The sequence below is a fragment of the Triturus cristatus genome, chromosome 8, assembly GCF_964204655.1.
Source record: "Triturus cristatus chromosome 8, aTriCri1.1, whole genome shotgun sequence".
Classification (NCBI taxonomy): Eukaryota; Metazoa; Chordata; class Amphibia; order Caudata; family Salamandridae; genus Triturus; species Triturus cristatus.
In genome coordinates, this window is record NC_140591.1 from 1,497,395,798 (window position 1) to 1,497,467,886 (window position 72,089).

The following is a 72,089-nucleotide window of genomic DNA, read 5'->3' on the forward strand; positions in this document are numbered from 1 at the left end:
CCTTGGGTTGCGTAAATGATTTGACTATCGCAAACAGCGCCTTTTGTTTTTGGCCTGCGTTTTTTATGGCGTTGATGTAATAGTTTTTCTTTGCCAGTTTGATTTCCGAAAGGTAGTTTTTCCTAGTTGCGATATAAGAGGTACGATAAGTAACCTCGTAGGCCTTCCGCCATTTTCTTTCTGCCTTTTTACAAAGCAGATGTGCATTAGCGAGTTCTGGTGTAAACCAGGGGGCATTGGGTTTAGTTTTGCCCCGGGAGGTGCGGGGGCGTGAGGGCGGGATTCTGGATTTTATTTCTTGGGTGATCCAGTTGTGAAAAAGATCGGCGTCGGTATCAATATTACCGGAGAGGGTGGGTGCTTGAGTTTGTATTGACGAATAGAGAGTAATGTTATCCTGGACCTTTTTCCAATTGATGTGATTGGCGGGGAGGGAAACAGATTTGTTGCGGTTGGATAGGTTTTCGTTCAGGATGTGAAATGGGATCAAGAAGTGATCAGACCAGATCTGGGGCAAGGGCGATAGTGTGGTCAAGAGAGAGAAGTTTGTGCAGACTCCATCGAGGGTATGACCTAGGGAGTGGGTGGGTGAGGTGAAAAATTGCTTAAAATTGAATATATCGAGGGTTTGAACGAAATTGATGGTATGAATGTCTGTTGTCGATTCTAGATGGAGGTTAAAATCACCAAGGAGGGTGAAGAAAGGGTATCTGAGTGAAAGTTGTCCTAAAGAGTCGTGCAGTGAGTCGAGAAACTCAGATGCGTTGCCGGGTGGGCGATAAATGAGTCCGCCTGAGAACGAAGTATGGTCGTTTAGTTTAATGGAGAAGCCTAGTCCTTCAGTCTTTTTTAGGGACTCTAGACTAAAAGTGTGGCAGGAGAAGGTGTCTTTGAGAATGATTGCAACACCTCCGCCACGGCCCTTGGCTCTGTCTTCCCTGAAGAGTGAGTAGCCCAGGGGAAGAGCGACAGCAATATCAGGGTTACTGTCTGCTGTTAGCCATGTCTCAGTTATCATGAGGCAGTCGAGGTCGGTCTCCAAGATAAGATCGTGTATATCTTGGCTGTGTTTGCACATGGAGCGCGCGTTGATCAGGCCGCCTTTGAAGGGGGGCCGAGGGGCCTGAGGCATATTGGCCGGTGGAACTGCTAAATAGAGCCCAGTGGACCAGTGGCAGTGTTTGCAACTGACTGGGCCTGAAAGTGCGGCTGGGTCGAGTATACATGGACACTGCTTAGTGACCTGTAGTTGAAGGAGGTCATTAGAATGGTAGGAGATGTGGGAGGTGAGATGGGCAGAGTTTCCTGCGCCTGTCGCGGTCTTGTCGCGGACGGGCGCAGACGGGCTTGCCTTAGGCGCGCCTTCGGCGCGCAAGCGGCGCTCCCGCTGCGCTCGTCCGCTGCGCGTCTTGTATAGGCACATTTATGGGAGACCAAGGGGGGTGTGGCCTCAGAAAGGGGCGGAGTCAGCGTGCACGCCGGTGGTGATGGCGGCGGCAGGCTAGAAGAGCCAGGAAGGGCGCGAAGCAGCTATTTCCATCAGCTGTGCGCGAGCGCTGAGTGAGGTATGAGGCTTAGGTCTTAAAATACAAGTGATCAAATTGTGACACCACACAGAGAAATTTTAAAAGAACAGAGTACCTCCAGTTCCCGGCTTCCGCCTCAGGAACTGGGTCAAAAGGTTTCCGGTTGCAGCTCGAGAATCGGCTGTTTATATACACTGAGCAGGGGCGTGGCCTCAGAAAGGGGCGGAGTCAGCGTGCACGCCGGTGGTGATGGCGGCGGCAGGCTAGAAGAGCCAGGAAGGGCGCGAAGCAGCTATTTCCATCAGCTGTGCGCGAGCGCTGAGTGAGGTATGAGGCTTAGGTCTTAAAATACAAGTGATCAAATTGTGACACCACACAGAGAAATTTTAAAAGAACAGAGTACCTCCAGTTCCCGGCTTCCGCCTCAGGAACTGGGTCAAAAGGTTTCCGGTTGCAGCTCGAGAATCGGCTGTTTATATACACTGAGCAGGGGCGTGGCCTCAGAAAGGGGCGGAGTCAGCGTGCACGCCGGTGGTGATGGCGGCGGCAGGCTAGAAGAGCCAGGAAGGGCGCGAAGCAGCTATTTCCATCAGCTGTGCGCGAGCGCTGAGTGAGGTATGAGGCTTAGGTCTTAAAATACAAGTGATCAAATTGTGACACCACACAGAGAAATTTTAAAAGAACAGAGTACCTCCAGTTCCCGGCTTCCGCCTCAGGAACTGGGTCAAAAGGTTTCCGGTTGCAGCTCGAGAATCGGCTGTTTATATACACTGAGCGGGGGGCGTGGCCTCAGAAAGGGGCGGAGTCAGCGTGCACGCCGGTGGTGATGGCGGCGGCAGGCTAGAAGAGCCAGGAAGGGCGCGAAGCAGCTATTTCCATCAGCTGTGCGCGAGCGCTGAGTGAGGTATGAGGCTTAGGTCTTAAAATACAAGTGATCAAATTGTGACACCACACAGAGAAATTTTAAAAGAACAGAGTACCTCCAGTTCCCGGCTTCCGCCTCAGGAACTGGGTCAAAAGGTTTCCGGTTGCAGCTCGAGAATCGGCTGTTTATATACACTGAGCGGGGGGCGTGGCCTCAGAAAGGGGCGGAGTCAGCGTGCACGCCGGTGGTGATGGCGGCGGCAGGCTAGAAGAGCCAGGAAGGGCGCGAAGCAGCTATTTCCATCAGCTGTGCGCGAGCGCTGAGTGAGGTATGAGGCTTAGGTCTTAAAATACAAGTGATCAAATTGTGACACCACACAGAGAAATTTTAAAAGAACAGAGTACCTCCAGTTCCCGGCTTCCGCCTCAGGAACTGGGTCAAAAGGTTTCCCCCAGGGGGCAGAAAGGCTGTCATTTTTGCGGGGGGTGGGTTGAGATAGCCCCCTGAGCACGTAGAAAGATGGGAGAGGTATCATTGGAAAGGGAAGAATCTGCTTGGGGATCGCCCCAGGAGGGCAAATATCAAATATATTTCATTTTTATTAAATTCATATTGGTATTTAATATATTTTATTTTTAATATTTTCATTGGTATATATTGAAAAATCGATATTTAATATAGCTATATTATTGTGGTGCCTCACTTGTGTGGATAGGCCTGGTGCCCGCGACAGGAAACGGCGCAAATCGCAACATGGTCACACCTCAATTTCGCAGTTAATAATGACACTTTTTTGGCAAAGTACCTAGCTGTAGTTTTTGAATCCTAGCTCTGGTGGCACATAGGGAAACCTAACAAACCTATATAATTTTTAAAACTAGACACGCAGCGAAATCCAGCATGGGGTGACTTGACTGCCTTCCACCAGGTTCTGTTACCCAGAATCCCTTGCAAACCTAAAAAAATTGTCAAAAAATACACATTTTCCTCACATTTCTGTGGTGGAAAGTTCTGGAATCTGCATGGACCCACAAATTTCCACCCACCCCGTTTTCCCCAAAGTCTTCCGAGAAAAATGGTACCTCACTTGTGTGGGTCGGCCTGGTGCCTGCTACAGGAAACGTCACAAAACGCAATGTGGTAACACCTCAATCTCGCAGTGAAAAATTATCCTTTTTTGGCAAAGTGCCTAGCTGTTGTTTTTTAACCCTAGCTCTGTCGGCACCTAGGGAAACCTACTAAACTTATACATTTTTTAAAACTATATATCCAGCGGAATCCAGGTTAGGGTGTCTTGACTGCCTCCCACCAGGTTCTGTTACCCAGAATCCCTTGCAAATCTTAAAAATTGTCCAAAAAACACATTTTCCCCACATTTCTGTGGTGGAAAGTTCTGGAATCTGCGTGGATCCACAAATTTCCACCACCCCGCATTCCCAAAAGTCTTACGAGAAAAATGGTACCTCACTTGTGTGGGTCGGCCTAGTGCCAGCGACAGGAAACGGCGCAAAACGCAACGTGGTCACACCTCAATTTCGCAGTGAAAAATGACCCTTTTTTGGCAAAGTGCCTAACTGTAGTTTTTGAACCCTAGCTCTGGTGGCACCTGGGGAAACCTAGCAAACCTATACATTTTTGAAAACTAGACACCCAGGGGAATTCAGGGTGGGGTGACTTGACTGACTCCCACCAGGGTCTGTTACCCAGAATCCCTTGCAAACCTAAAATGTTGTAAAAAAAAACACATTTTCCCCACAATTATGTGGTGGAAAGTCCTGGAATCTGTGTGGATCCACAAATTTCCACCCACCCCGCATTCCCCAAAGTCTTACAAGAAAAATGGTACTGCACTTGTGTGGGTCGGCCTAGTGCCTGCGACAGGAAATGGCGCAAAACGCTACGTGGTCACACCTCAATTTCACAGTGAAAAATGACACTTTTTGGCAAAGTGCCTGGCTGTAGTTTTTGAATGCTAGCTCTGCCGGAACCTAGGGAAACCTAGCAAACCTATACATTTTTGAAAACTCGACACCCAGGGAAATCCAGGATGGGGTGACTTGACTGCCTCCCACCAGGTTCTGTTACCCAGAATCCCTTGCAAACCTAAAAAATTGTCAAAAAACCCAATATTTCCCATGTTTCTGTGGTGGAAAGTTCTGGAATCTGCGTGGATCCACAAATTTCCATGCACCCCGTGTACCCCAAAGTCTTCAGAGAAAAATGGTACCTTACTTGTGTGGATTGACCTAGTGCCCGTGACAGGAAACGGCGCAAAACACAACGTGGTCACACCTCAATTTCGCAGTGAAAAATGACCCTTTTTTGGCAAAGTGCCTTGCTGTACAATTTAACCCTAGCTCTGCCAGGACATAGGGAAACCAAGCAAACTTATACATTTTTGCAAACTAGACACCCGAGGGCTTCCAGGGAGGTATGGCTTGCGTGAATCCCCAACGTTTCCTTACCCAGAATTCCCTGCAAACCTTAATTTTAGCTGAAAAAATCACTTTTTTCACACATTTTTGTGTGGAAAATTGTGGCATCACCGGGCTCACACAAATGTACTACCTCCCTGCATTCCCCCAGGTCTCCCAATAAAAATGGTACCTCACTTGTGTGGGAGGCCCAAGTACCCGCGACAGGCAAGGGCCCAAAACGTCGCGAGGCGACATCAAAATTGCCTATCTCAAAACCACCTGGTTTTGCAAGGGGGGTCACCTGGGTTTTTATCCCCATGCTCAGCGGCCATCTAGGGAAACCTACCAAACCCACACATTTCTGAAAACTAGACACCCAGGGACTTCCAGGGAGGTATGGCTTGCGTGGATCTCCCAACTTTTCCTTACCCAGAATTCCCTGCAAACCTCAGTTTTAGCTGAAAAAATCACTTCTTTCACATATTTTTGTGTGCGAAAGTGTGGGATCACCGGGCTCACACAAATTTCCTACCACTCAGCGTTCCCCCAGGTCTCCCCAAAAAAATGATGGGTCAAGTGCCCGCGACAGGCAAGGGCCCAAAACCTATTGAGGCGACATCAAAATTACCTATCACAAAACAACCTGGTTTTGCAAGGGGAGTCCCATGAGTTTTTGGCCCCGGGCTAGGCGACCATCTAGGGAAACCTACCAAACCCACACATTTCTGAAAACTAGACACTCGGGGGAGTCCAGGGAGGTATGGGTTCCGTGGGTCCCCTAACGTTTTCCTACCCAGAATCCCCCGCAAACCTCAAATTTAGCTGAAAAAAACACTTTTTCTCTAATTTCTGCGTGGGAAAGTTTTAAAATCTACATGGATCCACAAATTTCCTCAAACCCAGCTCTCCCCCAGGTCTCCAAATAGAAAATAATATCACACTCGTCTGGGTGGGTCAAGTACCCGCGACAGGCAAGGGCCCAAAACCTATTGAGGCACACCAGAATTACCTATCACAAAACAACCTGGTTTTGCAAGGGGGGTCACCTGGGCTTTTGTCCCCGGACACGGCGGCCATCTTGGGAAATTACCAAACCCAAACATTTCTAAAAACTAGACACCCAGGGGAGTCCAGCGATATATGGCTTGCAAGGCTCCCCCAACGTTTTCCTACCCAGAATCCCCTGCAAGCCTCAAATTTAGCTGAAAAAATCCCTTTTCCAAACATTTTTTCGTGGGATCACAGTGCCAGCACAATTGTCCTACCACCCAGCATTCCCTTTGTTCTCCCAAGTAAAATGATACCTCACTTCTGTGGGTGGGCCAAAGTCCTGTGACTAGGAAGAGACCAAAACATAGAGATTTAGAGTATAGCACCGTGAATTCTAAGCGCTATATTTAATTTAAAATACGTTTTTAGCCAGTTGTGCTTTGGACACCCACACAAGTGAAGTATAATTATACTCGGGAGAACAAGGGGAATGCTGGGTGGTAGGACATTTGTGCCAGCATGGTGATTACACGCAAAAATATGTGGAAAATATGTTTCTTTCAGCTAAATTTGAGGTTTGCAGGGGATTCTCGGTAGGAAAATGTTGGGGGACCCATGGAAGCCATACCTCATTGGACTCCCCTGGGTGCCTACTTTTCAGAAATGTGTAGGTTTGGAAGTTTCCCAAGATGGCCTCCGAGCCCGGGGCCACAAACCATGGTGACTCCCTGTGCACAGGTTTTGGGTAGGGGTGGGCGGAATTTGCGGAATTGCGTTACGCAAATCTCCGCGAAACGGTAAAAAATCTCCGCGAACACGCAGAAATTCCGCGAACACGCGGAATTGCTTGTTCGCGATGTTTTTTCCTGTTCACAATTGCTGTTTGCGTGCTCGGGGAGAAATATCTCGCGAACAGACTTTCTAGCAATTTCGCGTTCTCCGCGAAATTACGCAAATTCCGCGAGCGGAACGGAATTTACCGCCCAGGCCTAGTTTTGGGCCCTTGCCTGTTGCGGGCGCTATGCGCTACCCACACAAGTGAGGTACAATTTTTCTCAGAAGACTTTGGGGAACGTGGTTTGGCTGGAATTTTGTAGATCCACACATATTCCCAAACTTCTCACCACAGAAATGTGGGGAAAATGTGTTTTTTTTGGACAAATGTATAGGTTTGCAAGGGATTTAGGGTAACAGAACCTGGTGAGAGCCAGTCAAGTCACCCCATCCTGGATTCCCCTGGGTGTTTAGTTTCCAAAAATGTATAGGTTTGCTACGTTTCACTATGTGCCAGCTGCTCTAGGGCCCAAAATACACAGGTAGGCATATTGCTAAAAACAATCCATGCCTAGTAGGCTTTCTGCCGCCCTGGGGGGGGAATATCGAAGGGTGGGGTTGCCCCGATATGCCCCCAAGGGGGGCATAAACACTGTGGCTATTGTTTTGGTGAATGGGGGCATTGGTATGCCCATTCTGGGCAGCCCACACCCCATGCATAAAAGAGGCCAGCATAATCGTTGGCATCTAGTGGGCTTTTTGCCCTCCCCGGGGGGGGCAGATTGACGGCTACTGCACCCATCTTCCCCCCAGGGGGGCAGAAAGGCTGTAATTTTTGCGGGTGGGGGATGGGGGCATTGACATGCCCTATTGCAATTAAAATTTGCCCAAAAAAATCCCTGGCGTCTACTGGGCTTTTTGCCCCCCAGGGGGCAGAAAGGCTGTCATTTTTGCGGGGGGTGGGTTGAGATAGCCCCCTGAGCACGTAGAAAGATGGGAGAGGTATCATTGGAAAGGGAAGAATCTGCTTGGGGATCGCCCCAGGAGGGCAAATATCAAATATATTTCATTTTTATTAAATTCATATTGGTATTTAATATATTTTATTTTTAATATTTTCATTGGTATATATTGAAAAATCGATATTTAATATAGCTGTATTATTGCAAACAATATTTCTTTCAATATTTTTGTGCTTACCTTTTTAAGTGTAGGTAGTCGATATTTTTGTAGCCAATTTTTTTGTCTCAATATTTTTGTAGGTCAATGGTTTTTTTAGTCGATATTTTGTCAGTGGACCATGAAGGATTGTCTCAAAATATCACTGGAAGGACGTCATCCACATTGAAACATGATCCACACTAACAGACATGCTGCACTGTGAATAATCAACAGATTCCTCAGAGAAGATTTAAATCAGAATGATAATCTTTGTAATTTATGAATGGGGGAGTAGGGTTTGGGTGTGGGAGCAAGGCCATTTATTAGAATTTGAAGAGAAAATACTACTTTCTATCACTCAGGACTTTGAAGCCTGTCTGGCACAGTAATCCATCAGCCATATAAAAGTAGTCTGAATGAGGAGGTGTTGTTAGCATTTCTGGTGTGCTTCCAAACAAACAATACAAAGCACTGTTGATGGAGCACACTGATCTGTCAGGTGACTCTGCTAGGAGTGTGAGAAGCCAATTTCTGTATAATTATATAAGCTCTGCTAGTAAACAATCACTTTGAGATTGAGCTGAGTATTGCAGCAACAGGATCAACCATCTCTCTCATCATGAAACTATTTGTTGTCCTCGTTTTTATGGCGCTTACCTGCAGCCTTGGTGAGTTGTGTTTCCTTCTATACATGTTGTTGATCATCAGAGACCTTTTCATAGAGTTTGAAAGGAAGTTTATATTCTTTTTTAGGTCTGGAAAATGGAGATCTGCAGGCTCAGTGCACATAAATATACACAAGCAATGTCGAATTTGTTCTGGGTTCTGACTGTGTACATTTACCTAAAAATGCATCTACAGCAAACATCTTTGGTATAGTAAGCTATAAAATTAAGCTGAACAATGACATCCCTTTACCTCCACATTAAAGCACATTCTTCTGAATTGTGCCAATCCACTAAGCTATATCTTAAGTAAAAAAAAAAGAAAATCAATAAAAAATCATATTGTAATCTTTTGGGGAAAGCTACTTAAAAAGGCAAATAGCAGCTGTAAAATGAATTCTTTGAGCAAGTAAATATTTACTAATATCCAGGGCTTTACCTTGTAGGAAGGGTGGCATCTATCTATATAAATCTTTGAATTCCACTTTTGCTTACTAATCCAACAAATTGTCAGGTCTGACCCTTTCTCTAGTGCTATAGATAATGGCAGGTACATGTTCTATATCGCTTTGACATATGGTGTGGCAGATTTTCATGGGAAATTTGGAGGTTGGATTGACTTTGCACAGTGTGGAGACACAGATTGTTGTTACTACTGCTGGACTGCACACCACAGGCACAGGTGAATCTGAAGTTTAATTTGCGGAGGCAACTTTACATTTTGCAGGCAGCATGTGTGACATATTGTGCAAAGATGAGAGCATCCTTAACATTCATTTTACAGGGAATATTAAGGAAAATGTTGGAGAAGGTAAAGAACTGATGGAGTATATATCTGGATAATGTTGTAAAAACATTACAGTTTGAGGAGATCTGGGAAAATATTGCCTGTACTCCAAATAAAATATTGAGCAATGAAGCAGGACTAGCTGATGTCGTATCATGAAGATCAGGTAAATTGTGAAGAAAAAATCATGCATGGATGGTTTTAAATTTATACAAATATGACAGAAAGCATCCATTTCTCAATCCTCCCTATACCTTAACACAAAAGGGAATAATACCAAATTTAGATTCCCTTCACATATTTATTATATTGAACATTTGAAGGAAGGCTCTGACCACCTTTTCCCATATGTTTCTAGGCTGCTGAGTTTCTATTGTCGATAATTTATATATGTGAATTGCTGGGAACAGAAATAAGACTCTTGTCAAGAGCAAGGCTTCTGCAGCTGAATACTCTGAGATGCATAGACACGGGGGTGAAAGAGTTACTGGATCAGACCCCAAACTTACTGACAGATTTCTAATATTCTTAACAATTGCTTGTGCCTCTATCAGCATCCCTCCAACAAAGAAGAGTAGGACACGCGTGGTTAAACTATGATTTGATTTTAAGAGGCACACAATCAAAATCATTTCTCCCAATTATTTTCTTATGGTGTTCATCTGCAATGTTTCTAATCAATTGCAATGATTTTAATTAATTGTATAATAAACACTTACTTTAATTGATCCATATATTCTTGAGATTTTTGCCCCCAGTTGGACTACTAGATGCTGGTTTTTGACTTTGACACTGCATTGGAGCCTGTTAACCAGGCCCCGGTGCCAGTGTTCTTTTCACAGAACTGATATATGCGAATTGGCAATCTGAATTGACAAGGACTTTACCCCCTCATAATCCCCTAGTGTATGGTAGTAGTGGTACCCAGGGCAAGGGTAGTAAAGGGGCCCCCAGTGCTTGCAGTACAGTTTGAGCCAACCCGAGCGACCCAGATAAACTACTGAGAGAAGGCCTGCCATTGCTGACTGCAGTACCAGTGCACACTGCTCCATTTCGACTTTGTCATCAGCATGTGTTGCAAAGTAAATGCACTGCTTTTAATAAATGTCAGTCGCCCCTAAAGAAGTCCTCCTGAGCCCAGGAGGCAGTATACTGAGGGTATAGGCTTGTAAGTGCAAGTTTATATGTCTCTCTAATGGAATTTACAATTTAAGTACACTATAAGTGAAAGGAGGTTCATAGGTGAACATGGGCTTACGCGGCATCCCTGGGGCCATTAGCTCCATATGGTACCACCTAAATATGTTAAGTTTGGTATCTAACAATGTGCCTTCTCACTCCTGACACAAATCTCATGCCAGGAGCAATGTGGCATGTAGGCAGGTGGCTACTTTAGATGTGGCCCACCTGTTTGCCTCAGCTTTCCAACGCTCTGGCTGCAGCCCGCGCTTGCTCCCACCAAGACAGGGTTCTGACCTCCTGCCAAGCAGTGTGAACACCTCCAGGAGTCAGGAAGAAAAGCATGGGCAGTAAGGAGGTCACACCTGCCCCCTCCCAGTCAGGCTAGTGAAGTGGCACATCAAGGCAGTGAGCTCCAAATGCAGCACTGCCTCTGATATACATCCAGGCAATCCCCCAGAGATGTAAACAGCCCACCATTGCCTCAGGCATACCTTCTACAGGACATGTGGGACATCAACTATGCAGGAGGTCTACACTCCCAGAAGGGTAGCCACACCTCCAGGGTGGGTTTCCTATTCTGTACAGCAAAGGAAGACTGCCATTTTTAAAAGTGGTAGAAATAGTGGCCTATGGGTAGAAAAAGTGACATACAACCCCAGATGGTGTCACCTCAAGGGCATATTAGCTGCAGGGACTAGCAGCCCATGGGTTACTTGCTCTCACTCCCATAACTCTACTAAATCTAAGATTTAAGGGACACAATTGAGACCAGACCCTCAGTTCTTATCCAACTTGAATCAAAGAGGAGACCTGAGAAGACCACAACAGGATTATGCACACACCAACGGAGGGAGACTCTGTACCTATTACAACACTCCTTGAACTTCTCTAGCGAGGTTCGTCCTAGCCTAAAGGTTGGCTCCTGAAGATAGAGGGACCCCTGTTAGTGCCAGAAGCAACAAAAGACTCCCTAGGACTAGTGGGACTAGTCCCCTGCACACTGCAGGCAAATAGATGTTCAGAATCCAAAGGATCGTTGGCCATCGGGCCCTCCAAAGGATCACTCCAAACCAGATGTTCTAATGCATTCTTATAACTGTAGTCTTGCCTTCCATAAAATTTCAGGCTGCTATCGTGTTCCCCCAGACCTCTGGTTGTCAAAAAAGCTCCTTGCTGAACTTACCATTCCCAAGGCTTATTGGTCGCAAGTCCGGCAACTGACACCTTCCCTCGATGTTACAGCTAGAGGACACTCTGAAAGACTTTCATCTGACATCAGCAGCGATGTACTTGTTGACATTTTTCACCCTGTTCTCCCACAGCACTGTGTAAGTGGTAAAAGGAGCTCCCCCGTGGCTCCCATTCATAACCAGGGACAGCTAGGACATCTCTTCACCCGGGCTCCATTGGCCAGGTAAAAGTGTACTGACTGTGTCTTGGTCCCGGGATCTGCATCACCTTTACCCTGCAAGGGTTCCACGCAACCAGACCTGCAAGTGACCGTTTTCACTAGTGGTTTTTACCTTTGAGGGCATTTGAATATTTTTACTGTATTATTTTGCACTGATTGTAAACTGCTTCTAAAAGTCCTAACTACAGTTATATATAGCTGATCAAATTTTGTGTCTAAATTAAGAAAAAATATGCTTTATTTTTTTTAATTGGTGTCATATTTCTTTTTAGTCATGTCAATTACGTATCGTCTATGTTGGTATCCTGCAGTGCTTAAACATCCTCCTCTTGTAAAGCCTGCCTGCTCTTTACCACACCAACAGACTGAGCTAAAGATGTATTACTGTGAATACGCGGACCATCTTTGGGGTTTGTGATAGTATTGCAGGGTGAAACCTAACCAGAATCCTACATTGGTGTTACAGCAGTGGGATCCTGAACTTGCATTTTGCAACTTGCATTTTGCAGTTCTACTTGTTCATAAGTGAGTTTTGCACGAGAAATCCACAAAACTGACTCTAGACTCTAAAATTCATTTTTCAGAATGTTTTCTGATTTTTTAACATTGGAATTCTAAGGCCCTGTGTCGACCCCAATTCCAATAAGTACATTTAAAAAGCTTAGGTGTGTTAGGCAAAGGTTTAAAAGTTTTTCAAAATGTTTTAAAGGTCCCAACTTCCAAGTAAAAAGTTAGACACAAAGGGAGCTGGTCAGGATCTTGACTTTTCAGTCATCCCAGCCCTGAGGATCAGTGATCTGAGGGCTCTGTGGAAAACATGGAGCATTAGCCATAGGGTTACAGCAAAAAATGAGCAACTTGAAAACCCCCTAAGCTTCTATCTGCAAAAAATATTAGGGAGGGAGGGCCCTCCTCAGACCCTGAAGAGCATGAGAAGGATGCCCTAGACTATATTGAAAATGATAGGGAAGAAAGTGAGAAACAGAGCTCTCCACCTTTTCCCAGACCTCTTTCACCAGTGAAAAGTGACAGGAGTCACTCCGGGAGGCCCCCCACATTGGTACAGTGGCAGGAACCCTTGAAGACTCAAGTATTGTTTTTAAATGACACGGTGCACCAAACCTCTTGTTTTGGCCTGGCTACAGCCAAAAATGTAAATATTCCATCCATTCCTTCATTGGCTGAGTATGATAATTGGCATGAACACACCAATCATACGATCGATGTCCTGCAAGCCCTGTTTTGAAATGGCACTCGTCTCTGACGTTGACTCCTCTGGATGGTTGTTGTGGCAAACCAGCTCTAATGCTTGTCAACTGCTTTTTCATAATGCAACTAAAGGTTTCACTCAAACTAGACTTGATCCACGTTTCCCGCATTCTCATTTGGTCACCACATATTCAGTGGGGAAATTGTGTCAGCAATGGTAGGAACACTCCACACTGTCATCAGTGAAACAACCCCTGTCTCTCTTGTCAAGCGATATCAATTTGGCAGATTTCATCTTGGGTCCTAAATCCCCACGATCAGAAGGGTTTATCAATGTGGCTTATAATGAATTATGGAAAAATTTGCAGATAGAGGCCGCGTTGCGTCTGCGCCAAATTGACTAAGCAAATTTGGAAAAAGTTCTTGCAGTTGTTGACAATAGCATTAATACATTCTCTTCCCCCATTTAATCATTAGATAACATTGTTTCATCTGTTATATGTATTGTTCAAAGTGATGTATCTGTGTGTTATACCATGGTCAGAATCAATTGGGATCTGTGATGCAATTTGCATGGACGTTGCTAATTCTCAAAATGGAAAAAGTACCATGAGATTATTTGAATGCTTCAGCACTATTTATGCCATTCAACTTAACTGATAAGCAAAGGTTCATGTCAATGAAAGACGCTACGTACACGCTATTACTCATTAAACAAGTAGAACATTTACCATTTTCTGAGGTAGAGACTGATTCGGCTGTATGGTTAATTCATAGCGTTATTTCTCTGCCATTCTTGCTATTTCAGTTTAAATCTTGCATGAAACATTTCCCTATAGGCCGCTTTGAATGCCTAGGGAGTCCAATTATTTATGAATTGTAGTCCTTGCCTTTTGCCTACAGATGTCAACGGAAGGATAAGGACGTATTCCTCAAAGGGCAGAAGTGCGATTCCACAGTTGGATATACCTTAGTTTAAAAACATGTTAAGTTACATGGTGTTTGGAACTTGTCTGCTCCTAATCTGGCTTGTTTTTTGAAAGGTATGCCTGTCCCAGCAATAATTCCCTCACTCACATTGCTTTCGAATGGCATTTATCTTATTTTAAATAACCACGACTGCTGTGGCTTACGGGGAGGCATCCCGTATGTAGTAACAGTTTCACAGTGTGTGACTTTTTGTAGCAATGTGCTTTTTCCACCCCAGCATGGAATTGTAGATAGGTCTCTTTGGCCTTCCATTCCGACTTTGAAAACAGATTTCAATAAACTTAGAACACTCAAAGCACTATTTTTTCAACATGAAGTGGCTCTCACTTCAGCTGGAGAGACTTTTGAATTGCAGGTGGCGAGAATGTCTAGTGAGATTCAGTCACTCCTGAATACGAATCTCCCACTCCATTTTGGCAAACTGATACATCGAATATTTAATGCGTCTAACACAGAAGGCCATGCTCATTTTTTTTAACTTGTGGAATCCGTCCGTGTAACCCCTTTTCAGACAGTTTTTGGAGTAATACTAGCCTTTATCCATTCTAATTTTTCCAGCGCCTTCGGAGGGTTACCCCTAATACTAGCGCTGGCAGCTGATGTGCTGATACTTCTGCTCCTATGATGCAATGGCTGCCCATCTTGTGGTACTGCACAGACCCAGCCAATTGCAACTGTACCGTGGCCAGGTGCAACAACGTTTTGGATGATTGCCATTAGTGACGCTTGGCATAAGTTGTGAACTAACTTTTTGCTTCGCCTACTTCACTTGCGTGCAACCTGTGTTCTACTGCCAGCAGTGCCCTTTCTATTGTGCCTTGGATTTATGCCTCTCCAATAAATTATACGCTGACCTGGATTTTGATCTGTTGGTGGGTACATTATTGGCCCATGACCAGGGACTTTATTGACATCGCTAAGTTAGCATGAGCTCTGCTGCCATGAAGCTGCTTTTGCGCATGTTACTACATGACATTAGTTTGCAAGACTCTGTTTATGCCTTTCACATAAGAACCAACTGCTTTATGCGTTCACTGCCTTTTCCTGGAGTTTAGTCTGAACACTGTGAGCAAGGTCGATAAACACCGCTCTTTATTATTCTGTTCTGGTTAGTCCCTAGCACCTAGACAAAACATGCTAACACAGCTGCGGCTGCTGGAAACTTGTGCTTTGATATTATGGGGATACATGTTTGGTAAACACACACTTGGAGATGGACCTTTCCAGGGAGAAGAGCCATGCAGTTCCTATGATATAGATATACCATCTAGGCACTAAGGTGTGGGGTCTGCTGACAAAGCCCAGAGATCTTCTATTATATAATAATATTGCATCTTTCCATGGGGAGGGTGGTTAGGTCTTATAGTCCCTTATCCACATTCTTTATAAGATGACATCTCCCTTTATAATGTATGGACTTGCAACAATGCTAACTGTTTTAGGTTTATGTGTCTTGCTGCTGGCAGTGCCTTGTATACTGTGAGGATTCGGTGGTTGATGGTGTCAGAGGCCGCTGACAAGTCTAACAGTATCAAGACTGCTGACTTTACCTCGTCAGTTCACCGCCTCAACTCTTCTGTTGGTATATTTAGCGCAGACTCCATGCCATGGGATGGTCGAAAACCTTCTGTTGTGGTTCAAGTACGTGATTTGATGCTAAAACAATTGCCAGTATTTTATTAGTGTGCCTTTCAACAATCTTAACCAGGTAAGAGAGCTGCGAGAAAGGTAAAGAATTACTAGGATATTGTGTGTTAGCTTGGGGTTTCCTCATTACATTGGGCAATATTAAATCTCCCACTCACATGAGTACCTCTTGAGAAATATTTCTGAACAATGCTTCCTCGACCATGCTAATGAGCAGTTCCTGAGACAAATTAATGTATATTCCCTCAAATATACTGAACATATCCTTCATAGATTTTAAGTAGGAAAACTTTTTTTTACTAATGATCTGCAGAACCAATCTCAAAATTTTGAAAGCGGTTCTAAGGCAGACCCAATGCCTGAAATATTTGTGTCCCTTTCTGTACTTTGAGGAGTATATAGAAATATGGTATACTATACATGGTTGTTTTTTAGCAGAAAGGGATAGCAACTCCTCCAAACTAGACTGGAGCGGGAATGACCAACCGAGACCCAGAACAAAAGGGAGGGTTTATAAGAGAGGAGCTCATCAGTATCAGCCAACTATTCACAAATCGGAATTACAAGTTCATGTGGTATTGTGCAAGCTTTAGGCTTGGAATGTTATGAGGTCACTGGAGCTACGTGTTCTATCTCTCAGTTGCTCCAGTACCCCTTTCATTGATGGATGTACTCTCACTTTATTAAACCACCACCGACTCCATTAAACCTGAATGGTGTCATATTTACAAAACTTGCGACGATTTGGAATTTGACTGTCCGGCAGATCTTCATTGGATTTTCATCTATCCATCACGCAGACAATTAATCAGAATAAGGGTCTGAAGGGGGCAGAGAGCAGTCCACTACATTCAGAAGTGCCAACTGTTGTTTTCACTTGTAAGTGAACACACAAGGTGAGGTCTCTTTTCTTTCTTTTTTCTGTCTGAGTTATTCAGCTGAATACGGAAAGGTTTTGCACTAACTTTTGTCGCACTGGTTGCCTAGAAACCATTCAAACCTACTGTTTCTCTCGAATTGCAAAACTTTACACAGATTGTCCATCGAGGATTTCTTGAAGAAAATTAAAAAGCTTACAATAACTTTAATTACTACATGATTTGATCGTCACAACTGTTACTCGGCTATCGCTTCTTTGAAAAATGAATTACTTTGCGCTGTCTGTTCTCTAGCTGTTTTTGGCTCTACAATGCACAGTGGTTCCTAGCTCGAGTGTAGTTAAGCCCTCGCCACAACAAAGGACAAAGCTTCCAGCTTGAGAGCAGTAAATCTTAAGGCTCAAAAAAGGCCGATATATCTTCCGAGAACTCACGTTGCATCAAACTTTAAGTTCAAGAGTACCTTACGTTTCTTGAAATATCTGCATCCTGCTGAGTACCCCGGAGTTTCTGTTTCTCATCCGGTTCCGCTCTTCTTTAGTTCATGATAGAGTGCCATTTCACTACACTGCTTCATTGTTGAATTATACCTGTGCAAATCTATACGTCAGCGATTGGCACGCTTGCTTTCAAGATACATCCTGGTGACCTGAATACATTGTGCAAGTTTATCAGCAATTTGCTCACTTTGAACAAATCCATATATATCTCGCTATTCTAGATACTTTGCGTAAGTTATCAGCGATTTGCACGCTTTGAGCAGATGCATATTTCAGTGGTTTGCACTCTTTACAACCCTCTATGAACAATGGAGATTAACCAAGGATTATCATTCAGCGACGACCTAGTCTCAGAAATACTGAGAATGCCCTCTCTGCTAAACACAGATGGGGGAGTCTCTTCCAGCAACTAAGGTGGCGACTGGAATACCATAACAACAATGAAGAGACTACTTATAAAAATTATAATGCATGGAGCTATTATGACTGAGTGCCTTCGGGCTACTATAGCTCCCAACGGCCTCATTGTCTCCAATACACCGAGAATATTTCTGGAGGATAAACAATGTAAAGAGGAATGGTCCCTGGTTGCTTGAAAGTGCACCAGGGACCTCTGGGTGCTAATCATAAAAACGGCGAAACGCTTAGCAGACAACCTCATCATGAAAATCACAATAGTAGAAGGAGCATTAAAAGATAGTACCACCATCGCAGCCGTCAAATCCAAACTGGCCAAAATAAACATTGAAATTGAAGACAACAAAGATTTCCTGATGAGACGAAAGTTCGCAAAACTACAAAAGTATATTTCACGATTCAGCAAGGAGAAGATCTACCCCTACCTGAAGGATGACACACTCCAGGAACGGAAGATAACTCCTCAGATGATGATGATGTCCAACGCAGAAGGAACTACTCCTCTAGCAGTAACTCCAGTACTGACAGCCGAGGTAGCCAATGATCCCATCCACATACTCAAACAAATATGGCATATGGATACGGCCCTCCACCCTACCAAGGCCCCCCAATGTGGCCATATGCCAACTTCAAACCAAACCAACAATTTTCATTTGCCCCCTTTCAACCACCTTTTTTAGGCAGAGGCTAAGGCAGAGGGAGAAGCAGACAAAGAAGAGGCGCCAACAACCAGCAGAAACAGGTACATTGGCAGGACCATGCACACCAACCACCCATGGAATTGAGGAGCTACCTCAACTTTTAGTTAATTTATCAAAAAGACAGCTCACTGATGTAGAAAAACCAGTCCTGAAATGTGGTCTTGGCTTTGTGCCCACCCCTTCCATTGACAATTTTTGCACTAACTGTGAACTCCAGAACTTCTTCAGGAAGGTCCGCCTCAAAGCCTACTTCGCCAATCAAACTGAGTGACAGCCTACTGACTCAGGTTTGTGAAAACCCTCTACGTTCACCCCAAACTCAAGCATGGTACCCCCTGATGTGCTTACATTTGAAAAGTCAGTCTTAAAAGAGGTCGCAAAAATATGCACCGTAAGAGGGTTTCACAGCACTTCCAGTTTGGAAAACTGAGGCCATAAAAAACCTGGCTGACGACACCACCTTAACCATCAAGGAGGCCTATAAAGGCGGGGCCATTATTATAATGTCAACCAACGACTACAGGACAGAATACCTACTCCAACTACATGACAACAGACATTACACGCCCCTTTTGGAGGATCCTACTGCACGCTACCTGTTACGAATCAAATTCTTGATATTATCTGCCCTTAACCAATGATGGATCTCCAAAAATGAGTCTGAATTTCTTATCAACAATAACCCACAACTACCCTACTTTTACACACTGCCTAAATTTTACAAGGAGATTATTCCTCGACCTGGAAGACCTATTGTGTCAGGGATAGGGCATGTCTTGGAGCCACTCTCCAAATGTTGCGACAATTTCACCAACCCTTGGTAAAAACCACACCTACCTTTCTACAGGATACCAGGGATGTCCTGAGACTGATTGAGAATAACAACTTAGAGGGCCCTCCACCAGACGTACTAATCACCCTCGACGTCGAGGCCCTTTAAACCACTTTCCCCAAAGTGGCCACCCTTGAGGCTGTGGAGGAAATTCCGAGAAACTCCACCTGGACTTCCAATACTCCCATCAGTTTCATCATGGAATGTGCCCACATTGCCCTGACTGAGAATTTTTTCCAGTATGAGGATTGCATCTACCACCAAATACAGGGGACCTCAATGGGTAGTACCTTCACCCCTAGTCTGGCATGCCTATACATGTCAGACTATGAGGAAAGACATGTACTCACCAATACCAATCCCTTTACCAACAACATCACAAAATGGTGCAGTTACATTGACGACATATTGGTATTCTGGAAGGGTGAGTCCAATCTGATCCCCTCTTTCCTTACTTGGGTTAACAGTCTCAATACCTTCCTCAGGTTCATGGCCAATACATCTGACACTGAAATCCCTTTCTTGGACTTAATGATCATACAGAGGGACAGCAAACTAGATACAGTCACCTCCAAAAGACCAACCAACAGCCATTGCCCTTTACTATATAGTAGCTTCCACCCGAAAGCTCTAAGGTAGAACCTGCCATATGGACTGTTCTTGCGCATACGATGTAACTGCAGCAATTTGGAGGATTTTAAATTGCATTCATCTAAACTAACCTCCCATCTGGCCAACTGCCAATATCTATTGAACAAGATAAAACAAGCTCAAAAGCGAGCTTGTAACACTAACAGAGATACACTACTGGATAGACAACCCAAAGGTAAGTCTGACCAAATGACTTGCGTCACAACTTTCACCCCTGAATTCAACAGGATTAGACAAGCAGTTATTAAACACTGGAATATCCTCCAAGCAGGTGGTAACACTCTCAGCAAACCAAGATTTGCTTTCAAATGTACTGCTAATTTAAAAGATCTGTTGGTCAACGCCAGACCAAAGAAGAAAAGTACTTCACCACCCCAGAATACCCTGTGGAACCTTCCACCTGTCAAAGGCTATTTCCCTTGCAGTCAGTTTGTAGTATGCCCCCTGACTAAGGCAACCAAGACCATTACACTCACCAACACCTGGAAATGTCATCAAACCAACACACGAACTACAACACCCGCAATTGCATCTACCTCATCCCTGCCCCTGTCAACTGCAATACATAGGCATGACCACCTTTGAAAACCAGAATGACAGAGCATAGAAGTAACATCAGGTGCAAAAAAAACAACACCAAAATGTGCACTCACGTCTTGGAAAATAACCACACCCAGAATGACTTCCAATGGACTATCCTGTAAGCTTTTCGAACCAACCTCTAAAGATGCCCTCTTCAGAAAAGAACAGAGCTGGGTCTTCAAACTCTCATCCCACGGTGCTTAAATGACAACATCCCCTGGGCAGAACTCAACCACCCTTAAAACATATTTTTGATTTCGGGCAATCACCTTATCTACTCCAGGAAAGCCCTTAGTTCAGTCAGCTACGGATGGCCCAGGGCATCTCAACTGTCACTTCATTACATCAGACAGTAACTCCATACCCTCACCACCTGGTTTCGGTCCGGGGCGCAACTCCTGGAGCATGACAACATCCTTTTTCAAGACCCATTTCCACAGAGATTGATCATTACCCAATAGTACACACCACACCAGTAATTTTTTCTGAGTCACCTTGGTCACCTCCAACCATCCTTTCATTTGTGACAGCTCCAAAACATCTTCTCATATCACCCGCAATGCTTCCCATTCCAAAAAACGATCACTCTCCTAATCAATAAATTTCATCCCCAAGATGGCTGCAACAGTCAGTGTTCTAGAGGTTTATGCTGCAACGTGCCGCGAGGACGTTACTTAGTATCCGGATCCACAAGCATTCAGTATGGGGCCCGGAATAAGGGTACGATCAAAGCTATTCGATCTGCAGTCCTCCCGTAAGTATGGATCCATGCCACACTGCTGCATTTCCCAGAGAAACCTCCTTCAAAAAATCCGGTAAGATAAATGCAGCTTAAATAACTATGGGCTAACCTGTATTGCAGATCAGAGCGTCGCTCTGCCTCCCCCGTTGGCCATCAACCACAATTGGTTGGGGTGAGTTTGCCTCAGTCATGACGGTATTTCAACATGACTGGCGCACACCCGCACTGGTCCCGAAACTGCTAATCTTCACACCATTTTAAGCACTTACCTCGATTCCAGGTGGCGCATAACCTTTTTAACTCATTCATGTAGCCCTCATGGTTATTGCCACTGCCATTATGTCAGCACATTTGAATATTGGTCCATTTACATGCTAATTAGCCGCAGCATACCTAGCTTACTAAGTAACCGGTAACATCGCTCTAATGCAGCACCGGAGTCTCGATCATGCACACGATCATCAACTCCATGTCCAGAGGCACCTTTAAGCACGAATAAAGAACCTTACCTTCTGGCATCCTGGTCTTTACTAACTACCGGTAGGCATTGTGAGGAACCACATTAACCTGCTACCTCAAGCCTTTCTTTATGCTTGCACATGAATGATACTAACCTGCCAGCCTTATGTACCTAGGCACCATGTTTTTTAACAATAGAGCCTTCACGTTAATTGACACTGCTCAAGTACACTCAAACTCAGGTTAAATCCCCCCGTACTTGTAGTCAGTCTCACTGGTCATACTGAACCAAGTGCTGATTATAGCAGTACGCAATTGCTTCGTCTAATTAGACTATGTTTCTTTTCTTGTTGTTTTTATCCCCTCCCCTTGTTTCCCCCTTCCTTTAGGTCTTCCACCTCGGGACTAGGTTACCATTGGCATTACCCGCATCTGGTTAGCAATAGGCCAAACGGCAAACCAGTAATGCTGTAGTGCGAAGAGTACCCTTTTCTATTCACTTTGGTCCTGATGAAGTGCCAATTGACCCATTAGGGGCTGCAAGGCACAAAACATGTTGACCTTAGATACCATACTGGCCCTTTAGGAACATAATTTTCCAGCCATGGCTGAAAGTTTTTAGTTAGGCTAGGGCCCTGTGACAATAACATCATTAAGGGCCCCATTAGGACGGCATTCGGACTTCAGTCTGCCCGCCACCCTAGCGGTGTTGGGACCAGCTGCCAGAGGTGCGGCAGTCCTACACCTGCAATTAGGATGCCACCCTGGCGGTCACAATCCACATCTTTAACATTGAGGTGGGTGCTGCTGTAAGCAGCAGCCATCGCAATGCCAAAGAGGCACTTTGTATATTGCCATACACAGTGTGGCAGGTGCCGCACGGTACCTGCCCCCTTGAGCATGGCAATGTAGGGGGTACAATAGGTACCCCCCAAGTGCAGCCCCCCACCCCCCACTCCCCGTGGGCCCACAATGGGCCCCCAAAGCAATTCCAGCCAGCTGCACCGCCACCATATTCGTGCCCCATTCCGCCCGGCCGGCAATCGTAACGATCACCAACCGGCGGAAAAGCAGCGGATGTACTTTGCATCCGCTGCAAAACCCCCTGCCATTGTCATATGGCGGGGGTTCAACTCGTTACGATGTCGTGATGGTTGCCACCGCCGGCTCGGCGATGGCAAAAGTCAGGACATCGTAATGAGCCCCTCTGTTAGGATTTCCTAGACCTATTTTCCCCTTCACTCCCACTGCACTATCCAGACCACACACCCGCACTCATCCACCAGCTTCATCAACCAAAAGAATCCGCTAAACAGCCGCTTCGCTGGTGCTTGTCGGCCATTGCAGCGCCGGCCCAAAGAGGAGCTAGCCCGATGATGATTCATGACATCCTTCGTGGTGTGTGAGGGGACCATTGGAAAAGACCACCCCGTCCTTAGGAACTGCACGCCTCTGTGAATAACCTAATTGGAGGATGCCATCCGTTTTTTGTATCTGATTAGTTTGGGAAACAATAATTTGTTCACTATCCTGTTGTGGACTGTGACATATTTGTCAGAATTTAATGCATTTTTTGAGACTCCTTCAGAGGAAAAACACCTGAGGCCTATCTGCCTGAGTATTCCTAATGCCCTGACTCCACATTGATTAACAGTTCTGAAAGGTCTGGTATTTATTCTTTATTATTCATATAATTCTCACTTCATTTAAATAATTTCAACCTAAAATGCAGTATGCACTTTGATGAGTAAATGCTTGAATGTTGCTATTTGACTGTTAATCAAAGATTTATATTCTCTGAACTGTATCTCCAAATACAAGCTACTGCTGACATTTTATGTGCCTTTAATTTGCTCCACAATGAATTTTTTCTAGGTTATTGGGTCTCAACCTATATGCAGCTTTTACACACAGATGTTGCTGTTGGTTGCAAAGATCCACCATAAAATATACACAGAGTGTGCTTTGTGTTAGTCCCTTGCTCACGAGCGGATGGCCTTCTTTTCTAATGATTGGTTGTCTTGTATCCCCCGACTATTGACCTCCAAGGAATTCCGTTTTTTCTTTGCTTGTAGAACTTCACATGAGTTTATCACTTTTCTACCTCTTTTCCAAACTCCCACAGTCTTCATTTACTAACTGATTTTTTAATTTGAGCAAGAACCCATCAGCTGCACACTGCTAATGGACTTCTCACTTTTATGCCCCCTCTCTCTGCATCATTATCCACTGAAAGAACATCACTTCCATGATGGCCACTGTGCATGAGAATGCATATGTGTTATTCAACTGTAATTATTTTCTTTTATTTATTTCTATTTAATTTACCATTGCAAGATGGCATCTATCCATCTCATAATGGTAAAAGAACAAGCCTTGAGAAAGCTAATAAGTTTCAGCGGGGAGACCTATTGGCTTTACTGATGCATGTGTCATTTTCCCATTTCTTCACTACCTCTCTAGCCTACCTCCCTACCCTTGTTCCACTAGAGCATACAAATCAGCGCAGGCAGGAGGCTAATGTGTGGACTTCCTTTTGATGGAGGTCTCAAAACCACCTGTACTTTCCCTTTCAACCCATCCTTCTAGGGCAATAAGGTAAAGATTGAAACATTAAGGTTGTCTTCTTGTGACATCGTCCCAGTTTGGGGCTGTTAGGGCCGGAAAGGGGCGTTGGACCAGACCCTCTGTCTTGCACCCTCATTAAATCCTCCATGATCTCTCCCCATTTGATTCCTGGCAAACACCATCATTGACTACTTTGGTAGTTTGCCAGTGCATCTGATAGTTACTGTTCTGTTGCTCCTCTGTCACTTCTGGCTAGAATCCACATAACACTAATAGGTGGTTTAACAATGCTTTACGTTTAATGTTAAAAGTAAAGCGCTGGTGCCGCGATTATAGCAAAAGTAAAGAAATAGAAACAAACATCTATTTCTTTACTTTTATTATAATCGCGGCACCCGCGCTTTACTTTTAATGTTAAAAGTAAAGCACCGGTGCCGCGATTAGAAAGAAAACAAGCATTGGCATAGTCAATAGGTCTCGCCTTTGGGACCTTATAAGTGTTTAGCCATGCAACAGTTGCATAACTAAATACTTATAAGGTCCAAAAAGCGAGACCTATTGGCTATGCCAAGGCTTGTTTTTTTTGTGTTGTTGCTCCATTGCTCCAGGGCCGATTTTATATAATGCTCTTTGTAGGGTTAACTATACTTTCACTCGGTTGCACTTTTGTTTAATTTCCGCCAGTCCTAGACAGACTTCCATGTAATATTATTTCTTGATGGTGTAAAAGTGACTTTAATGAGTTGCTTTTCTGTTGCTCCTGGAGAGACTCCAGAAAAAACTCCCTAATGTTTTAACAGTGCCTCCAATATTTTGCTCTTCTCTAGCTCCTGTGTAGCTGTGGGTAGTTCTCTATATAACGATAATCCTTGCTGGTTTAAAAGTGCCTTCAAAGGTTTAACTCTTTGATGCTACTTGGTGACCCCATAAACCTCGATGGAACCAACCTCTCCCAAAAGAAGTGAAATACCTGCATATATGGTTGCATTTATTAACAGTGTTTGTGCTCAAGGGGAGCAAAATATTTTTCACATAAGTCACACAACAAAGAACCAGGGTACCCATGACCCTGATAAATACTAGATAACATTTTAATTTTGTGAGGGGTCTGAAGCATTATATAAAAAAGACAAAAAAACAGAAAAATCAGAAAAGCACTTTAGGCCTTACTATAGGTATGGAAATAACTATACAAATGTCAGTACCATACAATACAATACAACACAGAAAGAAGATATGTAACACAACGTTTTACGTGATTGACAAGACAGAAAGTGACATTAGTCAAATGATAAGAGCAAAAAATGTTAAATTAATAAAATATTTCAATCAAGCTAAAATAGATTCTTGTCTTGCAACACCAAATGGATACTACATGGAGGTGCCTAGACAAAACACTAGACTTATATTAGCCCACTGAACTGGAGAAGCAATGAGATATATTCTAAGTAGCTTGTCTCTTTAAAGGGCTGCACTTGTAATGAGTTGCAACATCATCAGCTCCCGGAAGCTGAACAAAGGTAAAACTTTAAACGGCTGCTTGCTTGGTGTTGGGATTTCCTAAACATCTCTTGGTGAGGAAGGGTTTGCCGACACTACATTGGCTCCCAGTGAGGAAGTGGCTGATTTTTAAGCCCTGTGTTCAGTTTTTAAGGCCCTCAATAGCAGGGCTCTTGCTATGCGAGAAGTGCTTTCAACTGATACCTTTCAAACAGACAGTTGAGATCAGCTGCTCAGAGGAAAGTGACTGTTTCCAGGTTCTGGAAGGCAAGATGGGGTGAGCGTGCCTAATCTGTGGCAGAGGCCAGGCTCTGGAACACTCTCCCTCTGCATATTTTGAGCCTTAATTCTTATTCCGTGATCCACAGGCAAGTAAATACTTGGCCCCCTTTGCAACCATAATTGCTGCTGCTGGTCTCCCCTGTTTGCCCTTGCTGGTTATATCGCTTTGATACCATTTTGGTTTTATGCCCTTAAAAAATTAAAATGCGAAATTCTAAATGAAACCATTTTCCCAATGAGTTTCACTAGTAATGAGTAGGACGTCACATCTCAAGACATTCCTTCATTTTCTGAATACACTTCCAGAAAGACAAATTGGTTATCGACCTACACATTATTTGTTGTATCAGTGGTCAATGATGGAGTATGGTGCAAGTGGTAAGTTTTTTAGGGCAGGATAGTCTTTTATGAAATATTTTCAATTATCTGCTAAAATCCTAGCATAAGAAAAACTACGGAAACAGCGTTAACATGGCATTCGCTACAATGCATGAGATTACAACGAGGTGATTACAACGACTGCGTTTACAACGCAAGCCATTACATCGCAAGTAATTTCTATAACTTGCTGTGGCGGGCGCGCTAAACTAAGGAATAGTATAATTTACTATTCCAACACCTTCCCTACTGTTGCACACCCTGGAGTTGGAATAGTAAATTATACTGTTCCTAATTCCAGCGCGCCCCCTACAGCAAGTTGTAGAAACAACTTGCGTTGTAATGGTTTGCGTTGTAACAACATGGTCATTGTAACGACAGCGTTGTAATCACATGCGTTGTAGCGCATGCGATGTAACATCGCATATTCAAAAAAACTAAAGCTGAACTTTGCACTCCCCCTTTAAATATTGTCTCTCCTTGTGTAAGTTGTTTGGACATTTGGCAGTCTGTAGAGCCTTTAATACACAAATCCTTTGTTTCGCTAATCAATACCAAACTCTCTTCTGTAAACTCTATTGATGGGTTTTTCAATAAAAGTACAACAGTGGGTAGTTTTACATTAACTTTTGACGTTATGTATAAAGAAGCTATCAGTTAGACAGGATATGCAAGAGATGTGATTACTATTGCTGATCAATTTATCAATAATGAGCAAATATATTAACTGCAATATTTATTACCTTCTTTATGTCTATTTCTATTTTATTTTTTTGTAGACTTTGTTGACTCCCGTCCACAGGTAAAAAGAAGTGACAAATGTACTGCTCATATATGCTGTTACTTTATGAAGTGTTCTCTGACTTGTTTTTTTGCATGTGAATTCCAATACCAGTGCTTTGGATGAACTATCTGTTATTTTAGAAGAGACAGACTCAGAAATGTCTGCACCAAGGCACCTGTCTCTAACATTAAAGCAAATTCATTTAACAGATCTAAAATGTTATATTGATATTTCAGTGAACAGGAAGGAAGGCACATGAAGCAGAGGAACTAAATGGAGAGGGATGTTAAATTACAAAAAACCAACACATCATTTGTATAATCAAACTTAGGGCCTCATTTACAAAAACTGACACAGCACTGCCCCGCAATCCATTTTGCTGCTCCGAGCTGCGCATTTTAAATTACAGGGATGCATCGTATTAACAACAATGTCCGTGTGGTTTTCCCTGTGCTAGTGCACAATTAGCTGTCATTTGCCAGAGCAGGCACCCTTCCGTCATGTTGCAAGGGTGCTGCATTGTGGTGATGACTGCTTTTGTGCAGAAAGGGACACCTTACTGCTCAAAAAGAATAATTGGTTACATTTTCCTCTTTCACAGCATGGAAAAAACAGAAGAAACAATTAGGAAAGATCAACAATTTAAAATGAATACAAAATTGATACATTATTATAAATATAACAAACTATATACATACATTATTTTTACAATAGTGAAAAATTATTTTAAAAATATATACAAAATATAACAAACAAATTCATTTGGAGGTGATCTAATTAGGGTGATCAGGTTGTTGATAGTAAATAGGTTATATATAAAACATATCGATTTTAAAAAATGGATGCCAAGCTTTTACCAGGACTTTGTTGGGGCAGATATATAATACATGGGCTATATCTTGAACTCCTCCTCTACGGAGCTTGCATAATCCTGTCTTGTCAATTGTATCGCTCCAATATTTTGTGTAGACATTTATTGGTAAGATCCCTAAATAAAGTATAATGATACAGTCTTGGATGATGTGTTCTAGGGTGTATCTCAAATATTTTAGGTAAGTCTTATACTCTAGAGTAACTGTGAAAGATCTATAGTGTGATAACTGGGAACATTGTGCAATGGCTAGGCCTAAACTTAGACGTGGAGTCATGTTTTTTTAAAAATAACTGCAAATGTGCAGGTGACAAAAACTGCAAGAGTGTTATAGAGCATTGAAAAAGCTCTAAACCTGTTGTGAGATTTTCTTGTTTTACCTTGAAATTTTGTGCTTTAAGAGGGCTCTCAAAGAGCTTTCTTCTACATGCAATAGGTTATATGCCCATCTAATTACGTTGGTCAACAGTCTTGAGTAGGCACTAGTTATCGAGAGTTCTAGACATAGTGCTTGGACTGGAGTAGTTTATTTTGCAGAGTCATTTCCCTTCATTCGTGTTCAAGATATGCCATTTGTTTATGGAAACATATTCTAGTGCATATGACATGGTGGGGGGAATTTTAGCATGATGATTTTGGGATGGAAGTTATTTATTTTTAAAAAGCTGTGTGGTAGATTGCTTTGGAATACAAGAGAGGCAAGTAAACATCCCTGCTTCAGGCTTTTCAGAGTGGGTATCTTATGGGTCAGTCCCTAGACCCCTCATCTGAACTTTACACCAAGTTGATGAAAATAGGGTGACAATTAGCCATCAGAGAGCTTCCGGAATCCCCATTTGCATTCATTTCTACCACACAACCACATACATACACTCAGTCATGCAGATGCACAAAAGGACACAGACATACATAACCTCAGACACATACAATTACACTCCCACACATTATCACACTTGTCCTATCCCGAAAATACAACCACACACTTTCAGACACACATACACAGGCATGGACCTGGTTGCATGTCTATAAACATTTATTTGCATTCATACACACACAACACACACACAAACACATTTTCACTAACACAAACAACATACTTAATTATTTTCTTTTACCAAAATATTGTGGTTCTAAAAAGAACCTCTGTTTTTTAAACCTTCGGTGATATTTTGGTATTGTTTAACTGGATGATCAAAAAGAAAGCTTTGTGTGGTGCAAATGTGACACAAGTCTCTGGTAAATTTGCCCACTGGGGATGCGCCTCCTCAGGGGAAGCACAATGAGGAGAACTATCACTATGTCACCTTCTATTCCCCTCTTTCTTTCCTTTTTCTACCTGTGCTGCATTCTGTAGTAGGCCTGGGCAGTAAAATCCATTCCGCTTAAGGAATTTACAGAATTTGGGTAATTTTGCGTTCCGCGGAGAACATGGAATTGCCCAAAATTCTGCGATCCGCAGCTTTGAGGAATTTTTTTGCTTGTTCACGCTTTTAAAATGCGTATTCATGAGATATTTCTCCCTGAGCATACAAACAGCATTTGCGAACAAGAAAAAAGCATCGCAAATGGGCAGAACAAGCAATTCCGCATGTTCGCGGAACATTTGCCTGCTCATGGAGATTTTTTACCGTTTCGCGGATATTTGCGTTGAGCGACTACGCAAATTCCACCCACCCCTATTCTGTAGCACACAATGAAAGAGAAAAAAGTCTCTTAGGAATCTTTTTGTGCAGGAAGATGCCCCTTTCTGCACAAAAACAATTCTGACTACAACACAAGCATCCTTGCACCATGGCACAAGGTTGTCTGTGATGGTGCAAGGCTGCCTAAATAAAGCTAGTCAATGGAAAGACAGGGATGTGTTGTTTGGCCATAAATATGACACATCCCTGCTGTTTCCCTTTGGCATGGGGCCCCAAGGTGACTTTCTGCACTGCATTAGAATTTCGTAAATATGCCCCTAAGTACTTATTGTAAAATAAATTAAGTTACAAAAAAGTTCAAGAATACATTTAAGCAAATTGAATTATAGAAAGTGAATGCAAAACCTACCACATGCATGACAGAGAGTCTGTAACACACAGGGAACTGCACGCAGGGACTGGCCATCGGGCAGACTCTATGGCCAAACCCAGGTTGCACATAGTGAAGGTTGAGTGCAGCATGGGATTGGCATTACATACGGAAATAAAAGTAATGTGAAAAAAAAGCCTACAAAATCTTAGAAAATAGCAATGGTTAAAGTGACGTTATAGTTAGGTATGGTAATAATATTTGACTTTGCATTAAAAAAAAATTAAATTCAGTGAAAAAACCCAAATGTTAAAGGGGCGTTATAGTTAGGAGTACATGTAAATTAACTTTATATTTTAAGCTTATTTTAGAAACCAATGACATTCACTGAAAAACCTAAAGGTTAAAGGAACGTTATAGTTATGTGCACATGTAAAGTATAGTTAAACATTAAGGGGTCGATTCTGATGTTGTTTGTAAGGGCTACGAATCTGATTCATGTTTGCCAAATCCAATCTAGAGCACTTGTTTCGGACCGATTTATACGCACTTCCCAATGACCGAGTAAAATGCCTGGAAAACCATTTGGGCTGTCCAAATCGGTTCTGAAAGGCATTTGTACAGGTCAAGCCTTTCAGATCCGATTCCTAAAGCTCAATGGGTTTGTTTCCGAGCGAGCGAGTATGGTAACCGATTTGGACAGTCATTCCGAATCATTTTCTCCAGAACTAATCGTCTCCCCTTTTCTCAGGGGCCTCCAAATCAGGCTCATGGGGGTACCCAAGGGAACCCCCTTTCAAGCCAATCTCAGTGTGGCAGGAACCATGGGGTGCCTGTCACACAGTGCAAGGTTTTCCCCAACCACCCCATTCTACAATGGGAGCCTGTGTTCTCATTCTGAACACAGGCTCCCATTGAGTTCCAAGGGAATCTGACAGAACCGAGTCTGTCACTATACGGACACATCGAAATCGGTCGGACTCATGAGGCACGATTTGTTTGGAAATCTCTCCAGCTCTGAGTCATATGGAGGGCTTTCCTAACAACATTGGAATCGGGCCCTTAATGTTGAAAAACCCAAAGAAATTCATTGTAAAAACCTAAAGTTAAAGAGACAATTAAGTGTCACATTTCTCCGAAATAATTATGTTGTAAACATGAAAAAAATCTGAAATTTACCATTTATAGTTCTCTGTGATAACTATAAATTGTTCTCCCACCATGCACTGCCATAAAAAATAGTGTTCAGTAAAAAGACCAAAAAAAAGAAAATCAGGGTCAGAGAAATGAAAAGGGCAGAAAAAGGGCACATTTCCAGAGTTTGAGTGGAGTGTCCATCTAGAGTACAGGAAATGAGGAGCCTCTCACTTTTAGGAGCCCTAAAGGTTCAAGATGAGGAGATCCTTGGAGGGATTAGTAGGTACTGGGAGAGGAGAGACAGCCCTGTGTTTGTATGGAACATCCAGAATGCTTATTTGAGAAACCACTGGATAAAGTACGCCCCATTGTGTGGAGGGATCTTTTAAACAGAATGTTCATATGGAGCACTCAATCCTGGGTGTCGAAGGACACCTCACTCTGGACATGAGTAGACCACAGGATGAAGTGATAAGCCAAAACCCAATTGATATATATGTATATATTAGTAGAAGGGCGTTTTTATGGTTTAGTGGTTGGTGAGCATATTGGGTGGCTAGGGTATGTTTAGGGTTAAGGATAGGTGAGACTTGTTGGCTGACAAGGGTTTATTTTAGGGTTTAGGGTAGGTAAGAGTATTTGGGTGGCAAGGATAGTCTTAGGGTTAAGGGAGGGTAGGTGGATTTAGGTTGCAAGGTATTTTTAAGGGTTAGGGTGAGTAAAGGTATTTGAGTGACAAGGGGATTTCTAGCGTTTAGAGTGGGTAGCATGTTTGGGTAGTTAGGGTATTTTTAGGGTTTAGGGTGGGTAAGGATATTTGCATGGAAAAAACATTTAAAGTATTTATGGTGGGTAAAGGTGTTTGAGTGCCAGGGTTATTTTTGGGGTTTAGGGAGGGTGTGGGTATTTGGGTGGCAAAAGTTTGTTTGGGGTTTAGGGTGCGTGAGAGTATTTGGGTAGCAAGGGTATCCTTAGGGTTCTATGGCGAGGGTTTAGGGTGAGCAGGGTTAAGGGTTGGAGACGATAAGGTAATATATATATATATATTCACTGAAAAAACCATAGGTTTTACACATGTTATAGTTAGCTGGACATTTTACTGATAAAAAACCATTCAAATTCCCCCGTTATAGTTAGTGCAGGCAACTATAACTCACGCGACCGCAATCCTCTGCTGATGCTAATACTGTATTTAGACACTTATTTGCCCATGTCTTCTTCCATTAAATTTTAGCTATCCATATATTACAAATATTTTTTTTTCATAAAGACACATATGTCATCAGCAGAGGATTGCGGTCGCGTGAGTTATAGTTGCCTGCACTAACTATAACGGGGGAATTTCAATGGTTTTTTATCAGTAAAATGTCCAGCTAACTATAACATGTGTAAAACCTATGGTTTTTTCAGTGAATTTGCAAGGTTTTTTAAATGCTAATTCCTAACTATAACGTGTGTGAAACCTATGGTTTTTCAGTGAATTTGTACGTTTTTTTAAATGCTAAGTTGCTTTACGCCGTTCGTGGCATGCGCACCCACTTAACGCAGTTCGTTCCTTGCGCGCCGCGTGCCTACGTTACACTGGATGGGCCATGTACGCACGATGCGCTTCGCGCACCGTCCGCACACGGAGGACATATTATGCGCTTCGTTGTGAAAGGTAATCTATTAATTGTTCCTTGTGTCTGAAAAGCCATGCACAAAAGGTGCCTTTCGGGCACCTTTTGCACACGGGGGTGGGAAAGTTTGGATAGTTTTTTTTTTTAATTAAATTTTTACCGTACGCGTACGGTAAGCATAATCGGCGTTTTTTCGAATTTTTATCCTTGGGGGTTCTATTAGGACACCTTGATCAAGGCTAGGTGGTTAGGAGCTGTCTAACATGCCCCTTTACATGTTTTCAACCTTTGATTTTCCTCCCCCCCCTGAGTGCGAGAGAGAAAATGGCGGCCGCCACTTCCTGGTTTCGACCGATTCGAATGTTTACTAAGCTGTAACAGCCAATCAGAATCGCGCTCGCGCACGGCACCGTACGCGTACGGTAAGCTTACCGTAAGCGCACGGTAAGCGCACCGTAAGCTGCCACAGATATATATATTGATTTAAATGCTATTTTCTCAGGAACTACTGAACAGATTTACACCAGACCTACAAAAGGCACTTCCTTGACCTGTAGACTACCTCTCTGCCAAATTTCAAGTAACTCTGTTCAGCCGTTCGGGCTATAGCTGTGTCTAAAGGTCCTATGGAAAAATGCATGGGAAAAACGCGTTTTGGGACCCCCCTTTTTTCTCAGCCCCTGCTTGATGAATCCCCCCGAGACTTTCAGGGTAGGAGCGTAGCGTAGCGCCCCATTAGTTTTGAAAATTTCGCGAGGATTCGTCGACCAGCGCCAAAGTTATTCCAAATAGAATGTTGCGGTTTTGGAAACAGGGTCCTAACTATAACTACCTACTGGCGACCGCCAGTAGGTAATACACATATATATATATATATATTTATCTTCAGCTCGCAACTCCTCGTAACTGCTTACGGATCAAAAACGAGTGCAGACCTCCAATGGTGCCGAATGTGTTTTTATTTACTTAGTCTTCTGCCATTACGCGTTTCGGCCGAACAAGCGGCCTTGATGACATCATATCATATATATGTAAAATCGAAATCCCAAAGTATCAGAGCCACAGCGGCCCCACACGAGTGTACAAACTCCAGTAACAAAGGTATAGGTGGGTTCTTTATTCAAACATCAAGGTCCAAATGACGCGTTTCAGCTGCCAGATTGCGGCCTTGATCACATGACATGCTGATAACAAGTGGGTGACAAATATATATGTGCAGTGGTATTTTCACTATGTTCATACCATGAATGGGTATTTTGCATCATTTTGCCAACATTACATTATGCTCTGCTTTACTGCTTTACTGCACGCAGTAAGTCAAATGAAGATGACTAAACTTACACTACAGACATGATAGACAGACTCAATAACATCCATATCAGCCAATATTGCAAGAAGAAGGATAATAAAATAAACTAGATAGTGACTTATCAACCTCCTAAAAAGTGACAGTAAAAAGAAAGGCCACAGTGGTGAATAAAGGAAAACCATACTAAATACACCAGGCCCCAATAGACCATAGAGGGTAGAAAGACTGCAGTCCAAACCCCGTGGGATGCTGAGGTGGAAGGCACTAATGGCTATTGTGACTGTGACTCTTTGGTCTACGCCGAATTGCCAGGTCATGATGAGCTGGGATAGAACTCATGGAGAGCTGCGGACGGGGGAGTCTAGAAGCATCTGAGGGTAAGTTAAATAGATCAATGGCACAAATGCATGGGGATAAAATCCGCTGGCAGCCAAAGAAAGAGAGTTCTTTGATATTTGTCAAGCCTGCGTGTGTAAAATTGGAAAATGTGCTGTGGTAGGATAGCAAACAATACTGCTGAGTTAAAGTGCACTTATTTAAAAATGTGAAAGTTGCGGGAAGTGAAATAGAGAAAGTGATGCAATGTGTAAATATTGTTAAAATAGATCAGTATCCAGAATGTCATAATAATGATGACTCCACTGAAGTACATTAAGTGTGCAGAATCATAAAAGTGAATACTGTATTAAGAACTACCAAATCAGTTTGGCTAAATGTGGCCAGACGAAAGATTGAAAAAACCAAGAAGAGTAGCACTTAGTCACACCTCCCACCGGAAGGTGGAGAGTGTTCACGTGGGATTGAACTACAGTGGTCACATGAAGTGTATCAGAAGCCAAGTGGTGCCACTGGGCCTATACATAAGCATAGAGAACAGCTTAGTTATGAGATAACCCAATGCATAGAGAATCACAAGTGGTGTGATAGATACCACATGACGTACTCTGACTCTAGTGCGGGCACTAGGCCTACTCAGAGAATATACGGACTAAGTTACACAAATGCAGCATCTGAACATATTGGGCCAAGGCTGGTCAATCTATTGACATAAACTACAATGTGACATAATTAAATGTAGTAGGAACAACGCAATTAGATGTACTGAGGTTACTAATGTTAAAATGAGACAGAAAATTGTGTATATCTTCACTTGTATTGAGGTCAGCAGGTGCCTTGGTGCTGAATTCTAGGATATATCTGGTTTCAATTTGGCAGAGTAGTTTCTCACGGTTACCATCCCGTCTTAAGGTGAGTATGCAATCAATAACACAGTATTGGAGGTGGTCAACGTTGCTATTGTGCACCTTCTTTAAAGGCCTAGCTAGTGGGTAGGCAGGATCATTGTTAACAACAGCCCTTGGATGTTGAAGGATGCAGAAATTTACTTCCAACTTAGTGCTGCCAATGTAACGTAAGCAACATTTGCATTCAAGTACGTAGACTGCATATTCGGTTCTCCTTGTGAGTCTGTGTTTGATAGTCAATGGTTCTCTTCTGAAGGTGGAATCTAACTGAGTAATGCTTATTCCAAATATGCATGCCCTGTAGCTGTTGCATTTGTAGAAACCCTTTACATCAGACAGCCAATTGGATTTTGTGATAACTTCAGGGCTATTCCTCACCAAGGCATCTTGAATGGAGAAAGCACACCTATAAGTGATGTCAGGATGTTGAGCAACCAGAGGGCCCAGCGTTGGGTCACATTTAATAATCTTCCAGTGCTTGTTAATCATGGATTGAATGGGACGTTCCTCTGTGTTGTATGTGATTATGAGCCTAGTACTGACTGTGCCTGGACTGCCTGTCTCATCACTTGTATCGGGGTTAATATCAAGTGTGTTCCTCCCTGTGAGGAATTCTTCACTGGGTATGGAGTTAGCCCTGTTGGTGGCTGTCATGATATTATGTTTGGAGTACCCACATGCCCTGAATCTGTGATAAGCCTCATTCTGACAGACTGCTAAATTCTCAGCAGAGCAGAGCTGCATATTCTGTGTAGATGAAGCATTTCACCATAAGGATGAAAGTTGGATACATGCAAGGTAGAGTTGCCTGCAGTGGGTTTCCTGTGTAGCTTAGAGTGTAGTGTGCCATTAGAGATTTATTGCATAATGTCAAGGAACTCAACAGAGATGTTACTTATGTTGGCATTGAACTCTAGATTAAGATTGTTGGCATTAATCTCAGTGATGAAGGCCCTGGCACTATCCGCATCCCTCTCCAGATTAGAAAAACATCGTTGATGTATCTGAGCCAAGTGACAAAGTTGTTGTTCCATAAATCAGAGTGACCATCCATGAGAGCCCGCTCCTCCAACCAACCCACATGAAAACATGAGTAGTGGGTGAAAAGCAGGCCCATATATCTATCTATCTATATATATATATATATATATTACCTACTGGCGGTCGCCAGTAGGTAGTTATAGTTAGGACCACGTTTCCATAGGAAATCCGCAACATTCTATTTTGAATAACTTTTGCGCCGGTCGACGAATCCTCGCGAATTTTTCAAAATAGGTGGGGCGCTACGCTCCGCTCCTACCCTGAAAGTCTCGGGGGGATTCGTCAAGCGGGGGCTGAGATAAAAGGGGGGTCCCAAAACGCGCTTTTCCCATGCATTTTTCCATAGGACCTTTAGACACAGCTACAGCCCGAACGGCTGAACAGAATTACTTGAAATTTGGCAGAGAGGTAGCCATAAGGACAAGGAAGTGCCTTTTGCAGGTCTGGTGTAAATCTGTTCAGTATTTCCTGAGAAAATAGCATTTAAATCACTATATATATCTATAAGCGCGCTCCGAGAGCGTACCGTAAGCTTACCGTACGCTCACGCTGCCGTGCGCGAGCGTGATTCTGATTGGTTGTTAGATCTTAGTAAACATTCGAATCGGTCGAAACCAGGAAGTGTCGGCTGCCATTTTGTCTCTCGCACTCTGAGGGGGTGAAAAATAAAGGTGGATAACGTGAAAAGGGGGCAGGGTGGACAGTTCCTGACCCCCTAGCCTTTGTCAGGGTGTCCCAGAAGGACCCCCAAGGGCAAAAATTTATTGTAATTTTTTTTCGAAAAATCGCCGAATGCGCGTAGCGTACGTGCTCGGCGTAAACGGAAAAATGACGTACGGAGCGCGTAGCGTCAGCTTACCGTAAGCGCATGGCAAAAAATTCATTAAAAAATTTTTTTACAAGTTTCAAGGGTTGTAGAAGATAATAACTGTGATGTACAACTGTATGTAAACATTAATTTTAAAAAAAATAACAATTCCATAATGCAGGATATAGTACATATATTATTTTATACATAGGTTGGATATTATTTTTTAACAAAAATCTCAAAAAAAAATTTACATTTAAAAAACCTTTGAAATTCACTGAAAAAACCATAGGTTTCACACATGTTATAGTTAGCAGGACATTTCACTCGTGAAAAACCAATGAAATTCCCCCGTTATAGTTAGTGCAGGCAACTATAACTCACGCGACCGCAATCCTCTGCTGATGACGTCAAATATTACATCACTGATGACATATGTGTTTTTCTGAAAAAAAAATATTTGTAATATATGTATAGCTAAAAATTAATGGAAGAAGACATGGGTAAATAAGTGTCTAAATACAGTGATGTAATATCTGACGTCATCAGCAGAGGATTGCGGTCGTGTGAGTTATAGTTGCCTGCACTAACTATAACGGTGGAATTTCATTGGTTTTTCACGAGTGAAATGTCCTGCTAACTATAACATGTGTGAAACCTATGGTTTTTTCAGTGAATTTGCAAGGTTTTTTAAATGCTAATTCCTAACTATAACGTGTGTGAAACCTATGGTTTTTTCAGTGAAAATATATATATATATATTTTGCCAGTAGGTAGCCAGTAGGTAGATATAGTTAGGACCTATTTTCCATAGGAAATCCTCAACATTCTATGTGGAATAACTTTGGCGCCGGTTGCCGGATCTTCGCAAACTTTTCAAAACTTTTTAGCCAGCGCCAGTCCGCTCCTACCCTGAAAGTTTTACGGTGATTCGTAAAGCGGGGGCTGAGAAAAAAGGGGGGTCCCAAAACGCATTTTCCCCATGCAATATCCCATAGGACCTTTAGCCGCAGCCCGAACTGCTGAACGGAATTACACCAAATTTGGCAAAGAGGTAGTCCTTAGTTCAGACTCGTGCCTTTTGCTTAAACGGTGTAAATCCGTTCAGTAGTTCCTGAGAAAATGACATTTAAAAGTACAAATATATCTATGGCCTCGGAGGATCCGCGCACCCTATGCGCACCCAGCGTGCACCCTGCCGTGCATGAGCTGTATTCTAATTGGCTGTCAAAACTCCAAATCAGGAAGTGTTGGCAGCCATCTTGTGCCTCAGTAGAACCGAGGCACAAGAAACCTAAGAAACAAACGCAAAAAACACAAAAGGGGGCAGGGTAGAAAAACCCTGACCCCCTAGGCCTGGGCCAAATAATGCATTTTTTAAAGAAATAAATCGGCGAGATTCGCTCACCTAGCGCAAATTTTGGCAGAAATTGGTAATTGGCCTCCGGGGGGGCAAATCCCGGGGGCATGTTTTAAAAAAAGTGTGGGGGGTCCCAATCCCCCCCAAACTGCCCCGGGGACCGCATACCTGGGGGCTTCTTAATATTGAGTGGGGGGCTCTCAGGCCCCCCCAGCCCCAGGGACTGTCACCCACTAGGGATACAAAAAATTGGATGTGGGGGCTCTGAACCCCCCCTGCCCCAGGGACCGCCACCCCCCCGGGCTTCTAACAGATATGGGAGGGGGGGCCACACGGCTCCCCTCCTGGAGCCTTGTTGTATCCCTGGGGACCGCCACCCCCCAGGGCCGGCTCCTGCCCACCCCCGGGACACTGCCTCGCGGCTCCCACCCTGTCATTGCAAACTGCTTTGCTTCATTGAAGCGAGAGCAGGGAAACCTGCTCTCGCTTCAATACAACCAAAGCAGATTGCTTTTTCACATGGGGAGCAGCATGTTAACTTTTCCCCATGTGGAAAAGCAATGCCGGATCCCGCAGGACACCGGGAGCCGACTGGGACCGTGGGGGGATTGGGGACCACCCCACGGCCCACAATGAAGAGGGCCAGCTCCAGGGGATGGGGTCCTCGGGGCTAGTAGTAGGCCGGGAGGGGGGCCACGTGGCCTTCCTCCTAAAAACATTAAAAAAAGACACAAAAAAAAAACACGGCCCGGGGGATGGGGTCCCCGGGCCTTAATTGGCCACAGGAGTGGGGCAAGGCAGCCCCCCTCCAAAATAAAAAATGTAAAATAAAAAGGCCATGCTCCGGGGGATGGGGTCCCCGGGGCAAATTTTGGCCTCGGGAGAGGGGTCACCTGGCCCCCTTCCTGATTAAAAAAAAATAAAAAAATTGGGGTCAGGCCCTGGGGGATGGGGTCGCCAGGGCCAATAAATTAGAAAAAGAAGGAGGGCTACACAGCCCCCCTGCTAAAAAAATAAATTAAAAAAAGACAGGATCGGGCCGGAGGCCACGTACCCTCCTTATACCACTCTGCAAACGTGCCACCTGGCACGTTTGCAGAGGGGGAACTAATTCCCCATGAATACTGGGGGTCCCTGGAGGCCGACTAGCCCACCAGGAACTGCCAGTATGCACCAGGGGGCTGTGTTGCAGGGAGGTGTAATGAAGCAATGCCCCTTTTTACAGAGTGTTGTAAAAAGGGGTGTGGCCTCTGAACACCTCTCTGCAACGCAGCTCCCTGGTGCATACTGGAGGTAACTGGTGGGTTAGTTGGCCCCCAGGGGACCGCAGGATTGCAGAGGAATTAATTCCCCAACTTAAAACGCGCCACAGGGCGTGTTTGCACCCGTCACCTCAGGCTCCGCCCCCTACCTTCACCATTCTACAAATATTCCTCTAAAATCAACCGAACTACGAATTCCAATTTACTCACCTGTTATCAGGAGAGAACCCAGGGCTACATCTTTTAGCCCAGCACTGAAACTGAAAAGTAATTCTAAGCGTACTTACCAGTAACTTGCATTTCCTTCTGTAGGAATCCATTTTGTGGTTTTCACCAGAAAAGTTTCTAAGTGTCGATATTTGAAACGTAAAAATATTCATCTAAAATCAGCCGAACTACGAATTCCGATTTACTCACCTGTTATAAAGAGAGAACCCAGGGGTGCATCTTTTATCTCAGCACTGACCCTGAAAAGTAAATCTAAGCGTACTTACCAGTAACTGGTATTTCCTTCCATAGGAATCCATTGAGTGGTTTTCAGCAGAAAAGATTCTAAGTGTCTATTTTCACACTAAAAATATTCCTAAAAAATTGTCTGTATGACTTAAACACATTCTTTCAACTGTTTACAGGAGATTCACCAGTGCTGGATCCAGGATCCACCACTGAGTAAGAAAAAGTAACGATAACACTACTTACCTGCTAAGTGAATTTTCTGCCATAGGATAACATTGGTGAATCTATGTGAAAACATTTCTAAGTGTCAACTTTTAAAATACAATAATATTCCTTAAAAATCACTACTGTAAAGAAAACGCTTTTACTCAACTGTTTACAGGAGATGTCCAAGGACTGAATCTAGGATCCAGTCCTGTGGTTAGAAAAGTAATCAAGCATTTGACTAGAAATTCACATTGAGCTCAATGTTGCATTGTGATTGAAATTGTGTTGCCCATTGCAACAACTGTAACTACTGTACTTAAAAGTCTATTGCCTATTTGCAAATTATCTAAACTAAAGTATTTCATTCTGAGAAAGTATATTTTGCATTGTAATGTATAATGTAATTATAATGTAATTAAAAAAACATATCTAAAAATAAATAGTTTGAAAAATGTAGTAAATCAGTATCAAAAAAATCAGTTTAACAATTAATACATTAAAAATTGTCATTTACAAAACCTTTGAAATTTACTTAAAAAACCATAGGTTTCAGGCCTGATATAGTTAGGAATTAGCATTTAAAAAACCTTTGAAATTCACTGAAAAAACCATAGGTTTCAGGCATGATATCGTTAGGAATTAGCATTTAAAAAACCTTAGAAATTCACTGAAAAAACAATAGGTTTTAGGGGTGTTATAGTTAGCTGAACATTTCACTCGAACAAAACCATTGAAATTTCTCCAATGTAGTTAGTACTAACTACATCTCGCGCGCCCGCAATCCTCTGCTGATGATGTCACATATTACATCATTTGTGACATGGTCAATGACATCACTGATGACATCTCAAATGACATCACTGATGACATCATCCAGTGATAATTTCATGCCTCTTCTCACACCCTAATGTAACTTTTGATACACCCACTCTAAATTACAGACTGCCATTCTCAAAACCATAGACACTCCAACACCAATAACTACATACCTACCACTCACCCGTTCAGTCACTCATACTTACAGTGACTCAGTACAGGACTATCATATGCACTCGTACACCTATATAGATACTCACAAATCACCACTCACCCATAGAGGTACTCACACACCTAGTTAGTCATGCAAATAATTAATCACACTGCCATTTACTCACATATACAGTTATACACACACCAGCTCCCTTACTCATACAAATACTAGCACATTCTTATGCTCTTATACAATCACTGATACAAGCACACCCTCATTCATAGAGCCACTCTCACAATCACACACTCTCACTTATAGCCATTTATATACTCCAACACACATATATACTGCCTTTCACATATGAAGTTGCTCCCACATGTACCACTGAGATATACATTTACTCACTAACACACCCATACACACACTCACCCACCCATACAGTCCATCACGGATGCAGTCTTGAAACCATGAACCCAGTGAATCACCCACTCACACATCTATGGACAAAGTCACAGATACCCCACCCACACAAACATTCAGGCAGCCATACAGATACTCAGACAACCAATAAAAAACCCATATAGACACTCATGTAGCTATTCACAAACCCATGTAGCCACTCACACACCGACAGACAGACGGATACAGACATTCACACAGTTTAGTTACTAACCCATGCATTCAGTAAGATACATTTAATCACTCACTTATAGAGTCAGTCACGCACCTACTAAATCATCCATTCAGACACGTATACACCCACTCGTTCTTCAATACACCTTTCCCTATATATATTAAACATATTTAAACTTTACAGAAACACACAGTCACTGGATGATGTCATCAGTGATGTCATTTGAGATGTTATCACTGATGTCATCAGTGATGTCACTGACCATGTCATGAGTGATGTAATATGTGATCTAATCAGCAGTGCATTGAGGGGGCGCGAGTTATAGTTAGCAGAACAAACTATACCGGGGGTATTTCTATGGTTTTGTATGAGTGAAATGTCCAACTAACTATAACACCCCTGAAACCTATGGTTTTTGCAGTGAATTTCTAAGGTTTTTTAAATGCTAATTTCTAACTATAACAGGCCTGAAACCTATGGTTTTTTCAGTGAATTTCAAAGGTTTTTTAATTGCTAATTCCTAACTAATACGGGCCTGAAACCTATATTTATTTCACTGAATATATATATATATATATGTATGTTTAAAAAACTATATTCTTTTCTTTATATTACACAATAGTCGTGCACCCTTCGCGCATCCTGCATGATGGCTACGCACATTACGGTAGCCATTTTGAAAATTCTCACTGGGGTCGCGACTTTGCCGGAATTTGTTAATTATAACTAAAACTTTTCGTTTGCGTGTTTGTCTAAAATTAATTATAAATTATTTTTACAGTAATATTTGTAATATAATTTTGATGAAAGTAAAAATACGAAAAATCGTGGAGTAGGCGCGTACTGTGCGCAAACTCTTCACGCACGTGTTTCCAGGGTCACGCTGCGATCGTGCCAACATTGCGCCGAAGTCGCGAATTCGGCGTAATTTTAAAGTTGAAAAAATGACTATAGAAAGTTAGAATATGATATTATACTGAACAGTTTTGCTAATATACTTATTAAAGGTTTATAGAAATTTCTGCGCACACTGTACACAACGTCATGTCAGCAAGAGAAGAAAGGAATCTGATTGCTTTAAATCAATTCAATTATGAGAGACGGAGAATCTATCCTTCTGATATTTCCCTTATTCTTTGAATTACATAGAGAGAAGACCTGTTTGTTTATTCTCTGTATAATAATAGTTTTTCTGTGTGTTTCTTTATTTTGAATGCACTATGGCTTAACATTTTGTAGAAGTCGACACACTTGCAGTGCTGGAGGAGGAACAGAGACTGCAGCAGAAGAGGAAGAGAAGAAAGAGTATTGTTTGGGCGTTTTTTAGTGTTCCAGAGGTACAGAAGAAAGTCAATGCTACTAAAGTAACATGCATAATTTGCCAAGGAGTGCTATAAAGAGGGTCTAATAAAAAGTACTCTTGAGGAACAAGTAGCATGAAGAAACACACGGAAACCATCCATCCAGTGCACCTCGCAAGAGAGGAAATGAGGAGAAAGTTGGATGATGATAGTCAACAGGACCCCAGTACACCCTCAACTTCTGCGACTCCACATGCAGCAAGGCCTCAGGAGCCCAGTACACATTCAACTTCTACGACTCCACCCGCAGCAAGGCCTCATATTATGCCAGAGGTTTTAAATGCATCTGTCAGCTGTGTTACGTGCGCCACTGAGCTCTGCTTTGGTGAACAATGTATAGACGTGATCTTTGCTGCTCTGAAAGCGCACAAATGTGAATTTTTTTTATAACGCGCTTTTTTTCTTCAAGAAACCATTTTTTGTTGATCGTTTTTCATAGTTGTTTTTAAAATAAAAAACACACAAAAAAGGTTAAAAAGGTTAGAAAAATACAAAATAAAATTTAATTTGTTTGAAAAAAAACAAAAAACGGTTCTTACAGAACCACATCTACTGGTTAAAAAAAGAAAAATTATCAGAGTAATTGCATGAGATTATGGACTGCATGGATAGTGCACATGTTATTGTAGCAGTGCATGTGTTAGGGCGTGAGGCATTGTATGAGTACATGGGTAGTGATTGGATGATTAGAGTACATGGGGAGTGAAAGTGTGTTTGCTGGACTGCATGGGTAGTACCTGTGTAAATGAAGGTGTAAATGAGTAGCTTGTAGATGGTTAGAGGTCTGCATGGACAGTGCACATGTTATTGTAGCAGTGCATGTGTTAGGGCGTGAGGCATTGCATGAGTACATGGGTAGTGATTGGATGATTAGAGTACTGCAAGGAGTGTGTACGGTGAATTTGCAAGTGCTTTGGTGTTGGCGGAGTGATTGGATAAGTATAGGGTACTGGCTTGGTGACTGGAGGTGTGCATGGGGAGTGACAGTGTGTTTGCTGGACTGCATGGGGAGTACCTTGGTAAATGAAGCTGTGAATGAGTAGCATGTAGCTGTAGCATGTAGCTGGTTAGAGGACTGCATGGATAGTGCACATGTTATTGTAGCAGTGTATGTATTAGGGCGTGAGGCATTGCATGAGTACATGGGTAGTGACTGGATGATTAGAGTACTGCAATGAGTGTGTACGGTGAATTTGCAAGTGCTTGGGTGTTGGCGGAGTGATTGGATAAGTATAGGGTACTGACTTGGTGACTGGAGGTGTGCATGTGGAGTGACAGTGTGTTTGCTGGACTGCATGGGTAGTACCTGGGTAACTGAAGGTGTGAATGAGTAGCGTGTTAGTAGTTAGAGGACTGCATGGATAGTGCACATGTTGTTGTAGTAGTGCTTGTGTTAGGGTGTGAGGCATTGCATGAGTGTATGGGTAGTGACTGGATAAATAGAGTACTGCAAGGAGAGTATATGGTGAATTTACAAGTGCTTGGGATTTAGCGGAGTGATTGGATAAGTATAGGGTACTGGCTGGGTGACTGGACGTGTGCATGGGGAGTGACAGTGTGTTTGCTGAACTGTATGGGTAGTACCTGGGTAAATGAAGGTGTGAATGAGTAGCGTGTAGATAGTTAGATGACTGCATGGATAGTGCACATGTTGTAGTAGTGCTTGTGTTAGGGCGTGAGGCATTGCATGAGTGTATGGCTAGTGACTGGATGAATAGAGTACTGCAAGGAGAATGCACAGTGAATTTGCAAGTTCTTGGGTTTCGGTGGAGTGATTGGATAAGTATAGGGTACTGCCTGGGTGACTGGAGGTGTTTTGTTGCAAGTGACAGTGTGTTTGCTGGACTGCATGGGTAGTACCTGTGTAAATGAAGGTGTGAATGAGTAGCATGTAGCTGGTTAGAGGACTGCATGGATAGTGCACATGTTATTGTAGCAGTGTATGTATTAGGGAGTGAGGAATTGCATGAGTACATGGGTAGTGACTGGATGATTAGAGTACTACAAGGAGTGTGTACGGTGAATTTGCAAGTGCTTGGGTGTTGGCGGAGTGATTGGATAAGTATAGGGTACTGGCTTGGTGACTGGAGGTGTGCATGTGGAGTGACAGTGTGTTTGCTGGACTGCATGGGGAGTACCTTGGCAAATGAAGGTGTGAATGAGTAGCGTGTTAATAGTTAGAGGACTGCATGGATAGTACACATGTTGTTGTAGTAGTGCTTGTGTTAGGGCGTGAGGCATTGCATGAGTGTATGGGTAGTGACTGGATTAATAGAGTACTGCAAGGAGAGTATATGGTGAATTTACAAGTGCTTGGGATTTAGCGGAGTGATTGGATAAGTATAGGGTACTGGCTGGGTGACTGGACGTGTGCATGGGGAGTGACAGTGTGTTTGCTGAACTGTATGGGTAGTACCTGAGTAAATGAAGGTGTGAATGAGTAGTGTGTAGATAGTTAGAGGACTGCATGGATAGTGCACATGTTGTAGTAGTGCTTGTGTTAGGGCGTGAGGCATTGAATGAGTGTATGGGTAGTGACTGGATGAATAGAGTACTGCAAGGAGAATGCACAGTGAATTTGCAAGTTCCTGGGTTTCGGCGGAGTGATTGGATAAGTATAGGGTACTGCCTGGTTGACTGGAGGTGTTTCGTGGCAAGTGACAGTGTGTTTGCTGGACTGCATGGGTAGTACCTGTGTAAATGAAGGTGTGAATGAGTAGCATGTAGCTGGTTAGAGGACTGCATGGATAGTGCACATGTTATTGTAGCAGTGTATGTATTAGGGAGTGAGGCATTACATGAGTACATGAGTAGTGTCTGGATGATTAGAGTACTGCAAGGAGAGTATATGGTGACTTTACAAGTGCTTGGGTTTTAGCAGAGTGATTGGATAAGTATAGGGTACTGGCTGGGTGACTGGACGTGTACATGGGGAGTGACAGTGTGTTTGCTGAACTGTATGGGTAAATGAAGATGTGAATGAGTAGCGTGTTAATAGTTAGAGGACTGCATGGATAGTGTGCATGTTATTGTAGCAGTGTATGTATTAGGGTGTAAGGCATTACATGAGTACATGGGTAGTGACTGGATGATTAGAGTACTGCAAGGAGAGTGTAGCATGTCTTAATGCCTGAGTAGTTGAGAGCAGGGAGAGTTTATACATTCTTGTGTTTTGACACAGAGATTAGATAAGGAAATGGTTCTTTCAGGATGATTGCAGGAGTGGACAGAGAGTGACAGTCTGATTGGGGCACTGCATGAATACTACCTGGGTTATTGGTAGAGTAAATCAGTAGTCTGCAGGGGGTAACGGGCCTGCATAGATTGTGCACATTTGACTGTAGCACTGCGTGTCTTAATGACTAAGTTATTGTACAAGTGCATGGATAGTGACTGGATAGTTACAGTGCTGGTAATTGACAGTGCTTTGTATTGAAAATATTACCAAATATTAACGTTTACAACGCTTCCCAAAGACTTTCCGGTATCTTCATGCAGAAGTGTTTTAAATACTGGTTGTGCTTTTACAGGAGTAAGTTGCAGTAGATCACCAAAAACTATGACATGTTTTCCTCCAAATAACACATCGTATTCTGTTTTTAAAATTTGCTGCATTCTTAAATGCACAAAGGCAAGCATTAAGTTTGAGATCATGCTCACCTCATCAATAATCAGAAGTTTCATTTTCTTTAGCACTCTTGAAACTTCATAACAAGCTTCTCCAGATAGCTTGTGATGTTCCAATATATTTTCATTCTCTACAGGTAGCATTAGTAAACAATGTAATGTAATTCCTTTAATGTTGTGTGCTGCTAATCCAGTTGGAGCAGTTACAACACAAGACACATCTGAGTCTGTTATTTTCTGGAGATAACTGGTCAAAACTTTAATTAAGAAACTTTTTCCTGTACCAGCTTGACCACTGACATACATTCGGATAGATTGAAATGATGTGCATGTGCATTCTTTCTTTTCAAGAAGAAAACTATGGCCGATCTGTTATTTCACTTACTGATATATTTCTTTCTGTTCACTATTTAGTTATTCTTCCAAGATTCCCAAGTCCATCATATCTTCTTGAGCTTGATGCATTGCTGTTTCCACTTCACTCATGGCGATGGCTGCTTCATTTTCAAGAATCGGTTGTCCTAGTGGATCCTGACTCAGTGGAGCAGAACTTTGACTATCTTGATAACTATCTCAGGCAATCTCCGCTGCAATAGTAGCTTCTTGATTGATTTCTTCATTCAACATTTTCAGATCATTTGCAAAAACTGTGCATTCAATGCTATCTTTACATGCATTGAAAGAATCTTCATAGCACTCAAAATCTCCAAGTAATTCTAGTTCTGTACGCCAAGGCTTGAAGAGTTGCAAAAGTGCTAAATAGTAAAATTCTCTTTTATCAGGAGTATCACAACTCAGTTTCCTGTGATTAATCAGATTTCCTTTACTATGTTTCACCAAACATCCTTCTGAAACAATCACTACATATTTTCCTTCCTGTATGTTTTCTGTAGTATTTTTCTCAAAACTGTAAAATTGCAACACTTCATAGAGATATATGTTCTGAAGATGACGACTTCTTTTTGGATAGTATGTATCCAACATGTTTATTTTGAGAATATTTGTACTTCCTGGTTCAAATAATGCTAAATATTCGATTTCTTGTACAGGTTTGATTACTCAATTTCGCACTGCAGCAAGACCTAGACTCACCCAAATGATGCTTCTTGACTTTGAATATAGACTTGCATACGACAACCATTCCAAGCATTCATATGCTCCCATCTCTCGATGGGATAACATCTTCAACTAAAACGATGTAATTTCTTACTAAGACTCTTCTCATGGGAAATTTTCAACTCTGTCTTTTCTGATTTTGTTATGTATGATGTTATATACCAAGCCATAGCAATGGAATTATCCGCAACATACTAGATATCCATGTTATCATTCCACATTGACAGTATAACTGGATTATAATCATTAATATACTATGATTCTTCACTTCTTTTCAAATTGTAAGTATTTTTGGGTGATTTTCTAGTGATGGTATGTCTCACTGCTGACATTAAACTTTTCACTCTTCCTTTGAATATTACTGGATGTGGAAATCGAAAACGACATTTGGTATAAAACTTTTCCTTCGACTTGTATTTCCGTCGATAGTATTTCCCACATCGATGACTTTGGAATCTTAACACTTGTTGCCTTAAGGTGTTTTCTTTTGTTCTTTTAGGTATAGCAAATGTAACATAATCTTCAATAAAAGATAAAACAGTTTCATCCAAATCAGTTCCAAATGAGGCTGCATCCTTGATCCATAAAAGCATATGTATATGAGGAGCACCTCCAGCTTGATACTCCTTTCTCCCCAAAAAAACAATAACTTCTCCAAGAGGAGGATTCTTTTTGTTGCAGATAAAAGACATCATAGCTTCAAACCTATGATAGAAATATCTGCATACATTTACAGGATCCAAAGAACACAATTCTCCAGAAGTCTTGAATTCAATGTTTTAATATTTGAATTTGCTTCTTGAAGAAATTGAAATAAATCATCCCATGCGTATTCAGCACAGCTTAGGGTAACAAACCACATTGGAGTTCCTAAATTCCTAAGGACGCATTTAAGTTCTCCATGACTGTGATACCAATACTCATTAGTAGCACGCTGACATGCCATCAAATTAATCAGTTGAGAGTCTAAATGATCATCTTTTGAAGATGTTTTTAATATGTGGTTGACTGCATATGAAAGTCCAGACAAATCACTCTCAAACAAAAGATGAAATATATATGGGATACATTGTTGAAATCTAGGATCTTCTGCCTACAATGCTGTTGTCCGATATTCTGATGCAGGAATCTGTATTGATCGTTTGTCATATCATCCACCTTTTCCAGTTGGGAACAGCTGGGGAAAACAATGAGCTTCCAAACTTTTTTCCCAAACACTCAAGGGATTCCCCTTCGCTTTTGTTCATTTGGAATAATTCAATAGCTTTCCCCAACTCTTCTTTAGAATGTAAAGGATGTAAACTATAATGTTCATATGTTTCTTTACTTTTGGACATGTCCACTTTCTCAATTTGACCACTTGACATTTCACTAACATCTCCTTAAAGTATTTCTTCTTTTTCCACATACACATTCTTGTAGTAATCATTCTTTTTTGTGATACAATGTTGCCTTTTGCACTTTCCTGACATCCACTAATTCCTGCCAGATTTTCTTACTCATAGTAGGAACACCATTCACTAGAATAATTAATGGTTCACTTTCTTCTTTCTCTACACCAATAGTTTCAATATTTTTCTTTAAATCTAGAGGTAAATAATATACAACTCTTCCTTTTAATCCTCTCTGTAAATCTGTGGAAGGCAATTTACCTGTTTTAGGCTCTATACGAACAATAGCCTGAAACGGGTGCAAAGATTGAATCAGAATAGACTCATACGTGTTTAAATCCATCAGTTCTTGAGGAATAGCTACCAACTCCAGATCATTATGGACATCTCTCCCTGGCATTTTATTATCGTCTAATTTGTTATAACAATATTTACATATACGTTGATTAACCCCTTCAGCGCTGCGCGGATTCCCCCGCGGTGCTGAAGGGTTCGAGCGCGGGCGGGGCCATGACGGAACGGTTCCGTCATGAGCACAGCTCAACCGATGCTCATGACGGAACCGTTCCGTCATGAGCATGGAAGGGGTTAATACCTAAATCAAAGCAATCTTCTACCAAAAAATGTTGCAAATTCCTTCCACTTATCATTTTCTTTTTCACTTTTTAAATACAGATCAACAGTCCTAGTCTGAATCTTATAGTGAGTTCGTCGACAACAAATACAAGTATAATTTGGCCTTTCACACAAAATTACCTTAAACTTTGTAGTTTCTTCTTCAAATTTCTCTGTACTAATCTTTGCCACGTTTTCTTCAACGCCTACTTCTATCAATGTTCACTTTGTCTACTCTCATCTTCAGGACAAAAGTAACGAAACTCTATTTCATCACAAACTTTTTATACATCTGATACTGAGCCATAAACAAGAGCACTGTTTAATTCATTTAAAAATATTGCTGGACTTTTTGCGTAATACAATCTTCTGACTAACTTCCGCATTTGAGAATGATGTACTGCTAATATTCTAAAATGATGAAAAACACTTTGACATGCTTTTTTAGAAAGACAAGCGAGAGAATGACCTTGCAAACCAGTATTTTTTCTCACTCTGCATTGATCTAGTCCTTGCAACATGTTAATCTTTTGTTTAAGACTGTTTTTACTATACTCTCGTAAGAAATTCCTTAAAATATCAATAGATTCCTGACGTATACTGCATATACTACTACAATCCCAAGTATACACTGGGGCTTTAGTACGTCTCTCTAGAACTTTATCAGCTACCACTTCTTCTACATTTCTAGGAACCATTATTTCTTTTTCAATTGGACAACCGTTTTTAACCTCATAAGCACGACCAGTGGTATCAACTGCATACAATAATGAACTGGTTTGAAAATAGCTCTCTTCATTAAAAAAAGGCTCTGAACTTGAACTGTGTTTCCATTCACCCAATAAAACATCACAAAAGTTAGTTCTGTTAATTACGCTCTTCTTTTTACTTTCGGCCTCCAGAAAACGTATTGGCTTATCTAATGATCTAATTCTGTTTAATACTGAATAATTTCCTTTTTTAATTCTAAAGCCTTTTCAACAATAGTTTCAATCTGTTTTTTCTTTTTATAAAATGCAGATTTTCGTTATATTTCCTCATATCTTTCAACAAATTAAAGACAAATCCATTACAAAACATTATTTTCCTTATTTCAGTAAATTGATTCTTTCTCCTTTTACAATATATTTTTTCTTGAAAACATAATTTCCCATTCATTTCTCAATTTTTCTTGTTATTGTTCTTTCTTCGTGAGGCATTTGTTCTACTTTCCACAGTGTGCACACTTTTTCTAGCCTCTGAAAGTTTTCTAATACATTATTTTGTTCTATTACCGCAAGATTTTTTTTTTCCCACATGTTGTTCTTATTGGGGCACTACATGAATATTACCTGGCTTGTAGCAAGGGTGGATAAGTACTCTGCTGGGGGTTAGGGACCTGCATGCAATGCACACATTTGACTGTAGCACTGTGTGTCTTAATATCTGACTCATTCTACAAGTCGATGGCTACTGGGTGGATAGTTAGAGTGGTGGTAGTTGACAGCAGGGAGAGTTTATAAGGGCTTGTGTGTTGGCACAGAATAAGGACATGGTTCTTATAGGATGATTGCAGGAGTGGACATAAAGTGACAGTCTGATTGGGACACTGCATGAATATTACCTGGCTTACTATAAGAGTGAATCATAATTTGGCAGGGGTATAGGGGCCTGCATAGATTGTGTACATTTGATTGTAGCTCTGCATGTGTTAATGCCTGAGTCATTGTACAACTATATGGATAGTGACTGGCTTTTTAGAGTGCTGGTGATTGACAGCGGGGAGAGTTTATAAGTGCTTGTGTTTTGATACAAAGATTTGGTAAGGATATGCTTCTGTCAGGATGATTGCAGGAGTGGACAGAGACTGACAGTCTTATTGGGGCACTACATGAATACTACCTGGCTATTGCAAGGGAGAATAAGTACTCTGCTGGGGGTTAAGTGCCTGCATACATTGCGCACATTTGACTGTAGTACTGCGTGTCTTAATACCTGAGTCATTCTACAAGTGCATGGGTACTGAGGGTATAGTTAGAGTGATGGTAGTTGACAGCAGGGAAAGTTTATAAGTGCTTGTGTTTTTGCACAGAGATTAGATAAGGACATGGTTATGTCAGCATGATTGCAGGAGTGGACAGACAGTGACTGTCTGCTTGGGACACTGCATGAATATTACCTGGCTTACTATAAGAGTGAATCATAAGTTGGCAGGGGTTTAGGAGCCTGCATAGATTGTGCACATTTGATTGTAGCACTGCATATCTTAATGCCTGAGTCATTGTACAACTACTTGGATAGTGACAGGCTTTTTAGAGTACTGGTAGTTGACAGAAGGGAACGTTTATAAGTGCTTGTGTTTTGATCCAGATATTAGGTAAGGACATGCTTCTGTCAGGATTATTGCAGGAGTAGACAGAGACTGACAGTCTTATTGGGGCACTACATGAATACTACCTGGCTTTTTGCAAGGGAGAATAAGTACTCTGCTGGGGGTTAAGTGCCTGCATACATTGCACACATTTGACTGCAGCACTGTGTGTCTTAATAGCTGAGTCACTCTACAAGTCCATGTATACTGACTGGATAGTTATAGTGGTGGTAGTTGACAGCAGGGAGAGTTTATGAGTGCTTGTGTGTTGGCACAGAGACTATATAAGGACATGCTTCTGTGAGAATGATTGCAGCAGTGAACTGCGAGTCACAGTCTGATTATGGCACCAAATGAATACTACTTAGCTAATTGCAAGGGTGAATCAGTACTCTGCTGGGGGCTAGGGGCCTGAATAAATTGTGCACATTTCACTGTAGCACTGCGAGTCTTAATGCCTGAATCATTGAACAAGTGCATAGATACTGAGTTGATTGTTAGAGTGGTGGTAGTTGACAGCAGGGAGATTGTACAAGTGCTTGTGTGTTGGCACAGAGATTAGATACGGACTTGCTTTTGTCAGGATGATTGCAGGAGTGAACAGAGAGTGATAGTCTGATTGGGACACTGCATGATTACTTCCTGGCTTACTACAAGAGTGAATCAGTAGCTTGCAGGGGTTTAGGGGCCTGCAGATAGATTGTGCACATTTGATTGTAGCACTGCGTGTCTTAATGCCTGAGTCATTCAACAAGTGCATGGATACTGAGTGGATAGTTAGAGTGCTGGTAGTTGACAGCAGGGAGAGTTTATAAGTGCTTGTGTGCTGGCACAGAGATTAGATAAGGACATGCTTTTGTCAGGATGATTGCAGGAGTTAACAGAGAGACACTGTCTGATTGGGGCACTACATGAATACTACCTGGCTTATTGCAATGGTGAATCAGTACTCTGCTGGCGGTTAGGGGCCTGCATACATTGCGCAGATTTGACTGTAGCACTGCATGTCTTAATACCTGAGTCATTCTACAAGTGCACGGATACTTACTGAGTGGATAGTTAGAGTGGTGGTAGTTGACAGCAGGGAGAGTTTAAAAGTGCTTGTGTGTTGCCACAGAGACTAGATAAGGACATGCTTCTGTGAGGATGATTCCAGGAGTGAACAGAGAGTCACAGTCTGATTTGATCACCAAATGAATGCTACTTGGCTTATTGCAAGGGTGAATCAGTACTCTGCTGGGGGCTAGGGGCCTGCATACATTGCACACATTTCACTGAAGCACTGCGTGTCTTAATGCCTGAGTCATTCTATAAGTGCATGGATACTGAGTGGATAGTTAGAGTGGTGGTAGTTGACGGCACAGAGATTTTATACGTGCTTGTGTGTTGGCACAGAGATTAGATTAGGACTTGCTTTTGTCAGGATGATTGCAGGAGTAAACAGAGAGTGACAGTCTTATTGGGACACTGCATGAGTACTTCCTGGCTTACTACAAGAGTGAATCAGTAGCTTGCAGGGGTTTAGGGGCCTGCAAGATTGTGCACATTTGATTGTAGAACTGCGTGTCTTAATGCCTGAGTCATTCTACAAGTGCATGGATGCTGAGTGGATAGTTAGAGTGCTGGTTGTTGACAGCAGGGAGAGTTTATAAGTACTTTTGTGTTGGCACAGAGATTAGCTAAGGACATGGTTCTGTCAGGATAATTGCAGGAGTGGACAGAGACTGACAATCTGATTGGGGCACTACATGAATACTACCTGGCTTATTGCAAGGGTGAATCATTACTCTGCTGGGGGTTATGGGCCTGCATATTTTGCACACATTTGACTGTAGCAGTGCGTGTCTTAATGCCAGAATCATTTTATAAGTGCATGGATACTGAGTGGATATTTAGAGTGGTGGTAGTTGACAATAGGGAGAGTTTATAAGTGCTTGTTTTTTGGCACAAAGATTAGGTAAGGACATGCTTCTATCAGTATGATTTCAGGAGTGGACAGAGAGTGACAGTCTGATTGGGGCACTACATGAATACTACCTGGCTTATTGCAAGAGTGAATCAGTAGTCTTCTGTGGGTTAGATGCCTGCATAGATTGTGCACATTTGAGTGTAGCTCTGCGTGTCTTAATGCCTAAGGCATTGTACAGCTGTACAAACAGTGACTGAATAGTGAGAGTTCTGGTAGTTGACAGGAGGGTGAGTTTTTAAGTGCTTGTGTTTTGGCACAGAGTGCAGATACGGACATGGTTCTGTCAGGAAGCTAGGAGCAGTGGACAGGGAGTGACAGTGTGATTGCTGATCTGCATGGTTACTGCATGGATTTTTGCAGGAGTGAATCAGTAGTGTGCAGGGGGGTAGGGGACCGCACAGATTGTGCACATTTACTTATATACTAACTACGAAATTAAACATTCTAGAACCACAAAATCACATCTCATGCACTTATAAAATCACATTTTCACTACCTTTGCAGTCTTCTAATGTATCAGGTACCTCACATGAATTCAATAAATATACATACAAGTATATAAATACAATTTAAACAAATACATGACTCATGACATACTATCTACTTAAGGAGATAACTACTACATACCAGAAAGAATTAAATGTACTGACTTTCTTTTGAGCAACATATTGTCCATTAAATCTAGAAATATGCAACATCATCAAACTGAACCTCTCAACAGACTTAATGAAGAAGAGTAATAAAGAACACTTTTTTATGAGGATTTTTGAAACTGCACAATCTGTACAAACTAATAACAGAATCATAATTATTAACACCTTATATGATCATCTTGCAAACAGCACAATTGTACCTCCTTTTTCCAAACTATCTATAATAATACAGTATTTTTAAACATTACCTTTTTACACAGAAGAAATAATCATGCGTAATAAACTACACCTTATATGAATATTTTAGAAAATACACCTTCTTAGTACATATTTAACCAATTAATAGTAGATACGAGTCTTCATTCAACTATACCTTTCAACACACTTAAAAATATATATATATTACTGTACATAGTATTTTTTAAACAAACTTCAAAGTACAATAAAAATAATCCCAATCTACATCTCTGCATATAATAATATATTTCAAATATTTCTTTTTTAAATAAACCTCAAAAATATGTAACTCACCTATTTAAAAAATGCAAAATCTCACACACTCACTCAGGATTTTCTTTTTCACACAGAGAATGTAAATCAACACACTCTGCAAGGTTGAACCAGTATTGTCAAACGTTCCCTCTATTTTCCATACATATAGACATACGCTACAAATGGCACTGCTTCCCAGTGTTTTTCAAATTGAAAAAAGAATTTCCATTGGTCATATAGAATAATACTTTTTAACTGACATTTTCACCCCTTGTCCTTAATGTCAGTGTCCATAGCAACAGGGCATGTAGCATTCAACTTAGCTGCCAGGTCACAAGTTCACCACACAATTTTGCAAATGACAACAGCAGGTGTGGTTGGCTTTGCAATGCTTGCTCTTATCCTTTCTGCTGTACCTTTCCAACATATGTTAATAACCAATAAGAAACATGATTTGTAAACAAAGTAAAATGCACCCTATATTTCAATGTAGAGTGTTCTTAAACGGCCAATCAAATCTTTACTTTCTTAAAAACAGCATCTTGTCCACCATTTTATATAGATTTTATTCTTCCACCTGCCTACTTCAGCTGCAGACATCTTCTGATTACCAACAGAAATCCTTTCAAGATGCTTTCTGTGTGGATTATTGTACACAGCTATGTTTTCTGGTGCAAAAGGTATGCTGAAAGCAGAGGTATTGACAAAGACCTAGCTTTGCAAAATTTAGACATTAAATGGATTGGACAGAGAGGATTAAAGTGGCACCAATTGATGCCATTGGTTAAATCCTTTATGCATCTCCAACCACCTGACCTCATGATTTTGCACAGTGGTGGCAATGACCTAGACACATTGACTGGGGTTGGTCTTGAAATGCTAATGAAGGACACCTTTGCAGAATTGATGTTGCTTTTCTCCCAAACTGCCTTTGTGTACTCTAACATATGCCAAAGACAGAAATGGAAGCGGTCCTATCAATTTTGTCAACAGATTGAGAAAGCTAGAAAAAATGTTAATAAAGCTGTTTCTGCTTATCTCAGAGACCATAGTATTGGGTCCATATACAACAACAATCTACGTTTTAATATGGATTTCATCTACAGGACTGATGGTGTAAATTTCACAGATAAGGGAAACTGAGTCAACAACTTAAGACTCTGGATCGGAACGTACATGTACCTACAAAAATCTCCCAATAAACACAAGGGCTCTTTTTAGAGCCACCCAATATCCTAATATATAAACTAGGATTATATTAATTTAAAAAAATATTTTTGCTTGGATTCGTGCACCCAGCGCGAATTGGAGTCATGTACCCCTTGCGTGCAGATAGGGGGCCACGCTGAGTGCCGTGCTAGGTACACGACTCCTAATTTTTCTATTAAAAAAAAACCTGCTCCTACCATTAATTTCTATTCGCCCCGGGGACCCCATCCTCTGGGGCCTATTTAATACATTGGGGACCTCGGGGGATCCCCAACGCCCCCACAGTCCCGCCGGCTCCCCGCGACCTTCGGGAGCCGGCATTGCTTTTCCACATGGGGAACTGCTGACATTCAGCTCCGCGTGTGGTAAAGCAATTCTGCTTTGGACTTTGAAAGCGAGAGCAGGTTTCCCTGCTCTTGCTTCCAAAATCCAAAGCAGAGTTTGCTATGCGGCTCCAGCCCTACCATATCAAACAGCAATGTCCCGGGGGTGGGCACCCCGGGACACTGTAGAAGCCGTCCATGGAGGGTGGCAGTCCCCAGGGCCATCAAAGGCTCCAAGAGGGGGGCTGCACGCACCCCTCCCAACAATTTCAAAGCCCCGAGGAGGTGGTGGTCCCCGGGTCTCAGGGGTCCATCATGGACCCCCAAAAATTTAACACTTAGTGTCCGGGGGAAGTGGCAGTCCCCGGGGTGTGTGGGGATCTCGATTTCCCCCTTACAGGTATTTTTTTTTTAAATCAGAGCCCCGGGGGTGGTGGTCCCTGGGGCTGCCGCTGGGGCTTTGTGCCCCCCTGCAAATATTTATAGAAAACCTTAGGGTGTGGTGGTCCCCGGGGCTGTGGGGGTCCCCCCGGGACCCCACAATTATTTATGACATGCCCCCGGGACTTCGCTCACCCGGGGGCTATTTAATAACGAAGCATGGGAGCACGTGCTTTGTTTTTTTCATTTTCGCATCCGGTTTTGCGCACCCAGCGCAAGTTCGACAGAGTTTTTTTTAATGCTTTTTTGGGCCCTGGGCGTGCTTGTGGGACCCCCTGAGCAGACCTAGTGGGTCAGGGTGTTTCTACCCTGCCCCCTTTTCTTGTTTTTTGCCTTTGTTTTTCTGTTTTCTAGGGCCTCGGTTCTACCGTGGCACAAGATGGCTGCCAACACTTCCTGGTTTGCAGTGTTGACAGCCAATTACAATGTAGCTTGTGATCGGAAGGGTGCGTGGATCCACCGCAGCCATAGATATCACTATCTTTATTTTTTTAATTTCTCAAAAACTACTGACCGTATCTACACCATTTTGAAAAAGTTCGCTTTCTGAGCCAAGCAGTACCTTTTTGCTAAATTGGGTGTAATTCCGTTCAGCAGTTTTGGCTGTAGCCGTGTCTAAACTTTCCTATGGGAAATTGTTTTTGTGACCTCTATTTTTTGAATTTCTCAGGAACTACTGAACGGATTTACACCATTTAAAAAAAGGGCGCTTTCTGAACCAAATGCTACCTTTTTGCCAAATTTGGTGTAATTCCATTCAGCCGTTCGGGCTATAACTGTGTGTAAATTATCCTATGGGAAATAACATGGGGAAAACGTGTTCTGGGACCCCCTTTTTTCCTGGCCCCCACTTAACGAATCACCCCCAAACATTCAATATAGAAGCTGACCAGAACTTCCCACTAGTTTTGAAAATTTCACAAAGATTCGTCATCCGGTGCCAATGTTATTGGGAAAACAAAAAACTATTTTCCTATGGATAATAGGTCCTAACTACAACTAGCTACTGGCGACCGCCAGTAGGTAATTTATATATATACATATTCATATTCATTGAAAAAGGTTTTAGGGATGTTATAGTTAGAAATTAGCATATAAAACCTTAGAAATTCAGTGATAAAAACACAGGTTTCAGGTACATTATAGTTAGGCTGACATTTCACCAATGCAAAACCAGAGGAATTCAGCCATTATAGTTAACTAGGCAAATTATAGCTTGCGCCCCCGCAATGCACCGCTAATGACCTCACTATTACATCACTCATGAAATGGTCAGTGACGTCACTGATGACATCACTGATGACATCTCAAATGACATCAGTGATGACATCATTCAGCCGCTGTGTGTGTTTTTAAAATGTTCATGAGTGTTATATATACCCAAGTGTATTGATGATTCAGTGGGTGTATGGGCACCTGTATCAATGCTTCAGTAGGTGTGTGACTGACTGTATAGGTGAGGATTAGGTAACAGGGAATGTATGGCTCACTGACTAGATTGTCTGTCAGTTGGTGAAGTGTCTGTATGGGTTGGTGAGTGGGTACATGAGTGGGTGTTTGGATGATTGATCAGTTGTCTGAGTATCTGTATGGTGTATGAGTGTCTCTGTGAGTGGGTTTGTGATTCCCTGTATGGATGAGTGAGTGCATGAATCAGTTGGTACATGGGTTAGTGAGTGTGAGAGAAGGGTTGCAAAAGTGATTGAGTGTGTCTATGGGTGTGTCAGTGAGTGAATGGATGTGTCAGTGGTATATGGGTGAGTAAGTGGATATGTGAATGGTAGTATATGTAAGTGTTGGAAAATATTAGTGACTGTATTTGTGAGTGATGGATTGTGATAGTGGCTGTATGGGTTAGTGAGTGCATGGGTGAGAGTGTGTATGGGTCAGTGATTATATAGTGCATCTGCATGTGTAAGTGACTGGGTGTGTGTACAACTTTGTAGGAGAGTAAATAGCTCTCTGATTGACTATATAGGTGAGTATGTATGTGTGTGAGTAGCTCTATGAGTGACTGACAGTGTGTGAGTAGCTGTATGGTTGTTTGAGTGGATATATCAGTGGCTGTATAAGTGAGTGAGTTGGTGAATGAGTGGCTGTATGAGTCAGTGAGTGGATGTGTGTGTGTAAACCTATGAATCAGTGAGTGGGTGTTTAAATACTGGTATAGGCATGTCAATGGTTTCAAGAATGCTAGTGTTAAAGTTGCAGTGGGTGTATGAAAGGTTACATGGTGGTGTGATTGGGTGTGTCATTAATGCTGTGGATGATATCATAAGTGATGTCATGAGTGGTGTCATTTGAGATGTCATGAGTGATGTTGTCAGGATGTCACTGACCATGTCATGAGTAATGTAATAAGTGAGGTCATAAGCAGTGCATTTCGGGTGCCAAGTTATAGTTAACAGCCAAATTTCTCTGGTTTTGCACAAGTTAAATGTCAGGCTAACTCTAACGTCCCTGAAACCTGTCGTTTTTTCATTAAATTTCTAAGGTTTCTTGAAAGCTAATTTCTAACTATAACGTCCCTGAAACCTGTGTTTTTTTCAGTGATTTTTTAAAGATTTTGTAACTTGTGCTTGAATTTTTAGAGTGGAACAGACATGGTGCTGCATGTTCAACCATTTCTGAAGAATTGCATTGTGTACAAGTTACAGTATGTGTTAAGTAGGCTTGTTAAAAACATTTTCACATTCATAAAGGTAAGGTAATTTCTAACCATTTTTTTATATAAATTTACAAATTTATATATTTTTTAAAGAAACTGTGAAAATCGCATACTAATCGCGCACCAGTTGCGGTGGGTGCACAAGTCCAAACATCGTGTCATCTATATTTGTATGTTCACGTACAGTGTGCGTAGGGTTTGCGATGGTTGCGCAGTTCCCAAATTTTTCAATTGTTTAAAATGTAATACATGATAATGCTTTATAATTTTGAAATCAATCATATGTGTTTTATAGAAAGTTATAAAAGTGACATTATTATAAATATTTTGAATATTTTACTTCTTCTGAAGAAGTTACGGAAGCCGCAACGCTCTCATGTACCCTTCTGCACGTTTTTCCGAGTGCGTGATAGGTTCGCTACTCCATTGCAAATTATGTAGATCTAAAAGCACATATATATATAATTTTATAGTATACATTTTACCAACAGATTTACTTTCAAATTTGTAACTCTACTATATTTGTGACTGGAATAAATATATAATATTGTTTACAATATTTTACGGATTCACGTCCAGTGTGCGGTAAATACGCTTCCGGCACGCAAATCACATCTGACTTCAAAAGAAATTATATCATTGGTTAAGAATCTTTCTGTTCTAGTACTTCGAGAGTCCCACCCAATTTGTTCTTTCCTTCTGGAGCATCTTTAGAATAAACACCTCTTTTGTTCTCTTTTACTCTGAATTAATTTTTTGGGTGTTTTTACTCAACACTGGAAATAGCATCTGGGAATCCACCCACAGATGTAGTTGAAAGTGTGAAGGAGCTGGAGGAGTCTGTGAAAAAAGAAAGGAAAGCATTGTCTGGACCTTTTTCTCTATTCCGCGAAGGGGAGAAAAAAGTAAATGTGTGGAAAGTGACTTGCACAATGTGTGAAAAGGTATTATCTCGGGCTCTGAGAAAAAATACTACTGTGGAACCTCTTCAATGATGAAGCACCTGCAGACTATGCAACCAAACCAACTCGCAAGACAACAGCACCACTGCAGCTGCAATCACAGGATGCTGAAGTTCCAGGAACAGTACATCTGCGGCTTCTACATTAACAGCTGTTACAACATTGCTCGTACCTGAGTTTGCTGGTTTAGAGCAACACTGCTTAAAGTGCAAAAAACTACTTTGTGCTGGGAAGCAGTCTATTGAAGCAATTATCATAGCTGCAAGAAATCATAAATTATAGTTATTTTGATGTTTCTGCAACAACGATCCAAATGTAAAGTGTTTTCACTACTTTATTGCAGTTTGTTGCCTTGTCTTTTTAATCCGATTTGTTTTTAAAAACACCAAAAAATAAAAAGAAAAGAGTTTCTAAAACACACAAAAATTAAAAAAGAAAAAAAAGATTCTTTTTAGAACCAACTATTTGGTTAGAGATAGACAAACTTGTATGTGTTGTATGAATGAGTGCAAGGGTAATACCTGGGTCATTGGATAAGTGTATAGATAGTTCCTTGGTGATTGGGTGAGAGCATGGATAGTGTTCGGGTGATTGGTTGAGTGCACGGGCACTGCCTGGATCATTTGATAAGGGCCTGGGCAGTGTCTGAGTGATTGCATGACTGCATCCGTTGTGCCTCATTGAATGCATAAGTAGAAAGGTAGGATATCGGTGACTGGATGAGTGCATGGGTAGTGTCTGAGTTCATGGATGGCTGCAAGTGTGGTGACTGAGAAACTGGATGAGTGCATGGGTAGTGCGTAATGGAATTCCCGAGTAAGTTCATCAGTGTATGGGTACTGTGTGAGTTAATGGTTGTCTTGACGGATAGTACCTGACTGATTGTAAGAGTACATGTCTAGTGCTTGAGTGAATGGATAAGTGCATGGGTAGTGTCTGAGTGAATGGATAACTGCAAGAATAGTGCCTGAGTGAATGCATGAGTGTATAGGTACTGCCTGAGTCAATCGACAAGTGTAAGGGTAGTACCTGGCTCATTGGGTGAGTGCTTGGGGAGTGTCCGAGTGATTTGTTGAAAGCATGAGTAGTGTCTGGAAGATTGTATGACTGCATGGATAGTGCCTGAGTAAATGGATGAGTGCATGGGTAATGGCTGGGTGCAAGAGCAGTGCCGTGGTGATTCCATGAGTACATGGATAGTAGCTGGGTTAAGGAATGAGTGCATGGGTACTCCCTGGGTGATTCCATGAGTGCAAAGGTAGTGCCTGGGTGAATACAGGAGTGCATGGGTACTGCCTGGGCGATTGCATAAGTGCACGTAAGGGTAGTGCCTGATTAATTTGGTGCGTGAATGAGTAGTGTCTATGTGATTGCATGGATGCATGGGGACTGCCTCAATCACTGCATGACTACATGGGCAGTGCCTGAGTATATCGATGAGTGCATGGGTAGTTGCTGGATGGATGGGTGAGTGCAAGAGCAGTGTCTGGGTGATTCCATGTGTGCATGATTGTAGCTGAGTTAAGGAATGAGTGTATGGGTAGTCCCTGGGTGATTGGATACATGCTTTCATAGTGCCTGTTTGGTTGCATGAGTGCATGGGTAGTGCCTGGGTGATTGCATAAGTGCCTGTGTAGTGCCTGAGTAAATGGATGAGTGTAAGGGTAGTCCCTGTCTCATTTGGTGAGTGCATGAATAGTATCTGTGTGATTGGATGAATGCATGGGGACTGCCTTGATCACTGCATGTGCAAAAAGAACAATTGATGGCCAGAATGCAGAACAATGTCATGCATTCAGACCAGTACAGAGATCTGGGCCTAAATACATAGTTTTTTTGCTCACCATGCCATACCAGTTTGGACCCAGCCATATGCAAATCAGTCTTGACCCTGTGCCCAATGGGAACAGTCCAGCCCGAACTACCAGGCCAGGTCCTCCCTGGACTGTAAACAAGCATCCTAAGACCGGTTTTGGGCTTTCAGCCCTCATCAGCCATGATAGCTTGACTCCAGTGGTATGGAGAGCACTGGACCCAAGTCTGGGCACACCCGTCCCACTCAGGGTGACAAAAGCAAAAAGAACAATTGATGGACAGAATGCAGAACAATGTCGCACATTCACCCCAGTACAGAGATCTGGGCATAAATCTATTTTTTTTGCTCACCATGCCATACCAGTTTGGACCCAGCCATATGCAAATCAGTCTTGACCCTGTGCCCAATGGGAACAGTCCAGCCCGAACTGCCAGGCCAGGTCCTCCCTGGACTGGAAACAAGCATCCCAGGTCCGGTTTTGGGCTTTCAGCCCTCATCAGCCATGATAGCTTGACTTCAGTGGCATGGAGAGCACTGGACCCACGTCTGGGCACACCCGTCTCACTTGGGGTGACAAATGCAAAAAGAACAATTGATGGACAGAATGCAGAACAATGTCATACATTCACCCCAGAACAGAGATCTGGGCGTAAATCTATTTTTTTTTGCTCACCTCGCCATACCGTTTTGGATCCAGCCATATGCAAATCAGTCTTGACCCTGCGCCATATGGGAACAGTCCATCTCGAACTGCCAAGCCAGGTCATCCCTGGACTGGAACCAAGCATCCTAGGACCAGTTTCGGGGTTTCACCCCTCTTCAGCCAGGATAGCTTGATTCCAGTGGCATGGAGAGCACGGGACTCACGTCTGAGCATACCCGTCCCACTCGGGATGACAAATGCAAAAACAACAATTGATGGACAGAATGAAGAACAATGTCATACATTCACCCCAGTACAGAGATCTGGGTCTAAATCCATCATTTTTTTGCTCACCATGCCATTCCAGTTTGAACCCAGCCATATGCAAATCAGTCGTGACCCTGTGCCTCATGGGAACAGTCCAGCCCGAACTGCCAAGCCAGGTCCTCCCTAGACTGGAAACAAGCATCCTAGGACCGGTTTCGGGGTTTCACCCCTCTTCAGCCAGGATAGCTTGATTCCAGTGGCATGGAGAGCACGGGACTCACGTCTGAGCATACCCGGAGGAGCAGTTGCAGCACAACAGACCAGGAAGGGTAGAAGGGTGTGGCAGTAAAATGGACCATGGAGGACAGGAGGAAGGGGATAGGGGCATGGCATGTGGACAGGCAGGGTGGAGGTGGCATGGACAGGTTACAGTCATCTGGCAATGCTAGGCAGGTGGGAGGGGAGTGGCGGCTCAACAGAACACTCAGAGTAGATAGAAGTGGCAGGTCCATGGAACATGGTGGGCAAAAAGGATGGAGCAGGGGCATGCACAAAGACATCGGAGGGTAGGGGGAAGGAGAATTGGGGCAGCAAGCTAAGCACACAGGCTAAGCAGGAGGTCAATTATGGGCCATAGAATTGGGCAATGGAGGGCAGGAGGAGGGGACTGGTACATCATGCTAAATAGAGGGCAGTGACAGCACATAACACCATGCATGGCAGGAGGGAGGAGGCTAGTCCATGGATTCAGACAACAGAGGATTGGGAGGAGGTGGATGGGGCAGTAAGCTAACTGTTCAGAGAAGGTGGGTATTAGGAACTTTATTGTTTTTAAAATGTGTGTCTGTGACTCCGGACTCACTTGGCAGAAACACCCCCTGACCCTCCACCCCATCGCAAAATGTAATGTCCGTGAAAAGGGTATGTGGATGCAGTGTTATATAGAACATAGTCCTGAGAGGACGATTGAAACAGAAAAATAGATATAGTATATGGTATAAACTATGGACTAAAAAGTTTGATATAAGATGAACCGGGCGTCAAATATAATATGCAATACATTGTGCGCAATGACAGATTCATTGGAGAGCGCGAGATAGCACAGGCAGTAGCGCGTGCTATGCGATATGCGCCTTGGAGTGTAATATGCACAGGGCAGTGTTGTGTAACCTAACTAGTCTCTAAAGTTGTAATATAAAATATGTGCCGGGGAGTGTAACGTTGCATATGCACTGTGACAAAGATATGGATCCCAGATTGTAATATGTATGGCATAGCGCTGTGCGTTATAACATAGGCATCGAGGAAGGCACGTTAGATGGGGCAATATAACCCGCGCAAAGGCAAGTGTGGCATGGCATATTCACGGGGTGGTGTTACAGTGCACATGGGCTAGAGAGTGTCATAGCATACGCACTAGCTAGTGGAATACAACCCAGAGGTGTGTGGCACTCAGCGGGCACTGGTGGGTGTAACACAGCATTGGGCTCAGCCAGGAGCACGCTGTGACTCTCAAGTGAGGTTTGTCTCCTTTCCAGAGAGTAAAATAAAAGTATTACACATCCGGCAGTGGATGTGTGTTTTATTAACACTGAGGGGGGTTTCTTGCATAGTTTGGTCGAATTTTTGTTGAATCCCCTTTGAATGGCTTGGTGTTCTTGTGTATTAAATGTGCCCGTCAATAGCTACCCATGTTTGAATAAATAAACGACAAGGGTGTCTACTTGGAGAGTACCCACCAGAGGGGGCGCCGGGATTAGGCACGGTAGGGCGTCAGACACGTCAGAGCTTCACTAGCGGTGTAAATACATTCCACGTGGATTCATTGTATGCATAGTCACCTTTTAATGAATATCACGCAAATCGTCATGGTGATAGGTACATACGGTTTGTCCAGCATGTTCTAGGTGTTTCTATATATATATATTTAAAAAAATAATAATAAAAAACAAAGGCCGGCCCTGGGGGATGGGGTCCCCGGGGCCATGAGTGGCCTGAGGAGGGGGGCAACGCAGCCCCCCTCCTAAAGAATGAAAAAAAAAAAAGGCTATGACCCGGGAGTTGGGGTCCCCGGGGCCGATTAAGGCCTTGGGAGGGCCAAATACATTTTTTTCAACAAAAAAAATTAGGGTGCAGGCCCTGGGGGATGGGGTCCCCGGGGCCAATAAATTAGAAAAAGAAGGGGGGCCACACAGCCCTCCTTCTTAAAAAAATAAAGAAATAAAAGACCGGCATCGCACCGGAGCCCACGCCCCCTCCTTGCAGCACTCTGTAAACGCGCCCCTGGCCAGTTGTAAGTTGGGGAATTAATTCCCCTTCAATTCTGAGGGTCCCTGAGGGCCAACTAGCCCAAAAGGTATCTCCAGTATGCGCCAGGGAGCAGACAGGTGTTTTGAGGCCACGCACATTTTAACACCTCTATGCAACACAGCTCTGTGGCGGTTACTGGAGGTACCTAGTGGGCTAGTTGGACCCTAGGGACCCTCAGGATTCAAGGGGACTTAATCTCCCAACTTAAAACGGCCACAGGGCGTGTTTACACAGTGGGGAAGGGAGGGGACGGGGCCTGAGGTTATGTGTGCAAACACGCCCTGTGGCGCGTTTTAAGAGGTAGTTTTAATTCCCTGCCCTATTATATACTAGGGGCTTACAGAGGAGGTCATGCTAATCACAGGGGGATCCCAACGCATAGTGTTCCGTAGTGTATGTAGGTATTTTCACTGTATTCTGAGTGTCTTTTAACATAGCACTGGCTCTAGGACTGGTTAGTCAGACTCAGTTACCACCAGAATCCGTCTGAAAAAGTTGAGGGTACAGGATGATTTTACAACGAGGCTTCTTTCTGCTCTTCTGTTTGTTCTTTCTGCACGTTATCCTTCTTCCTGCACTTTTCTTCATCTTTGAGGACTTCTGTTGCTTCTTTCTGCATTCCTTTTTTTCTTTCTGTGCGTTTTTTCTTCTTTTTTCTGTAGGCATAGTTCGAAATTTGCATTTGAAAAACCTTTGAAATTCACTGAAAAAAGCATAGGTTTCAGGCACGTTATAATTTAGGAAATAGCATTGTAAAAACCTTAGAAATTCACTGAAAAAACCATAGGTTTCAGGGGCGTTATAGTTAGCTGGACTTTTCAGTCGTTCAAAACCATTGAAATTCCCCCGTTATAGTTAGTTCAGATAACTATAACTCACGCGCCCGCTTTACAGTTCTGATGACGTCACATATTACATCACTCATCACATGGTCAGTGACATCACTCATGGCATCACTGATGACATCTCAAATGACATCAGTGATGACATCACTAATGACATCATCCTTGTGAAAAAGTGGCAGACCTCCTCTCCCCCTAATATAACCTTTGATACACACATTCAAAAATAGAAACTAAAATTTTCAAAACAATGGACATACCAATACCAGTTACAACAACCTATTCAGTGATTCTAAGATCCACATACATAGGCACTCATTCACCAACAGTCCTATACAGTCACTCATTCATCATATGTACTCATGCACCTATCCATCCTGTTACACAACGCCACTCATCCATAGAGTTACTCACACACATAGTCACTCATGCTAATAAGGAATCAAACATCCATTTACTTGCATATACAGTTATACACACACCACCATACTTACTTCTACAGAAACTTACACATACTTAGTCTTTTAAACAATCACTTATTCATACAGGAACTCTTTCAATCTCTCACTCTCACATATACTCACTTATATACACCAATAGTCACATATACTAGTTTAAAACATATGTAGTTACTCATAAAGACACGATTGAGACAGTCATTCACTCACTAACACACCCATGCACACACTCATCCACCCATACAGTCCTGCACACATGCTGTCTTCAATACATACAAACAGTGTGTCACTCATTCATGCACCTATGCACTACCTAATAACCCCCCTCTGAACCATACAGACACTCAGACACTCATACTGATACCTGAAAAACCAACTAATAACCTATATAGACACTCATGTAGCTACTCACCAACCCATGCAGCCACTTATACACAAAGTGAGAGACTGATACAGAGATTTACATATTTAAACATTACTCGCTAAGAAATGTATTCACTAAGATACACATAATCAGTCAGTTATACAATCAATTTTTCAAAAACAAATCATCCATTTAGACACTTATATACCCATTTATTCTTCCATCGACCTTGAGATATACATATATAAAACATATGTAATTTTCAGAAAAACACACATTCACTGGATGATATCATCAGTGATGTCATCAGTGATGTCATTTGAGATGTCATCAGTGATGTCATGAGTGATGTCACTGACCATGGCATGAGTGATATAATATGTGACGTCATCAGCAGTGCATTGCGGGTGCGCGATTTATAGTTAGCTGAACTAACTATAACGGGGGAATGTCAATGGTTTAGTATGACTGAAAACTCCAGCTAACTATAAAGCCCCTGAAACCTATGGTTGTTTCAGTGAATTTCTAAGGTTTTTTAAATGCTAATTCCTAACTATAACGTGCCTGAAACCTATGGTTTTTTCAGTGAATATATATATACATACATACATATATAAACATATATATATTCTGCATATCTATATAAGTACAAATATAAATGCATGCATACATATACATATACATATATGCATACATATGGATGTTATGTACATGAAAGTTTAAAAAACACTCATAAAAGCAAAGCTAAAATAGCCACCTAATTGCAAACAGAAATGCTTTAACTTAAACATTGCGAGTCCTATTGCATTTTCAATGCGTGTTTACTTTGAATCCATCAAGAAGGCATTCAGATGTGTCACACATTTGCCATGAATTCTGAATGTTAGCACTTGAGTTACTCATTAGATCACTGTAGTAAAGCTACTGCTCACCAGGGAAGTCTGCTGGTGGTATTCAAAGTGCGTGTTTCAGTCTGCATGTCAGAATTTTTTAATGAAATAGAAGAGGATTTGAGAAGTCAAAATGTGCCCTAATTTTTCTTTCTGGAGCACTAATCATAATTTCTATGGCAAAATGAACCTCCTCATTTTGTTCCTTTGCAAATTAAATGTTTTAAGTGTTACCACTTTATTCCAATCAAGATGGCTTCAGGTGTGCCATACTTTTGTCATAAGTAAGACTGTTAGCGCTATAGTTGTTCTTTAGAATACTCTGGGACATTCTGTCATTGGGCTATACTTGGGCTACATGTGGGTGATATGTGTGCTACACTTGGGCTCTTTTGTCTCTGGTGGCCATCTTGGGAGACTTATTTGTCATGAAGTTTCCTAATTTCCTCATTTACTACAGTCTCATCAGTAGGAAAGACTTTCAGTTTTTTTACTTTGATTCCATCAAGAAGGCATTCAGATGTGTCACACATTGCCATGAATTCGGAATGTTAGCACTCTAGTTGCTTATTAGATCACTGTAGTAAAGCTACTGCTCACCAGGAAAGTCTGATGCTGGTATTGAAAGTGCATGTTTCAGTCTGCATGTCAGAATTTTTTTATGAAATAAAAGAGGATTTGAGAAGTCACTCAAAATGTGCCCTAATTTTCAGCACTTATCATAATTTCTACGGCAAAATGAACCCCCTCATTGTGTTCCTTTTAAATAGAACTACTCACTCTCTACTACTCACTCGCTACTACTCTCTACTACTCACTCTCTACTACTCACTATCTACTACTCACTCTCTACTACTCTACTACTCTCTACTACTACTCTCTATTACTCACTCTCTACAAATCACTCTCTACTACTCTCTACTACTCACTCTACTACTCCCAACTACTCTCTACTACTCTACTACTCACTCTATACTACTCTCTACTACTCTCTCTCTACTACTCCCTCTCTACTATTCACTCTACTACTCTCTACTACTCACTCTCTACTACTCTCTTTCTACTACTCACTTCCTACTAATAGCTCTCTACTACTCACTCTCTACTACTCCCTACAACTCCCTCTCCACTACTCACTCTCTACTACTCGCTCTCTACTACTCTCTGCTACTCACTCTCTACTACTCACTCTCTACTACTCTACTACTCTCTGCTACTCTCTCTAATACACACTCTCTACTACTCACTCTCTACTACTCACTCTCTCCTACTCTACTACTCACTCTCTACTACTCTCTACTACTCACTCTACTTCTCTCTACTACTCTCTACCACTCACTCTCTACTACTCTAGTACTCACTCTCTACTACTCTCTACTACTCTCTTTCTACTATTCACTCTCTACTACTCACTCTACTACGCTCTACTACTCACTCTCTACTACTCTCTCTACTACTCACCCTCTACTACTCACTCTCTACTACTCACTCTCTACTACTCTCTACTACTCACTCTCCACTACTTACTCTCTACTACTCGCTCTCTACTACTCTCTACTACTTACTCTACTAATCATTCTCTACCACTCTACTTCTCTCTACTACTCACTCTCTACTACTCTCTCTACTACTCACTCTCTACTACTCACTCTCTACTACACACTCTTTAGTACTTGATCTCTACTACGCCCTCTCTACTATTCTCTACCACTCACTCTACTACTCACTCTCTACTACTCCCTACTACACACTCTATTACTCACTCTCTACTACTCTCTACTACTCTCTCTCTGCTACTCACTCTCTACTACTCTCTAGTATTCACTCTCTACTACTCCACTACTCTCTACTACTCACTCTCTACTTCTCACTCTCTACTACTCTCTACTACTGTCTCTCTACTACTCACTCTCTACTACTCACTCTCTACTACTCTCTACTACTCACTCTCTACTACTCTCTACTACTCACTCTCTACTACTTTCTCTCTACTACTCTCTACTACTCACTTACTACTCACTCTCTACTACTCTCTTCTACTCTCTCTCTCTGCTACTTACTATCTACTACTCTCCACTACTCTCTACTACTCACTCTCTACTACTCACTCTCTTCTACTCTCTACTACTCACTCTCTACTACTCTCTACTACTCACTCTACTACTCACTCTCTACTACTCTCTACTACTCTCTACCACTCACTTGCTACTACTCTCAACCACTCACTCTCTATAACTCACTCTACTACTCTCTACTGCTCACTCTCTGCTACTCTCTCTACTACTCTCTACTACTCACTCTCTACTCTCTATTACTCATCCTCTACTCTCTATCTCTCTACCTCTCTCTACGGCTCTCTACCTCTACATCTCTACCTCCACCTCTCTACCTCTACACCTCTACCTCTACACCTTTACCTCTCTACCTCTCTCTACACGCACACATATGCACATATATATATATGCATATATATAAATATCCATGTATATATATGTATGTGTATATATATACATACATAAATATATAAACATATATATAATCTACATATCTATATAAGTACAAATATAAATGCATGCATACATATACATATACATATATGCATATATATGGATGTTATATACATAAAGTTTGAAAAACACTCAGAAAAGCAAAGATAAAAAGCCACCTAATTACAAACAGAATTGCTTTAACTTAAACGAGGGTGAGACCTATTGCATTTTCAATGCTTGTTTACTTTGGTTCCATCAAGAAGGCATTCAGATGTGTGACACATTTGCCATAAATTCAGAATGTTGGCACTCTAGTTGCTCATTAGATCACTGTAGTAAAGCTACTGCTCAGCAGGGAAGTCTGCTGCTGGTATTCAAAGTGCATGTTTTAGTCTGCATGTCAGAATTTTTTAATGAAAGAGAAGTGGATTTGAGAAGTCAAAATGTGGCCTAATTTTTCTTTCTGCAGCACTAATCAAACTTCCTATGGCAAAATGAACCCCCTAATGTTGTTCCTTTTTGAATTAAATGTTTTAAGAGTTACCACTTTATTCCAATCAAGATGGCTTCAGTTGTGCCATACGTTTGTCATAATTAGGACTGTTAGCGCTCTAGTTGTTCTTTAGAACACTCTGGGAAGCTGCAGTAGAACATAAAGGAATCAACTGACAGTCTCTGCCCTTGTTGGATGTACATGTTTTACTGAGAATGTCAGACTTCATTCTTACATGACTGAGAAAGATAATGTGAATTTACAGAAAATATGCTCTCAGTTTAGCTCATAGATCACCTTCAAAACCTCTGTGGGAAAAGCATGAGAAAATAGTTTTCTCTCAAACATGATTTATGATATCCCAGCAGAAGGCTTTTTCACATGGTAAAATCACCTTAGAACACACCACAATTCCTAAAATGAGTATGGTACCATCAACAAATGATTTATAATGTAACTAAAGTCTTAAAACCTTCTCTTAACTGCAATGCTTTTTAATGAGGTGCTATCA

The 72,089-nt window shown here is 42.2% G+C and overlaps 1 long non-coding RNA gene across 1 annotated transcript; it reads left to right on the forward strand.

Moving 5' to 3' along the window:
* The first annotated feature begins 8,304 nt into the window (after positions 1 to 8,304).
* On the forward strand, positions 8,305 to 47,591 carry LOC146806008 (uncharacterized). Its single transcript, XR_014967537.1, has 3 exons — positions 8,305 to 8,401; positions 26,894 to 26,916; positions 47,232 to 47,591. It is a non-coding gene; the product is annotated as an uncharacterized LOC146806008 (long non-coding RNA).
* Positions 47,592 to 72,089: the final 24,498 nt, after the last annotated feature.